Raw genomic sequence first — 65,610 nt, forward strand, 5'->3', positions numbered from 1 at the left:
ACTGGATTAAGAAAATGTGGCACATATACACCATGGAATACTATGCAGCCATAAAAAAGGATGAGTTTGCGTCCTTTGTAGGGACATGGATGCAGCTGGAAACCATCATTCTTAGCAAACTATCACAAGAAGAGAAAACCAAACACCGCATGTTCTCACTCATAGGTGGGAACTGAACAATGAGCTCACTTGGACTCGGGAAGGGGAACATCACACAATGGGGCCTATCATGGGGAGGGGGGAGGGGGGAGGGATTGCATTGGGGAGTTACACCTGATATAAATGATGAATTGATGGGTGCTGACGAGTTGATGGGTGCAGCACACCAACATGGCACACGTATACATATGTAACAAACCTGCACGTTATGCACATGTACCCTAGAACTTAAAGTATAATAAATAAATAAATAAATAAATAAATAAATAAATAAATAAATAAATAAATAAAGGGGCAAGGCAAGCATTAAAAAAAAAGATATTACTTGGTTTCAATAATTTTTCATTTTCTTAATACATTTACTTCTGAGTAAGGTAAATCAGGATCAATTCTTTGCACAAGTAATTACAGAGAAAGTCATTCTTCTCAAATTTGTATCCAGCTTATTTCATTCTCTTCCTATTCTCTACTTTGCAGTGGAAGATGCCATGTGACCTGTGGCCACCCTGTAAGAAATTAGTTTGATGTCAGGAGCCCAATACTATTGTCCTTTCACAGGCAAAGATCCCAATGAGATCAATCAGAGCTTTCCTACTGATCTAGGGGACTGCAGTTTTGTCCCAGTGCAGGAGAAAATGTGGGCAAACATAGTAACTGTTCAGTCATCATCCACCACTCAACACAGTTAGGAGCATTTGAGGCTGTTTAACTCCCACTGGGATGGTGGCCTTAAATTCCCAGAAAAAATGCTGGGTCCTTTTTACTTCAGTATTTCCACAGATACGTTCTGAATTTTCATGAATTCTGCCAATCCTAGTTTGAGGGTTAAATCAGATACTTGGCTGGGTGTGGAAGAGTGGGAATGGGGACAACTGGGGTTGATGGAAGGCACAGAATGAAGGGAGACAATGAGAATTTGACCAAATGAAAAATTACAAGGGGACATGGCAAATAATTTCCCTGTGAATATTTTTCTATATGATGTATGATTACTATAATGAATACAATGCAGAAACAACAACCTAACCTAGTAAATTATATTTTTATTCCCTAAAGCATGTTTAATATTCTCCAAGCGTAACTTGGATAATATGTTATTTAAAAACAGATATATTTACTAGAAAACAAACTGTTTCAAATGTAATATCTGAATTATTGCTTGAATCATTTCACTTTAGTCATATAAAGGCACAAAAACAGCAATCATATTACAAAGTATTCCAGGACTCAGGTTTTGCTTTCTAATTATTATTCTGTTAAACTAATTATTAATAGCTGTTTGTTTTGTTGTTGATGATACTTTATTCACTATGCATAAAAGAAATAATTACTTATTGACAGGATTTTCTGCTTATATTTTCCTCTGAGATTTTATCTTTGGCTTAAAAACCATGGCTGCATTTATATTCTTTAGTTTCTATTGAAGGTTAGAGTAGCTCATGGAATCTTTTTGTGTCTGTAGTAAAATCATTTAACATGAGCTCTACCCTCTTAACAGGTTTTGAGTGTATAATAGAGTATCCTTAATTATAAACACAATGTTGTACTGCAGATCTCCATAGCTTTTTAAACATGAATTAAACTTAAATAATGTATTCAACAAAAATCATAGGCAAAGAATGAATATGATGTGATATAAACTTATAGGAAGTTCAAGTACAGACAAAACGAATTTGTGATGATAGAAATCGAAACAGTAGTTTCTGGAGGAGAGGGCTGGGAGGCTGGCAAAGAGGTGAGGACTGACCAGGAAAGGAGATGAAGTTTGGTGATGGATATGTTTAATATCTTGATCTAGGGATGTTCCCATGGATGTATATGTTAAAAATCATCATGCGGTACTTAGGATCTGTCCATCTTACTTTTCATTTATTGTATCTCAATAAAATACCATGAACAAAACACAGAGATGGGAGGGAGAAAATGAAAATAAAGAAAGAATGGGAATAAACTGAAACAAGGCTCACATCCCCAAGAAGGGAAGAGAGGACAGGACAGCGTAAATGCACTTCCAGATCTTTACACCGCTCAGCTTGTGAAAAATGTAGAACTGCAAACCAGGCCTAAGAGATCCAAGAGGTAAAATACCCTATTGCAATAGGATTCATTTCTTGACAATGGTGGGTCAAGTCCTTCCCCATCATTTCCGTGATTCCCTCAAAATCCCAAATGTCTTTGCAGGAAATCCTAGGAGTTAATTAAATAAACAAACAGAATCTCTCTCTTTTTCAAAACCACTATCTGAATCTATAAGAGCATAATATACAAAAAAATCAGAATTTCAAATTCTATTTTAAATCTTTAAAATATGCTGTCCGTATTTTCTATAGAATATACTGATTTGTGTTCTGTATTATTTTGTAGTTCCAAGTTTAAAAGCCCTCAATCTCCCACCCCCTAACACACACGCACATACACACACACACACACACACACACACACACACACACACACACAGTGCTGCTGGAAAATATCTTACTGGAGAAAAGACACACAAATTGCAAGTACTTGGGAAGATACAGTTCTGAAATTGAATATAATTATTCATTAGCAATCAAAGAAAATGAATCTTAGGCATCTAGTTCATCTCCATGCCATTTCAAGATTTTTCTGTCCATTAAGATACCCACGTAGAAATATAAACAAACAATATTGTATTTTATTAGTTCACATTTTAATATGACATTTATATTCCATTTTCTATTTCACTAGTTGTCATGTATATTCCTATTGTTTTCATACTCCTTCTTTTGCCAATAGTGTTTTTCTTAATAAGGTTTTTCTTATAAAGTCAATTCTAAAATGTTTGGATGTTCCGTATAATCAATTTTCCACAGCTCTGTAATGATTGCTTCGTAACATTCTATGGTTGCTTTTATTGCTTTTGTTTTCACTTGTAAAACTATTATCAGAACTGAAAATATAAATGCAAGTGTAGAGTTTTCCATATCACTGCAAAGATTGAAATTCAGACTTTTTGAAGAGCAGTTTGTAAAAACATGACAATATAATCAGAGTTAAAGGATGATGACTTTTTGATGGAATATTGTTTCTATAAAGCCAACTTATAAATGCTTTACTGAATGACCTCATGTTCATGTTTCCAGTTAATAAGCAGGTTGCCAACTCCAAGCATATAGTTGTCCACTGTAATTAGTCAATAAGTCTAAGTATCTAATGGTATACTTAAATTATCTAAAAAAAAAAAAAAAAAAAAAAAAAAAAAAAAAAAAAAAAAAAAAAAAGCAGAAATCAGTCAATAAATTACCCTAGTATCTGGTATTTTTATTAGTTTACTTTTTACTAAAACATGACAAATACAAAACAAGTCATGTATCCATTCAATTAAAGTTGAAATTCTTAATGAATTACCTTACTGATAGGTCATCATTAGACACTCTCTCACACACAAACACAGAGAAATGATAATTAAAGACAAGAAAAATCTAGAACATATTATATTGTGGAAAAAACTTACAGGCAGAACTCTCCATAGAAACCGTTAGTATCAAAAACTAATCATCTTCATATAAGGTTCTAAGCCTTTGGTTTTCAATTTCATCAGACTTAATATGTCATCTATCTGTCTATCTATCTATCTATCTATCTATAATGTTTTAACTATGATATGAAGGAGAAAAGGAAGAAATTACTTTATAAAAAATTGTATACATTTAATAAGTAAATGCTTAGACATGACTATGCTAGTAACCATAATGAAATAGGAAGATGCATGTTCCTCTAGGTGTCTTCCCTTGAATGCTAAAGGTACAAATGTAAATTGGTTCATCTTATTGTATTGTTATCTCAAAACCAGAGAAACACTGTACCACTGGTGATGTGATTTTGAGAAATGGTGAACATCTCTTGGTAAAGTTCTTAAGACAAAGTACAAGTTTTCTTCAATTTGTATGGTGAGTTGCATTACTGGAAATATCTTCGTGTACTGAAACAACACAAAAATTCTTGACTTTGCTAGGTTCATTTATTTAGAACAGGTCTTACACAGGCATGTATGTTCAACAGATCAGTAGAAATTCATGGCAAACAATATAGTCAGTCATTATACAGGAATTTCCCATACAAATACAGAGCTTCTAGTATCTGCAATTGCTTACTAAATAACAGCAGGGTTTCTCCATTTCTCATGACAACCAAATGCCCCAACGCATTTCCCAAAGGACTTCTAGGGGATTGTACATCTAGTTGAAAACCATTGCTCTAAATCAATTACACTACATCTATTTGCTACTATGGCTAAATCATTGATCTAATAAATTACAACAATAAAGTTAAATTAATGTGAAAGAGAATTCCTAGAATTTCTGCACCTTCCTGTTTTCCTCTTGCTTTTAGCCTAAGAGCCTTGACTGTAATGGGAGAAGAAGCTTCTACACTCACATTTGACTTTCTTTGACCTCACCAAGGTTAATGCTTACTATTACTAAGCACACATGCCTTGCCTAGGAAAATCATCGTTTGCATTTGCCTTTTCATTTTTTTTTTTCAGAGGTAAACGAGTCATGTAAAGGATTTATGAGTTTATGTGTAATCATAAAATATGAGCCTGGAGATACTCTTACTCCCTTAACTGTGATTTTAATAACAAGAGCTAAAACTTAAAAGGACTGCAGACTATTGTACCAAGCCCTGCTCTAAACAATGTTATAGATATTAATACATTTAATTCTCATAACCTTCTGAGGAAGTTGTTACTACCATTCCCACTTTATAGATTAGGAAACTGAGGCACAGCCTAATGTCACACAGCTGGAAAGCATTAGAGTGAGACTGAAAACATAGCAGTCTGGTGCCAGAGTCCATGTGCTTAACTAATTATGTTACACTCTTCCTATGTACATGGGGAAAATGGAGTGGAAGGGATAGTTATGAACTAGTTGTTTGTCTAGAAGCTTCAGAATTTTGTTTTGTTGTTTTCATTTTTAAACATCAGATGATGTAATTACTCCTTTCTTCTCTATTGGATTTCTCCTCAAATTATTGCTGTTGTTTTAAAATAAGGTCCAGAGCTCCTAACACAGAGAACCCATGGAAATTACCCTCAGCTTGTTGGTACTGGGTATGGCTCTGACTTAGAATTATGTATAGAGCTTGACAGAATATGCATTGACACATTGTGTTTCTACTCATAAATCTTGGCCTTCCACTTTTCTGGCTTGAATTAAATTATCCAATGAATATTTTTATTCTCCTGATGGTCTCTACAAGTGGATTTATAGGTACTTAGGAAATACAGAATTATTATGAATCAGAAATTGTAGTACTCTAGGTTATAAGTTCTGTGAGGGCAGATAATGTGTTTGTCTCAGAACTTTGTCTCCTACTGCAATGCCTGAGATCTAATAGATGTTCAATAGTATTATTATTATTAAATAAATGAATTAATAAATGATAGGTAAGATTTGATAAAACCTACTTGATTTGAATTTGCTTATCCTGACACTATTGCTCTGAATACTCTCTGTTCTAAGTCAAATTCATTTCACTTTCCATCACTATTAAGTTTCTAAACTGATCAGCATTCTGTGGTTCTCTGCCAGACATGATCCAACTTGTCATGCCTCACAGCTTCTGGAATTAAACATAGAATCAAATTTCTATTGTATTCACCTTTTTATAATTGCAAAGTATTTTTTCATTATATTGAATCACTGTTTACTATCTCCTTATAATAGAAATAAAACTATTGAATAATCATGCTGCATTTTAAACATAGTTTTCCCTCACAACAAAGTTCTACCTTCAGAGAATAAGTTATTCTCTAAGCTTTGAAAGAATATATATATATATATACACACACACACACACATACATACACACACACATATAATTATATATAACAAAATTTTAAGCTAAGTGCTCAAGACTATTTTCTTCATTTATATAATTTTCATATGACAAACAATATAAAACACTTAAAAGTCTATAAAACATTCATTGTACCATTAAATTGGCATACATTTGTAAAAGTTTACCTTTCATTGCAATGATATGTCAATGTAAGACGATGTGGTATGCAGCTGCTACAGAGATTGTACTCCATGGCATGAATTTGTTAGAGATCATAAAGACTTAAAATGACAAGCTAATTCTAATAAAATATGTGCATAAGACAGTAAAATGAAGTGAACTAAATATATATTTGTTATAAAGAACAATATAAAACAAGCTTAGAAGAGCAGTATTTTAAACACGAGTGTCTTTATAACCAAGAAACTTTATGAGAACATGGTATGAAGTGATACAATGATTGAAAATATGGAGCAGGAGTGACACCAGATCCATGGAGTAGATCCAGAAGTTGGATACACTTTTCACAGGACCCAAGAACAGCTTTCCAGTTGTTATGATGCTTTGTCTTTCTAAAGGGAAATCCAAATTTTATATGAAAATGAATACCTCAAGGCCAGACACAGTGGCTCATGCCTGTAAACCCAGCAATTTGGGATATTAAGGTGGGTGGATCACTTAAGTTCACAAGTTCGAGACCAGACTGGGCAACATGGCAAAAGCCTGTCTCTGCAAAAATAAAAATAAAAAATTAGCCAGACATGATGGTGCATGCCTGTAGTTCCAGCTACTTGGGAGGCTGAGGTGGGAGGATGATGTGAGCCCAGCAGGTGGAGGTTCCAGTGAGCTGAGATCATGCCACTGCACTCCAGCCTGAGCAATAGAGCCAGACCTTGTCATATGTATATGTGTATGTATATGTATATGTATTTACCTCAAACCAACTATAAAGAAAAATTCCCATCTGAGGAATAAAGTAAAACCAAACATTGATTCTAGTATAGGAAGTCTTAGACTGGCATACAGAACAAGAAACCAGAGTGCCTAAAATCTCGAGAAGATACTAGTCAGTATTTGTAATGGAAAAATTTTAAATAATGTGTATGATTTTTAAATAATTGCAAGAAAATTTTTAAAGGTAACAAAAGAATGAAAATAGTACAAACATGTCATTTTAGTATTGTGGACCATTGCTAGTTACAACTCTCACCTTTGTCAAACTTAAAATTATAACATAAGACATTTATTGAGATCCATGTCCTGGCAGACAGACTTAGCAAGAAGGTTAACCATTGACATTTTATTAACACTAAAATTCCCCCAAATCTGCCTTGTCCTATTGTGAACCATTTTCCCTTTATTGTGTCCTCTGAAAGCACTTGCATCTGCTCTCCTTCCAATTTGTTTTCTCTCCTTACTTCCAAAAACGCACCCTAAGGCAAAAAACTGTGTTCATGATTCCCTCTGTTATTATAATAGAATGGGTAGGTGCTGTTATGTCCACAGAAATACTTCAGTTTCTCATTACATCCCTGAAGGATTGCAGACATATTTTCCATTAGTTGACAGCATACTTTTTATAAAACTTCTTGGTTATCTAATCCCGGACCGTTTAATAAATTCTTTCACGAATAAATGAAAAATGAACTGAATCGCTATGTGCTGAATAAAAGGTAGTATGTCAACAGATACTTCACTGCCTTAAAATTCAATACAATTCTTTCTGTAACTATTTTAAGTGGAGGGGTCATTAAAACTTTGATCACAGATCTGCAAACTGTATTTAATCAGGAAAGTTATAATTATTCACTTTTTCAAATTATCTCAAAATTACACCTATCTGATCTGCAAAAAAAAACCAATATTGATTCAGAAGGAACTTCCTGGATACAACATACTGTCCTAATAAGTTAAAAAGAGATGTGTTCTTGGTTTTTTTTTTTTTTTTTTTGGTTTTCAACTTTTTTTGGTTTCAACTTTATAACCAAGAAACTTTATGAGAAGATAGCATGAAGTGATACAATGATTGAAAATATGGTGCAGGAGTGACACCAGATCCATGACCCTGGAAGAGCTACTGAACTTCTCTGGTGACTCTTTATTTTAAAATGACGAAACTGATGGTACCCATTTGATAAGCTCAAAGAAAGAACTCAATGAATTTATATGTGTAACGTGCTTTTTACGTTCCATTTCTGGCGTATACTAATCTAAGGACGTATCTCTTCAACTTTATCAAATAGGGGTTACCAATGGGAAAGCCTTGATAGATTATATCTGTAAAGATGGCCCCATCTAGCTGAGGGCAGAGTTTCAATGTCTGAACTGATTTCCCCAGGGAGGACTCACTGGATATGAAGTTTCACTGAAATTCACACCCAATAGCAAAGTGCAGGGAGGCTCGCAATTAACCACAATATGTTCAGTTCTTCAGATGAGCTTTTTATAGAGACAACTGTAGTTAACCTGCATGTTCCTTCTGTATGCACCAGTGATTCATGTTAGTTAAAAATAGAATCTAGGGAACACGAATATAGCCTAATAACTGAAGGAATTTCATATTTCTTTGTGTTGTTTGAGTATATTGACACAGTTGGAAAAATATTGCTCACAGGTGTCAAGCCAAAAGACATAATTCCTGGTCACAAGGATACATGTAAAGGTGTGCTTATTCCAGTGGGGAAAAAAATAGAGTGAATACCATGTCACTGCTAGAAGTCCAATCTTGAACAGAGTTAGAAATGATTAAGAAAGTCTATTTTCCCTCATTTAATTATTTACTGGAATGTTTAAGGCTATTGTTTTTCCAAAAACAATAATTTTATTGATATCAATTTAAAAAGTATTTTATTTACAAAAAATACCATTTATGGTTTATATATTTTTTCCTTTATTGGAAGGTGAGGATTACATTTTTTGATCAAGTGCATCTTGTACTATGATAAGTATATTACATACATATTCTTCGTTCATGCTTACAACAAATAAGTACTATTGTATTTTCCAACTTTACAGATGAGGAAACTGAAGGTCTTTAAGTACTGTCCGGTCTAAGCAGTTTCAGGACTGAGGCAGGAATTTTCACCAATTCTGTTCCATTCTAAAATCTATGCCCTTAGGCTATGCTAAGCAGTTGTTCTACCTGACATGAATATTTTGAGTGAATTATGTTTTTGTTTTTTTCGACAGGCTGTTTTGACAAAGTACTAAATAAAGAGTAGTGCTTTTCCAGCTTCCCTTCGAGTGGCTCAGGCCACTATATATATATTTTTTATTATTCTGTTTCCATTAATGTTTCAGTTTTCCTTTAAGTGGCTCCACCAGTATATTTTTTATTTTTCTGCTTCCATCATTTCTCTATTTCATCTTTTGAATTCAGGGATGTTATTACTTAAGCAAAGATACCAATGGAATAATAAGTACAAAAGATGTGTGTGGCCAGATGTGTGGCTACTAAGTGCCAATTATAACATCAAGATACCCTACCATGGTTCTTTTAGGAAACCTATTTCAAAACACTTTTTCCTTTCCTTTTCTTTTTTTTTTTTTTTTTTTTGAGACGGAGTCTCGCTCTGCCGCCCAGGCTGGAGTGCAGTGGCCGGATCTCAGCTCACTGCAAGCTCCGCCTCCCGGGTTCCCGCCATTCTCCTGCCTCAGCCTCCCGAGTAGCTGGGACTACAGGCGCCGCCACCTCGCCCGGCTAGTTTTTTGTATTTTTTTTTTAGTAGAGACGGGGTTTCACTGTGTTAGCCAGGATGGTCTCGATCTCCTGACCTCGTGATCCGCCCGTCTCGGCCTCCCAAAGTACTGGGATTACAGGCTTGAGCCACCGCGCCCGGCCCTTTTCCTTTTCAAGAAAGCTATGCTTTTATAATCTTTGAGAAATTTTGCTGAAATAACCAGGAGACTATGAGGAGCCACTTCAAGAATAATAAGTTCCTCTACCCAAACAGCTGTCTCTTGTCAAGGAAGGAGCACCTCCAAGAAGATGAGACAAAATATGCTACTTTTAAAACTCCACAATTTAAGCACCAAGACCTCATTCCCACAGGTAAATCCTGAGACACTTAGTACTCAAATAAGAAAAATACAGTAATCATTTCTCATTACTAAACTGAGTTTTTAAAAGATTTAAAAATGCTAAAACCAATGTTATGGGTTTTCAAAGCCATGGGGTTTAAACACTATCAATGGAAAATAATATAACATAAGATATTCTTTAGAATCAAAGACTCTGTGGGCAATATTTGTGAAATCTGGAATTAAGGATCAAAACAACACCTATAGAACTATGAAGCTCACTCGATAAGCACTCATCATCAGTTTTCAAGTTTCTAGATGAATTGAAAGTATAATTACTTTGGAAATAGGAGGGAGACTATTTCAGAGTATTAAAATTAATCCTGTCTTTCATTAATTAATTAAAATTAATCCTGTCTCTGAGTCTATGAAAGCAGGAACCTTGTCTCATTAATCATTCCACCCCTAGTACCTTTTGTTATGTATGACTGATGTGGGTGCTTAAAATATACTGGGAAAAGGAATCAGTGAAATAATAAATGAGTAACTTGATAGTAGCCACAGGCAGAAAACACCACATGATTCCAACATAGGATAAAGGACTAAGAAGAAAGCTGAGTAGAATACAAAATAAATAGCTATTTTTCCAATTTCTCTTCTACTGTTTCCGATGATCCACAAACCTAAATGAAAGCTTGGGTGTTGGTGAAAGTTGTTAGTACTTATGTCCTATGTTCAAACCCCAGAAAAGTTTTCTCTCTGTCAAATTGTGGTTTTTCTCTTCTGTATTTTCCTCATTGGTCATTTTCCCGTTCTTCTTAATGTCATATCGAATGTAAAGTATATGTTGCAATATTCCTAAATTCTCTGACCTAACAATCTCGTACTATTAAAAAAAAGGAACGTTATAAAGGTCACACCAAGGCAAAGAACATCAGCCATCATAGGATCTCTCCCTTAAATATGCACTTAAATTTCTTAATTAATTAATACAAGTCACCAGTTGTCATCAAGTAGTCTTATTCTGGAGGGAAAAATGCTGTAAATTGATCAGTTAAGTAATTCATCAACTCCTCCACATGAAGGCCCTAGAACCCTACCTCAACAATTCATTGTGTCAATTTACTACACATTCTCAGATAAGTTGTATTCCTGCAAAATCGCGTAGTAAAACCCCAAATGGTTTTTCTTGATATAAATTATATAGAAAAACTAAAGGAATTAGGACACTAAACCTACACATTGTTAACGAAACTTAGTGATGTGATTAGACCACAGTGTTCTTTTCATTAGTAACCTACAGGGAAACAGAAAAGTTGAAACTAGAAGAACTGCTTCAATAAAACCTAGAAATGTGATTAGTACTTTATACAACACTAACAATATTTTGTAGAGTAATATTTAGAATTTAGAATTCAATTCAAAGTAGTTTTACAATTCAGTCCTTGCAATGAATAAGCTTTTGTTTTGAGGATTCAAAAATGCGTAAGAAACACTTTCTTGATCCTAAGAGCTGACCAGTTAATTTTGGAAGAAGAATAACATGCACATAGTATGACTATGAAGCAGAAAGTACATTCCAGAAAAGAAATATTAAATATTGTAGGAATAAAAGAAGAAAAGCATCTATCTAGTTGGGAAGATTATTAGATATTTTAAGACAATTTTTCTATGTTGAACAGACAGGTTAGAGATGCAGAGTATTGGAGAGTCTCATTTCATCACTGTGCAAATATTTAGTTTGTACTTATAAAATGACAGATAAACATATTTGGTGCAATACATACTACTTTCTACAGTGATTACTATGTAACAGGCACTCCCTGAAGAACTGCACACAGATAGTTTAATCCATTCAACAGCAATATGAAGTTAAGTTTTGAGATACTCTGTTATTCCAATGACAAAAATGGGTTAGACTTGGGTAGCCTCACTCCATAAAACTTGTTCTTAAATACTTCGTCACCCCAGCGGTGATGCAATATACCCATGTAAAAAACCTGCACACATATCCCCTAAATCTAAAATTAAAAAAAATACTGCATCACATTCCTCTCACTTCTTATAACTGTCTAATAGGGAGAATAGTGTGAAAAGTATGGCCATTAACAGAAACATAGATGTCAAAATGAACTACTCTGGGCAGAGAAAATGGGGAGTTCATATTTCTGTATTTCAGATTACAAGATTTGATGATACTCATGAAGTTGGTTTAAAGAGTTGGAGAAAAATGTAATCTTGATTTGGAAAATAACTTCATAGAGCTGCGTTTGGAATAAATAAGGTCGAAGCAGGGACAAAGTTGAGGAGGAGAGGGTAAAGAACAAATTTCTCTCTTCACTGGCAAAAGAAAGATGAAGTAAAGTTACTACTAAGTCATAACAGCTTTCAACTTCTCACCTGTCCATCACACACTGCCAGGCTTTGTATCTGGCCTGCAGAAAACTTGAAAATATTTGCAAATTAGGTTGGAAATAAAAGTAACATTTTCTGTATGTATTTAATTCATGCCATGGATTTTACCAACTCTACTTCCTTGAATACACATCGTTTTATTTTCTCCTTTTTAGAAATGAAGAACCTCACACATCCCCACATCCCACAGATGGGGAAACTAGGAGTCAACTTCAGATTTGTCTAGTTCGGAATTGGTTTAAATTTTTCAAACGGTATGTTAGAGACATTTGCCTTTTGTTTACCAACTTGCTTTTAAAGTAGTTTAGTTTTTATTATTGTGATTGAAATGACTTTGAAGGAGTGAGAAGACTTTTTAACATGAAGTAATGGTCTGACATTCTTACAGTCATACTCATCTGATCATGAAACACAGTTTATGTAGGGAAAAGCAAAACCCAACATGAAAACTGGAGTTCTTGTTTAAACTAATGATGACCCCATTTAAACAAAATGAACTAAGTAGTTGGCAATCTATGTAGTTATTGAGATATTTTTGAAATACCAGCATGAGTATTTGTCCTAGGTAAGCATCATCTATCCATCAAAAAATAAAAAGGAGCCGAGACTAACACACACACACACGTACGTTCACACAATTTCTGCCTTAGTAATTGGACAAAAGTTTGTTCTGTTTCTTAAGATTTTTGTTTTTGTTTTTTCTTTTTATTGTGTATGAAGACGCTCCTTTTTGTCTTGTGGGACTTTGGGACTTATTCTAGACAAAACTCACCTCATTAGAACCCTGAGGAAATAGATTTAAATCTTCTCTTAAGGGTAATCAGTGAGGTCAAGAAGTCTGTTAATTTAGGTACATAGAATATCATGGCCTGATAGATGAGCTATCTGTTCCACCTTCCAACTTTCTAAATTTCAGGACATCAGAAGCAGGTCATGCATTTTCAGAGGAAGGGGTGGGGAAGTGGTATTTCCTCTTTTGTAAGAGAAAAAGGAAATCTATTCATTTAGGGTGTATGGGTTTGATCTTGATCCTTCTGATGTAGAGTTGTCATTTGTTTGTTAGATAGGCAAGAAAGTTGTGCACTGACCCAAAGGAAAGCATAACGTCTGAATTATGACCCTGCTCTTCCTACCAGCAGCCACATAAAAGAACCTTCTGCATTAGTAGCTATTCAAGTTGACAGGGAAAGTTTGAAGTGGAATGTGATAGAATGCCATAATATAAAAGATGGAAGAAAGAGAAAAAACGGATAGCACTTTATTCTCTATTAAGAGTTCTCACATATAGGAGAGGTTGAAGAAAGAATAACAATGTAAAAGTTGATATCAAAGGTGTACTCAATTCTGACTTTTATTCTAGCCATTCACCCGTTTGTACTGCATTTCATCTCTTAAGTTTTTGTTCTGTAGTTTTCATAATAAATCTGATGCATTTTAGAAATCCAGTTTAAAAAAGAGAGACTAGAATTGAAGCTTTCTCTTTCCTAACAGTTTTTTGGTTGTTAATGCCTCACTAAAAATACTACTATTTCCTGTTCAAGTTCAAATTGATTTTGATGTTTCATTCTGATGTCTTCAACATTATTGATTCATTATAATGTACAGATAATGTTGATATGGTATGATTGTAAAACACCAATAGGCAAAGGGCATTAAATGATCTATTTTTAAAATAAAAATGTCATTTTCTATAGTATGAACTCTATCTATATGAAATAACCTATCTAGTCATGACACATAGTGAAAATCAATAGAATATGAAAGTACTAGTTATGATATGTAATATGTTTACAACAAATGTAACATCCCATGTGCTTGAGTGAATTGAGCTTTGATGCTTCATCAAGCTTGGCTGACATGAGATTAAATATTGCAAGATAAGATACTTTTAAAAAATATCCAGCACTCCACCTGCATTATTTAAATATTTTTGGCAATTCTGCATTTCAATTTTAAAGCACCTTTTGCCTTTGTTAGGATTTTAGATCTTTAAAACTATAATGTGACATGACTATTGCTGCGGGAATAGGAAGAAACATTAATCTGCATGTTATTATTGCTTGCAGATGTTCATTTTTGTGCTCCTTAAATGAATGCAAATTTTGTCATTTTTTTTTCTGAAAAGGCACTTCATTTTATATGTTACATCATAGATGATATGATAATTTACATTTCATATGTATATATAATAGAAAAATATTCTATCAGATTCTATTAAAATATAGCTGAGTGATAAGTCAGAAGCTCAAATTAGATGTTCAAAAATGTGTTTGAGTAAATAAAGGTCTTATTTCTATTAGTTAGGAATTTTACATTTGCAACTTATAGAAATATAATAATACTGATTCAAAGCCCCCAGAAAGGCAGTGGGATTTATTGACTTTATAAATCTCTGAAGTACCAAAGTTTACCTTCACATATGGTTGTATCAAAAATGTCATTAAGACTCTGTTTTTTGTTGATTTGTTTTTGGTTTTTTGTCTACCACCACCACCCAACCCCATCTCCATCCCTTGCCCTTGTTTTTCTCCAGGTTAGCCTTATTTTCAGGTAGGTCCTTTCCTTCTAATGACCCTAACAGTGCCCAACTTTCATCTTGCTACCTAATTCATCAAGGCAGAGGAAAATCTCCCTTGTACAATAGTTACCAAAAATGTCACTAATTAAATTTCATTACCAAGGCAGGAATCCTGAGGTTACTTCTAGGTCTCAAAAGTGAAGTTATCCTACGTAAAGATGTGGATTAAGAGTGAGGAAGAGGTGGTTTCCTAAAGCAAAATACAAGCCTTATTTACACAACATGTATACACTACATAAGCTCACCTGAGATAAATATATTTTCTTTGGTATATTTCAGTAATGGAACTTCACCAGCATTAGAATTCTGCAAGTGGTGTCTAAACTATTTCTAATGGTCACTTTTAATTTTGAAGGCTAATATTTTGGCATTTTAATACTCTAATTTTAGTTAATTTAAAGGAGTATCATTAACAACATTATCTGAATAATATTTATTTCATTGCAAACCAGAAATCCATATCAAAAATCCATTGAATTTTCTAACAATCAAATTCATCTAATAAATGAAGTTGGTGCCAATAAGTGATGACAATATGCTTGAGTTGTTTTTCTAGGAGAAGGAATATTTTTTCAGGTTAGCACATACATAGAAAATTTGTCCATTCTCTCATGAGTAGTTCATATGTGCAAGACACTTGGCTAGTAAGGGTGAGATACCATCTGTGATCACTATGCCAAAAAAAGCCAACTGGCCCACACAGAGATCAAACCTCTGACCGCCGCCTCATTCTGTGTAGATTCAAATCAACTGTGCTTACTAGCTACAGACATACATGAGTGTCAGTAAATATCCCAGATTTCCTGACATAGGATCCTTCCCTATCAAGCCACAGAAGAGCTTAGTGAACCCAAACTGATGACTCATCCAGAAGCAGCCATGCAAATCTTGACTTCCTGAGGAAGGAACCAGAACAGCAGGCCAAACAATCCTTAGAAGCTGATAAGGCTTAAATCAGCACCTTCTCCATTCTCCAGCACTCTCCTCTGACTTCTCTGCCTTGGCATACTGACGTATTATACAACAGTTACATAATTTCTCAGGAAATAGAGCCCAGAGCCAGATGCTTTCTGAAGAATTTGCATTACTATCATTTTTGTTGTTATAAACTTGAGTTGTTCTTAAAAAACAAACAAACAAAAAAAAAAACAAAAAAAACCACAAAACTCTTAGAGAATAATGTACTCAACCAAATACATATATTGTTTCAGTCATAACAGGATTTAAATCTTGTCTTTCAGATTCCAAGTTGACATAACTTAAACAAATTTTTATATTTTTACTGTTTCACACTCTACAAATCAGGTTCCAAAAGTATGTCAAGTATTTTCCTTCTACATCTAATGAACATGTTCTACTCTCCCCATTATCTCCATCATCTCAGCTTTTGGTTTCTCCCTTAATAGAGAGTCTTTCTAGTCCTTGATCTATGTGATTAAAAAGATATATTTACACTATATTTTATATTTCATATGCATTTTATATTTCATAAAATTTCATAATGAAGTAGTTGACAAAGTGTGCTTATTTACCTACATGTAGTTAAAATACTTGAAAAAGTTTTTGTGCTAGAGCTTTTCCAATGCACAATGCCTATCATTATATTCACTTCAGATCATCACTTATTAAATATCTTTGATAATGAAAATCCTGATCAGAATTTACTGACTGAACCTATCTTTTTAAAACATACATTTTATTTTACAGGCCTTGACACTAATACTTTATTATTCTATCTACTACTACATGGTAATAGTAAGGTTCAAATTTTTTGAAGACTGAGTCACAGATTCTGCTACTAAGTAGCTTGATTTAATAACTCTAGGTACGTAGATAAATAAACAAAATCTAAAGAATAAAGGGTCAATTTTATTAACTGTTATTTTAAGCTGAGAAGGAAAGAAAAGGAATGGAGGCTGGATAAAAGAAAAGAAGCAAGGGAATAATAAACGAAAAGAGGAAAGAAGGGAGGAAGAAATGCAACAAGGTATTGCTTATAAATTTCCCATATGCTTTTGTATTAGTCTGTTCTCACACTGCTATAAATAAATACCTGAGACTGGGTAATTTACAAAGAAAAGAACTTTAGTTGGCTCATGGTTCCACAGGCTGTACAATAAGCATGACTGGGGAGGCCTCAAGAAACTCACTATCATGGTGGAAGGCAAAGGGGAAGCAGGCATGTCTAACACGGCTAGAGAAAGAGGAATAAAAAGAAGGGAGAGGTGCTACACACTTTTAAACAACCAGATCTCATGAGAACTCACTCATTGTCATGAGACTAGCAAGAGGGAAATCTGCTAGTCTTATGATAGCTGATTCAATCACCTCCTACCAGGCCCCTCCTCCAACACTGAGGATTACAATTAAACATGAGATTTGGGCGGGGACACAAATCCAAACCATTCAACTTTTAATAGTATATTTTCTGTTTAAAACTCTGTAAAACTACAAAATTCAAAAACATATAGACTATTGATCTATGATATCAAACAACTTTTAAAGTTAGGGTCAATAAGGTATGCATATAAGTAGTCGATACTGAATGAATATTTGTTGAGAAACCCAGATAAAATGGCCAAGACATCTTTAAAATCTATTTCTGTGGCTTTAAAAAAAAAATGTATTTCAAGCCAAAATACACTACAAAGAAAGCACAAGTTCATAATGGACAGAAATGAAGCGATTGTCTTATTTGAAAAGATTTGTCAAGTTCCTTTTTTCACAGTGTTTGAGATGACTCTGTGAGCACTGAAACCTGTGAAAATATTGTATATTGTACAACTGAAAACATTACAGATATCCTGAAAAATAACAAAAGTGAAATATAACGTTATTTCGGTTACAAAAAGTTAAATATAAAAATTTACAAGAATGTAACTTATACGGATGGTTATAAACATATAATTCTAGACACATATAGAAACGAGTATAAAATAGTGTAATTAAAACATCCATTAAAGCACATATGGACTTTAGAGTCTCATTGAAATTGCACTATTAACTTTTAAAGGGCCTTAAAGCTGCCAGTTCAGCTGTTTAAATAATAGGAAGACTTGTTACAGGAACATACTAGGTCGATGTACTAGAAAAGCCTATATTTTATACCTCTTTAATGTTAGTCTTTCTGAGATTTTTTTACATATTTTATTAATAGCAGAACCTTTGTGTAGGTGTTATTTCAGCTACAGAAAGACATTCTAGAATGCATGTAAATGTACTTCGTTTGGTAGATGGTATCAAGGGAAATATTAAATATCCTTAAGTCTGATTAGCGTGAAGTGTGCTTATGAAGGAAATTTTATCTCTCAACCAGAATTCCACAAGTGGTCATCATCCCACAATGTCAGTGTTAAGAAACTCTATTAAAAGTGGCAAGGTTGGGTTGTAGTGAATTTATAGAAAAAGTGAATCCTCAAGTATTCATGACCCACTCAGGACCATTGAGGAATAGAAAACTAGAAGATTTAATTAGATCATTCCACAATTAGTTCCTCTTGGACAATCCCTTTTCAAAACTATCTCAGAAGGTATGAAGTATTTCAACATTATCTATGGAGTTGTGAGGAGAAAAAAAAAGATATTGTATATGATAGAGTACAAAGTAAATGTGAATCCAAACATTTATTTAACATTTCTTTTATACTGACTCCATTTGACCTCCTGAGTGTCCATATTAATTCCAGTATTCATGTCTCCAATCTGATTACTCTTCTCTGCTGAAATATCAGTGTTTTCTCTGTTGTCCATTTTCTATCAATTTCTATCCATTGTTCAAAGATTCAGCTGAAAGATCACTGCCCCCTCAACTCCTCTGTTCAAAAGATTTCCCTAACCACTTCTTGCTCCCTATGTTCTTTCTCCTTTCCTTTATCCCCACTTTCTTCTTCTGTTCCACTGCTAGATTTAGGAGAGGTATTGTACATTTGTTTTGTTCTCAGGGGTTATGCTCTTACTTTATAGACTTTCCTTTTGGCAACCCTTTAAAAATGTAAAATGTTGAGCCCAACCTTTAATCTATTGTTTCGCAGCAGTTTTCTCATACGTCCATGTGAACACTCAGCACAGCATTAACCCTACTCTTTAAATAAGGAGCCACTCCGAAATTGGAATCAAAATCTCATCTGTTAAACCCTTTCTAAAATAAAGATGATGTCAAGCACTTTTACTAACGATCTCGTTTAAAAATGGCAACAATCTACTCCCCTCCATCCCCACTGGGCCCACATTATGTGGAGGAATGATCATTTAGCCAGAAGCCAGACCATTCTCCTATTCCTTTTCTCTACCACCTTTAAACCTTAATATTAATATGAACTGAAGACAATAATGATCAATGTTCACACATAGAAAAATATGTGAAAATTGTCTCTACAATTCAAAGTGATATTTAAGTATCAGACATTGGAATCTCTCATAAATATACACAAAACACTACCTTCAATTTTCCACATCATTAACTTTTTAAAACATAAACTAGAGCTACTTAAAACTTGTCCCTTAAACAAGGTCATTATCACCTTTTTAATATATTCTTACATGGAAGAAAAAAAGGGTTGAGATAGAAATGGAAAGGTTGGAATTATGCATAGCCTCCATCATCACGTACACACTCTTTGACCATATTCTTTGAGTATTCCCTTCACCTAAATGAGGTCAATATCCTCAAGTTTTTTTTTTCCCCCTGCAGTTTTTAAAGCTACTGAGAGTCAGGCTCTTACTCTGTGTCAGAGATTTGGTTAAATGCTTTACATATATTTCAAAGAGGAAAAGACAAATTTTTCTTGGGAATCAAACTTTAAAACATTGTGGAAATGGTTTCAATATTCTGGGGGAAAGAAAGGAAAAGAAAATCCAAGGCTGAATCCCCCAGTGTAGGAAGGATTTGAGAAACTGGGATTAGGAGAGGTACTAGAAGGTGAGGCTGAGAAAGAAGAGGGAGGAGCCCAATTCTATTTGGGATCAATGTAAATGGCAACTTAGTGACAAGTTTCTAGTTGAGGAATGGCTGAGGAACTTTTGAAAGTGGTATAACTCTAATATATTTATTGAAACAACTGCAAATCTTTGAAATTTAGTAAAATTTGTCCCCCTCCAATACACACCCACTCTTATGATAGTGGTATCATGAAAAAGCATGTGGAAATCAAAATAGCACTAAGTTTACTATAATGTATTATGGAAGAGGAGCCTAGTGAGGGTGGGAACCAGCGGAAATCAGAAACGAAAGGGGCTTGGAACATGTGTGCATCACTAGGAGGCTTTCGAAACTGGATTGCAGCCTGTTGTCTTGTGATTACAAGTGGTGAGATATTGGGGAAGTCTTTTATCCTTTCTAAGACTCATGCATCAGGAGTAGTTAAGAAAGATGATAATTTTTACCTTGAGAGATTCTTGTATAAATTAATATGAAATAGATATATGGCCACTGTTGGGTTATATTGATAAACGTAATGTATTTCTCTCCTTAAGCCTTTCTGTTCCCTGTGATTTAAAGTGGAACTCCACCCATACCTTTTATACTATCTACCAGTAACAATAAGGAGTATTTCCAGTAATAAATGTTAAGGGCACTGCTGTAGAGAGCCAAGTGTCAATGTGAAGTCAATAACCTTGTCTCTGTGCTACACTCCTACCATAAGTAAGCTCTCCTTGGCTTATCTTTGGCAGTGGATTTCACTTAAACCATGAACTGTGGATGACTACACATGCCAAGCCTTGTGACAGCACAAGAGAAAAATGATTAATATCTCCCCATATTCTTAGCAATACCTACAATTCTGCATCTTAGCTTCTTTCAAGTTAAGACATGGTATAATAAAATAGTTTACACTAAGGTGATATAAAATTGTAATAGTCTAATGTGTAAATATCTATGAGGGTGATGAGTGTATTAATAATAGTAAAAATAGGTAACATTTACTGAGCACTTCCTGTGTGCCAGTCACTAATATAAACACCCTTTATCTATTATAGTATGTAACTTCATAGCAACCACGTATTAACAGTAAAGTAACTGTTAATATTCCCACTTTGAAAATAAAAATAACAACCAAACTTAAATAGGTGAAAGAATTTAGATAATTAACTTGTCACAGTTAACTAGTAGGATGACAATTAAAATGATTTGTAATATTTAATAAATATTAAATCATTACTATTAATATCTGCTATTATTATTAATATTCTCCTTCAAATATTTTATTATCTCATAGCATTACATAACAGGACAAATTAGATCATCATATTACTTTCTGACATAAAAAAAGAGACCCTTGCCTGTCTTAATCTTTTGGAAATATTTTCTAAAGATTGAATTTTACCAATATCCCCATGACTTAATGTTTCTGAGCTCTAGTTTTCCATAGCATGTAACTCTCTATTTAAAAATCCCTCAAACCTTAGATCTTATAGCTCACAGAATGTAGTACACTTTTCTGTAAGGTCAGACTGATTGGTTTCTCTACCTTTATTTTGTAAATATGTTAAAGGTTCTACTTCAGTGCTTCCCCTGCTGCATATAATCACCTTGCCAACCTCCACTCAACTCCAGGGCCAAATTAAGTATATCTTTCATAGTGAAGGGACCCTGTGGGCCAAACTAGGTTAAGTCTACCTGTTAGAAGCTATCATTACATATTCTTCCAGCCTCTTCCATGCAATAATAGCACTATTAAAACCAATTCCTACAACTGTTTATTGTTTCCCATAGATGGAAAATTCCATCAGGGTAAGAGTATGTCTATTCCATTTTGCTTTTCTTATTTTCATCACTTTATCCCATTTCCTATTATACCATGCCTTGTATTCAGTACTGTGATGGTCAATTTTAGGTTCAACTTGACTGGATTAAGGAATACTTAGATAGCTAGTGAGGCATTATTTTAAGGTGTGTCTGTGAGGTCATTTCCAGAAGAGATTGGTGTGTGAATCAAGTACTGAGTGGGGAAGATTCACCCTCAATGTGGGAGAGCACTATCTAACTAGCTGGAGTCCAGGATAGAACAAAAAGGCAGAAGAAAGGTGAATTTGCTCCCTTTCTCTCCTGGATCTGGGACACCTCCTTTTCATGACCTTGGACATCACAACTTTAGTCTCTCAGGCCTTTGGACTTCAAGAATCACAGCAGCCATCCCCCAGGTTTCTCAGGCATGCTGCCTTAGACTGACTTACAGCATCTGCTTCCCTAGTTCTGAGGCTTTTGGATTTGGAATGAACCATGCTATCAGCATCCCCAACTCAGTTATGGGACTTCTCAGCCTCTGTAATCACATAAGTCAATTCTTCTAATACATACCCTCTCATTTATCTGTCTCTCTCTATATTTTTTTTGGTTCTTTTTCTCTGGAGTACTCTGACTAATACAAGTACCAACCAGACATGTTCTTAGGCGCACACAAACATCATACTCTAAATGTCCACAAATTGGCCCCTTAACCTCTCCCCAAATCTTCATCAGAATTTGCCTTCATCTACACCATGATGGTCTGTCTCCTTATTTCTTCAGTCACCTAGGAAATCCTTCTACACTGCCTCTTTCTCTGCCCCTGTTTACCCAGGGTCATCAAGTCACATGCATTCTGCTTCTTAAACACTTCCTCCTCCCCATCGTCATGATTTTAGTTACAACACTCACTCTTTCTCAAAATATTTTCAGAACTTGTCTGGTCTCTTTGCCTCCAATGCGCCTCTCAAAAATATCTTTTTTTTTTTTTTTTTTTTCTAAAAACACAGCTGGTCAAGTTAATTTTCCGCTGAAAGTCTTTCAATGAACTATTAATATTTAAATGTCTTCAAAATATTGTCTCATACTTTTTCTGTTGTCCTCCCCCAGCACTCACATTCACTCCAATCTCTAATTCTGCTGCACATCTCTAATATTTTACCAGTGTCTAGAATTTCATTGACCTTTTTTTCTTTGTGTGTTTGGGTTACAGTTCATTTCTTTGGGAATGTAGGTAATGTCTATTAATCGTTAAGAATCGCCTGTCTATTCTTTTAAGAAACTTTATTTTACTCACACTTACCTGTTTCTCCATTCTTCAGGGTTGGCCCTCCCACAGTGCCCCATTGTCAGATATGTAATTTTAATATTGTATTTGTATTATCAACTAATATGGAGGTGGAGACATCAGATTTGGTTAGAAAAATTTCAGAATACAAGTTGGTTTAGAAAGAATTCAATTTTCTATTGTTTGCCCTTTTGTATGGCATTCAATATTTCATTCTCATTTCAATTTCAATTTGAGAGAAAATCCAGACACCACAAGAACCAACTGAGAGTTGTGGTTTTGTTTTGGTTCCATAATGAAGCATTTGTAATAGTATGATGAAGCATACGGGAACTGTAAAAACACACAGCTCCCAAAGTTTTTTTTTTCTTTTCTTTTTTTTTTTTCTGTAGCTCTAAATTGTGGAATTTTTAGATAAAAGCTTTAAAACCTTCCAAAATGATTTGAGTTACTTCCTGCTATTTAGAACTACAAAGACAATATTCCAACCTGAGTAACATTTTTCCTGCATTAAGGGAACCTCAAAGTAATCTCCACAGAAATAAATTGTGGTCTGCGAGAGACAACAAACCTAACCTCTCACTCTTTCACAGAAATCATGTGATGATTTCAAGTAACTGGTCTCCTCTTCTTTTCTGTCTCACTCCTCGTGTTAGATAGAGATGGCGTCAGAGAAAGATGCTTTCACCAACCTACGTGGTTTTCTATTTATCCTCTATAATTTTATGATTTATAAAGTTAAATGTTTGAAATATGAAAGGAAGACATCTGACTTTCTTAGCTTAACCTCTGTCTTTCCAATGTCTTTATGATCACTGTAATTTACTATTAAACCTATTATCTTATTTCCTATATTAGAAATGATTAGATAGGTTTGAATATATATTAAATGTTTTTAAATGAAGAAAATTCATAGATATCATTACAAAGATTATACAGATACCATTTAAATTGGATATTATATATATATGCTGTGGACTATCTATGTATATGCAGAATTCACAGAAAACTATTGGCAAGACAGAAATCTATTGATAGAATAGATAAATTCTGACTTTAAAAATCTCCCTGAAAATTAAAAAGAAAAAAACCTCCCTCTATCCTTATTAACTTGACTGAATTTCTTAATCTGTCTCTTTCCAGATTTCATAGTAAATAACAATATCTAACTCGGATTTCTATGTTGGTCAAATGAAATAAAATATATAAAGTTCCCAGCATAAACGCAGCATATGAAAGCAGTAAATACTAAGTATTCTCTCTCAAAAACATTTGAAATCATAATAGTTCTAAATATTTAACAATTGTTTTATACATTCAGCCATTGTAATATAATATTTTAAATTGTCAGAAAAGAAAATGTAGCTCTTAAACTGAAGCCATATGCTTATTTTGATACAATATTTCAAAGGTTCAGAGCATATTTTTAAATGTAATCTACTCAGTACTTAGCATGACAAATGATAACAGTGGAAAATTGATGTCTCTTAAAAAATATAATAGATATATTGTCTTGAGCACAGAGTGTGAAAGTCCTGGTATAAAGGAGAGAAAGAGGAGGAGTTCCAGTTTCCTAAAGGGGATTATCTCTTGTGGACTTTGCAATGTTAATATGTAATTTTACCCTGCGCAACACAGTAATCCAATTTCCTAATCTGTACGGTGAAGATAATAGCATGTCATCTGTTTGCCTTTCATAAGTAACCCAAAATAAGGGGTTTACAGGGATATTTTGTTTTAAATTGTCTTACTGAGGTAAGTTTGAAACAAATATTAAACTGAACATTCTTAAAGTTATAATCTAACACATTATTACATAAATGTATCCCTGAGAAGCTATCACCACAATCAAGATACTGAACATTTCCATCAATATGATCACCACCAGGGATTCTTAGTGGCTGTGGAAAATCCCTCCTTTTTATCTTCTGCCTCCCCCTAGTCTCCTGAGTAACCACAAATCTGCTTTTTGTCAGTATAGATTATGTTGCATTTTCTGAAGTTTTATATAAATGGAATCACACTGTATGTACTCTTTGTTATCTGTATTCATTCACTCAGTTTAATCATTTTGAGACCAATTTATGTAATTACATTCATCTATAGTTCATTATCGTTTAGTGCTGAGCAGTATCCTATTGCATGAATATGCAAAATTTGTTTATCATTTCACCTATTGAAAAGATATCTAGATTGTACTGGGTTTCTGGGTATTACAAACAAAGCTTCTATGAACATTCTTGAACAAACATTCAGACAGGTATATGCTTTGACATCTTGACAAACATCTAGGTATGGAATGGTTACATCATGTGCCAGGTGTATGGGTAAATATTTTTAGGAAATGAACATACTGCTTCCAAAATGATTGCATAATTTTACATTCTCATAAGCAGTATGAGAATTCCAGTTACTTCAAATCATTGCCAGCAGTTGGTTTGATCAGTCTTTTTCATTTTAAACAATCTAATAGGGATGTAGTAGTATCGCACTGTAGTTGTGTATTTTTAATTTAACTTTTTACTTTGAAATGACTACAAATTCACATGCAGCTTTAATAAAGAAAGATCCCATGTGCCCTTTGCCCATTTTTCCTCACTGGTAACAACTTAAAAAATGATAGAATAATATCACAACCAGAATAATGACTTTGATACAGTCAAGATGAAATACAATTCTATCACCTCAAGGATCTCTTCTGTTGCCTTTTTAAAGTCACATTTACTGGCAGTCTATTGTTTTCTACATGCTTCTTTTGTTTCTTGTTCTTCTGTTTCTTTTTTCTTAGACTCTTGTGGGCAGTTTGAACATTTTCTAGGATTATATCTTGTTTTATTTGTAGTGACTCAGAGTATGCCATTTTGTAGGTAGTTTTCTTAGTGGTTACTTTAGGTATTACAATATACAAACATAATTTGTACTCTATTATTTATCAATGTTTCAGCATTTTGAGTGAGTGAAGTATAGAAATCTTAGTCCCATTTGTGTTTCTTCACCCTCTCCACTTTTGAAAGAAAAAGTTGTCGTAAGTATTTCTTCTACATACATAGGGCATCGCATCAAATGATATTGTAATTTTTGCTTCAACCATCAATTATAATTCAAGAAACTCATGAAAAGGAAGATCATCTATTATTTGCTTTATTTTTATGAATTCTGATATTCTTTTTCCCTTTTAGAAGTTTCGAGCTTTCTTCTGTTTCTGTTTGTTTTCTGCTTAGAGAACTTCCTTTTGCCACTTGTTAAGGATAAGTTTTCTAGCAACAAAGTCTGTTAATTTTTCTTTGTCTGAGAATGTATTTATTTCCCATTAGTTCTTAGTGATATTTTTGCTGGATATAAAATCTGTAGTTGTTCACTTCTCTCAGTGTTTAATAAAATGTGCTATTTCCTTTTGGTATTCATAATTTAGAATGAGAAATCTACTGTAATACAAATCAATGTTAGTACATAATTACTGTGTTGTTTCCCTATGGCTGCTTTCAATATGTTTCTTTGCTCTTAGTTTTCAGGAATTTAATGATGATGTATATTTACGTGAATGTGTTTGTTTATCCTATTTGGAATTGGCTCAACTTTTTGAAACTGCAGGTTTATGTCTCTCTGCAAACTAGGGAAGTTTTCAGCCATTATTGCTTAAAATACTTTTCAAATATTTCAAGTACTCTTCTCTCCTTTTGTGACTGCAGTGATATCAATTTAGCCACTTGGAATTGTCCAACAGACCTTTTCAAGTACTTTTTTGTGGTTTATTTTTCACATTGGGTAAATTATATTCATCTATTCTCAAGTTCATTGGTTTTATCTCCTTTCATCTCTATTTTAATATTTGGCCCATTCTGTAATTTTTTAGTTATTAGATCGTTTAGTTCTATAATTTCCATCTACTTCTAACTCCTATTTATTTGCAGATTTTTAATTTTTTTCACTTGTTTAAAAAGAATTTGTAATTGCTTATGGAAGCTGTTTCAAAATCTTGTCAGATAATATCGACGTACAATTCATCTCATTGTTGGCATCTGTTGATTACATTTTCTCACACTGTGATTTTTCTGGTTCTTAGAATTAGAAGTGATTTTTAAATTGCACTCTCAACCTATATGATATTATAACATAATACTCTCAATTCTATTTAACCATTTTTTAGAAAGCAGTCCTCTGTTTAGCTGTAAATCTAAGAACATTTAGGTGTGTATATTCACCTTCCTACTATACCCTATAGACACTTTCCTGCAATCACGAGGTACTGAGTCATGCTGCTTCATTGCAGACAGCAGGGATGACAGTTAACTTCCCTCTTGACCTGCTGACACCTTCCCTTTAAAAGTATCACAACACCTCACTTCTGAGTGGATGTGTAAGATCAGCTTGCCAAGGGCTCTGTTGCTTCGTAGAGGATGGAAGTGAAGAGCTCAAACCCATATTGTTTTTGTGCTGCAGGTCCAGGGTAGGCAGAGGATCTGTTGCCTATTTGATCCCACTGACACCAAAAAAAAGGACCTGGTAGAAACAGAGTGTTAACTAGACTTGTCTCCACCACTACTTTCTACCTCCTGGATGGATGTTCAGCAATCCATTAAACCTGCAAGCCATGCTGGGGGGTTAGGAAGCTATGTTCAGAAACAGGAGTTGGCTAACCCTACTTCAAAGTACTTTATTTATTCTCACTTCTGTCCAGTGGATATGGAAAATCTGTTACCAACTGGACATCAGTGAAGTTAGAGATGGAAGAAAGTAGAGTGTATACTAGCACTTATTTTTAACTCTTTGTTTAGTTTTATTGATACCAGTTGGGGTGAGGGTTCATCCCTCAACTGACAAGGAGAGGGAGGAATGAATTTTAGTGGTGACCAGCCATACTTGCATTGCCTTGTTTTTTAAGTCTCATTGCTGTTGGGGGAAGAGTGGAGGCTCAGCTGACTACTGAACCCAACTTACCCTATGTGATGAGGAAATAGTTATACTACCTGGATCTTCCAGGAAGATAATGGAATCTTCCAGGAAGATGATTGAGTCTTTCAAGAAGATAATGCCTGTTGCATCTGGCAATACCGGAATTGGTTTTTGTGAGTGGAAAATTATGGTGGAAGATCAACTCAACTTCCTCCATTGCTTGATGTCTAGTGTCTTGAAAAGTATTGGGTTTTTGCTCAGTTTTTGGTTCTTTCTGGCAGGAGAATAAACCTGGTCTCTGCTATTCTATCTTGGCTTCACTGATGTCTCATGTCTAGCGTCTAATAAGCATTGGTGTTTCATAATGCAAGCAAAAATAAAATGGGAGATGGAAAGCTACTTATTCAAGTAAGTGAAATTGAATATCTCATCTACATTTCTGTGTGAAATTTATAGTTCACTATAAATTTAATAGTATCACAACAATGTAGACTCCTTAGTTTTGATAATTGCACTATAGTTATGTAAGACGTTAATTAGTGCAACCTAGGTAAAGGGAATATGGAAACTCTATACTATTTTTAGAGCTCTTTTTTAAGTCTGAATTCATCTCAAAGGAAACGTTAACCTTAAAAATTGTACATTCTTATTATCAGTGACAGTGACTTAAAATTCTGAGTCATTTTCATTTTTAAAATCAGCCACCAAAGCTTGTCCTTTTTAACTCTTCACTATTTTTTGTCTTCTGCAGTACAGTCTTTGCTCAAGTTCTGATTAATTCTATAGTATTTTGAATAATTTCAATGGCCTCTACATTAGGCTTCCTATTTCTATGCCTGAGAAAGTACAACTAACTCCCGTGGGTCCATCTGTGATTTGGCCAGAACTAACTAACCTCATCACTTAATAGCCATTTAAATCTTCTGGACCTCTATATTCTCAAGCGTAAAATGGGAATAATGGGAGCTGAACCATTTACTTCTCAGAATGGAAGTGAGACACAAATTTCAGTGTGCATATATATATATATGCATGTACACATACACACACACATATCTTGGAGTCTGCAAAGCACTTACATTTTAAAATGACAGTGCATCATTAGTTTTTAGACATAGGCAATCATAAACAATTGCTTCCAGGAAGATTATTTTACTCATGTGTTTTGGATTTACAGACTTCCTGTGATCTGTTTACATAAAAATAGCCTCCAGTGGTGACAATGACACCCAAAGCACAATGACACTTCTCAAGCTAAGTCCATCGTAGGGTTTGCAGTGGACTTTTATTTCTACTTTGTACAATTTCTGCCATGTAGTATAGCCATACAGGGCAAAAGCTGTTAATTTTCATTTTCTTGCCTTCACTAACTTCTTAAAGCCCCAGAGCTCTAGAGCTGCCTACAAATTAACCCCAAGTAAAATAAGTCACCCTTAAATGATTGAATTGCCTTCCTGGATACAAGTAATAACAGCCATTGATTAAAGCACCTGTGAGTACATGAGTAAAGCTAAAGTAATAAATGTTTCAAAAAGAATTTTTTTTTGCAGTTCAATTGTAGAAAACAATAGAATATGATCTCAAAATTATTCCTTACATTTAAAAACTATCATCACTTATATAATTTTGTCACATTTTGATACTGTTTATGAGAATGAACACAAGCATTAGCATTGTTTACAAGCCTTTTAAAATTAACAGTATTTTTGCAGATAACTTTTGCTTTACAAGTCACTGACTCAACTCAAACTGCCCAGATCTCCAACTCCTCCCTTTTTATGGCTTCCTATGGAATAAATCATCCAAAATTTGTAAATGGTAAATAAAAATGAAATATCCTTAAATTTTATATTATGAACTGGGCATTTTTTTTTAATGTAGCATACATATTGGGAAATTATTATTATTATTATTATTATTATTATTATTATTATTATTATTATTTTTAAAGCAAGACTTGGCCAGGCGCAGTAGCTCACACCTGTAACCCCAGCACTTTGGGAGGCTGAGGCGGGTGCATCACGAAGTCAAGAGAGTGAGATGTCCTGGCCAACATGGTGAAACTCTGTCTCTACTAAAAGTACAAACTTAACTCAGTGTGGTGGCACGCACTTGTAGTCCCAGCTACTCCGGAGGCTGAGGCAGGAGAATCCCCTGAACCTAGGAGGTGGAGGTTGCAGTTAGCCAAGATCGTGCCACTGCACTGCACTCTAGCCAGGCGACAGAGCGAGACTGTCAAAAAAAAAAAAAAAAAAAAGCCAAGGCTCGTATTTTAGAACAATTTTTCAGTTTGCAATAAAAGTAGCACTCAGACAACACAACATATGAGCTGGGTAAAAGGGTGAAGGTTAATGAATAATTCAGAATTACCACCAGATCCTCAACATCCTAATGGCTTTTGTACTGCTTGGTTATGACTTGCTGGACTCATTTAACTGGCATGGTCCACATTTCCACACAGCTTTATTCAGTAAAGAAAATCTATGCTGAGACCCTAAGCCTTAAAAAATTGCTAAGGGATGAGTCTCAAGATTAGTGGGGATCTCTGCATATGTAAATTCAGAACTGAACCTGATAAATAAGGAAGGTAAGGCAGATATGTAAGTGTAATGAAGGGTTCCTGTTTGCATCTCAGGTAGTTTGCCCGTTCACTGTGATGTTAAATAAAAACCTTAGCTTTAAATATTGACATATGAAGAGTTATTATCCAGTAAGGGCTGTGTGTTATACAAGCAATTTTGTTTTAGTTCTGGGGGCATTTGGCATAAGGACCCTTCACTATTATCTGCAGCTGGAGGATGCACAGCTGGAATGGCAATTGATTTCTTATTTGTAAAACACCCATGAATTTCACCACAGGCCTTCTACCAACATGGAAGCATCTGTGAATCAAACTGTTCCCCAGCTGTTCGTCCACTCCTTGCAGGTTATTACAATATAAAGCCCCTATTAGTACTTCCGGTTACACTACACTCTTGATGGGTCCATACAAAATCATTCCTCTTACACTACAGTTTAGTGCATGAAACCCCACAAAGATAAATCCCTTAGGATTCTAAAAACAAATAACACTCATGTCTTTTTGGAGGGTTTGGGGGGCAACTCTCCACATTTTTATTTGACCCCTTTTTAGTTTCCTAGGTTTCTGCAAAAGGTCCTCCCTTCTAGGCAGATACACCCTTGGTGCTTTCCCACACAAAGAATAGAGAAAATTTCTGTGAACACAGGACTTAAATGCTAAGTAGAGTAAAAACAAATGCCAGAACGAAGTTGTTTCAGGCCTTATCTTCAAAAGCGCAATTGCTTCAGGACCCCTTAACAAATAGTTTTTCTTATTAAGGCTCTGGAAATTTTAATTTCTTTAACAGCAGCACACTTATTTTAGGTTTTAATTAAAAGCTTTGAGTTATAAGAATTTCTATCATTGTACCACTGTACTTTTATTTAAAAACAAATTGCATTTATAAATCACTTGGTAAAGGCTATAAATCACTTGTTTAAGCTTTACTTCAGGAAAAGAAAAAAGAGTAGCTTTTCATATTAAAAGTAAAACAATAACCTGTAATGTTTAAATTTGCAAGAAATATTTATTTTAACTTAAACATCAACTAATGATTATGGTAAATGAATAATTATAAGGCTTGGTATTCAACAAAGTTGGAAGTTTTGCAAGTGTTAATGGAAAGCATACAAGGATTTGTTGTTTTAAAATTTAGGTATCATCGATGATTATATTTTGTTTTATTCCTCCAAAATTTTATTAAGATCATGCTAACCATCGTAATTCATGAGCTCTCTTAGCAGTAGCATGCTATTTCTTCCACATCATCAAATCTAGAATTTCTTAACATCAAATTGTGTGTTGTTTCCAGTACCTAATGTCTGTGTTTCTCTGGATTTATGTTTCTTTAAATCTAAAGAATATAGGCTCGGTTCAATAAGAGTATGGTCACGTGAGTATAATTTGTAATAGCTTAAATATAATATTACATCAATCATTAACAAAACATATTATCAATAGAGTTTCACTTATGTGTGGATTTTTCATTTTCATTTAGATTTTCATGTTTTTTGAAATTTCAGATATCTCATCTTCAGATTTTAGATATTAGATTTGTTTGTATTCATAAATGAACATAAATATAATATCCTTTTGAAAATAAAATTTCTAGTATATAGGCCACTTTCAAATAGAAAATAATATATTTGACTCTGTATCTGAAGAAAGAGAATATGTCAAATATCCCCTGCCTACTCGCATTAAAAGAAATACATTACCAATTCATTAGTAGTAGAGTAATTGGCAATGTGTATTACACATGCAGGTGGTAAGGGCTAGCAAACTAAGTTGTTCCGCAGGCTGAGCTCATCTGGTCTGTGGCCGGGTTACCCACACTAAGCAATATTTCTCCAAAGAAGTAACCATTCTTTTTCCTCATTTACTATGCCTCTCCATATTATTGCTTTACCCACCTCCTTCAAAAAACCAGTCACCACTGAGACACTTACTGGACACTGTCTTCTATCCACCTACTTATGATCACAGGTAACTTCTCCATAATTCATGACAATTTTGCCACATTGGTAAAGCTCATGACTGACACATGGTCTCATATTAGGTCTTCTGTCTGTCTAGAATGTTTTTCCCTATATAGTGGTTTTTTTTTTTTTTTTTTTTTTTTTTTTTTTTTTTTTTTTTTTTTTTTGGTGGTCATGATCACTTCTTGTCATGTTAAAGTACCAGTAAAGCCTTTCCTAACTATCCAGTATATTAGTCTTCCACCATCATTTTCTGCAGAAAGTAGGATTCCCATTTGTCTGAAATGTTCATCAAAGAGTAGCATAAATGAGTTATAATTGCATCTTTCTCACACCTAAGAGATATGTAGGCAGTTGGTAAAGCTAACTCAAGGCCCTTGTCCTGTCTTTTTCACATTCACAGTGTGGCCACCCAGCATCAGACATCACTTCCACATTCTAGTCAGGAGGAAGTAAACAGCAAAGAAGGGGATATACCTGTGAAAGGAATGAAACTCTCCCAGAAATGTCAAGTCTTCTCACATGTTATTATTCAGAACTGCATCACATTGCCACAAGGAACACTTACAAATAGAATTTTTTTGCCACACTGAACAACGGCGATATTCTATTAGCAATAAAAGATGGATAATGAATAGGCATCCAGCAGCATTTGTCAAATTTTCATAAACATCTTTTTGTAGTATTTGCTGGCCTTACTTTGTTATTTTATTTCTTTATATGTTTATGTAGTTAATGTCCTCTTACTAAAAGGTGAGCTCTAGAAGATAAGAAGCCCTATCTCTCTTGTTTGTTTCTGCACCTCTAGAATCTAGAAAACTCTCTGGCACATAGTGTATGCTTCATAAATATTTTCATAGTAAAGGAGTATCGGGTTAATTAAAGTTTAAATGGCAACTTTGCCTTATGTATTCCAAACTTATTAAACAAATATTTTCTGTCTTAAATTGTCACAGAAAATGTCTTCACTATTTTCAGGTAATTGTATAATGATTATTTATTATTCTAAAGAATTGTTGCATAGAATCAGGGATTGCAAATATTTAATCAGTCATTACCTTTTTTGATTTTCAAGAATTCTAATACTTAAAGTTGAACATATTATTTTCCATAAAGCTAATTTCTCTACACACTTCTATTCCCTCTTTCAATCTCCTCCACAAACAACAGAAATGTAGGAAGCAACATATTTTTGAACAAATACTATATGCTAAAAACTCAGCGAGATATCACATATATAAATATTTTGAAGACTAAGAAAGTCACTAGTTTAATCAAGCTCTTTAATGTTATAAATGAATGAAGGATTACTATTTTTGGCTTTATAAAGTCTCATAATTTAATTTCTAAATTCTATTATTTTATAAACGGAAGTCTCCTTTATTTAAATTAAGAGGACTAGGCTACTTATTTTGTTTTGGAGAGTACATGTGCAGGGTTTTTACATTAATACATTGAGTAATGCTGAGGTTTGGGCTTCCCATGGATCTATTAACCAAATGGTAAACGTATACCCAAAAAGTAGTTTTTCAAACCTTACCCCCTACCACTGTACCCCCTTTTGGGATTCCCAGTGTCTATTATTTCCATCTCTATGTCTATGTGTACCCATTGTTTAGTTTTCACTTGTAAAGTGAGAACCTGCGGTATTTCATTTTTTGTTTCTGACTTATTTCACTTAGGATGATGGTCTCAAGCTCCATATATGTTGCTGCAAAAGACAGAATTTCATTCATTTTTATGGCTGCATAGTATTCCATGGCATACATATACCACATTTGTTTATCCAGTCAACCACTAATAGACCCTTAGGTTGATTCCATGATTTTGATTGTGAATTGTGTTGTGATAAACATACAAGTGCAGGTGTCTCTTTGATGAAACAATTTCTTTTCCTTTGGATAGATATTGAGTAGTGGGATTGCTGGGTTGAAGGTAGTTCTATATTTATTTCTCTGTGAAATCTCCAAACTGTTTTCTATAAAGGTTGGACTAATTTACATTCCCACCAACAGTGTATAAAGTCCTCTGTTTTCTCCACATCCTTGCCAATATCTGTTATTTTTTGACTTTTTAAAAATAGTCAATCTGACTGGTCTGAAATAGAATCTCATTGTGATTTTAATCTGCATTTCTCTGATGATTAGTTATGTTGAACACTTTTTAATATGTTTGTTGTCCTCTTGTATGTCTTATTTTGAGAAGTGTCTGTTCATGTCCTTTGCCCACTTCTTAATTGGGTTATTTGTTTGGTTTTTTTAAATTTGTTTAAGTTCCTTATAGATTCTGGATATTAGTCTTTGTCAGATGCACTGTTTGCATTTTTTTCTCCCATTCTGTAGGTTGTCAGTTTACTCTGACTATTTTTTTTTAATGTGCCGAAGTTTAGTTTAATTAGGTCTCATTTAACCACTTTTATTGTTGCATTTGCCTTTAACCTTAGTTATAAATTCTTTGCCTTGGCCAATATCTAGAAGAGTTCTTCTTAGATTTTCTTCTAGGAATTGTATAGTCTCATGTCTTATATTTAAGTCTTCAGTCTATCTTGAGTTAATATTTGTATATGGTGAGAGGTAGGGGTCCATTTTTACTGCATATGGCTAGCCAGCTTTCTCGATGTCATTTATTGAACAGGTTATTCATTTCGCATTGTTTATTTTTGTAAACTTTGTCAACAATCGGTCAGTTGTAGGTGTGTGGCTTTATGTCTGAGTTCTCTATTCTGTTCCATTGATCTGTGTGTCTTCTTTTGTACCAATACCATGCTGTTTTGGTTACTACAGCCTTGTCATATAGTTTGAAGTCAGGTAATGTGATGCCTCTGGCTTACTAAAGATATTTGTCAGGTCAAGGAGTCTTTTGATGAAAGCTTTAGGGTCTTTTACATATAAGATCATGCCGTCAGCAAACAGAGACACTTTTACTTCCTCTTTTTCGATTTGGTTGTCTTTTCTTTCTTTTCATTGTCAGATTTTTCTGGTTAAGACTTCCAGTACCATGGTTAAATAGGAGTGGTGAGAGTAGACATCCTTGGCTGGCTGAAGTTCTGAGGAATGCTTTCAATGTTTCACCATTCAGTATCATGTTGGCTGCAGGTTTATCTTACAGTATGTTCCTTCAATGCCTAGTTACTTGAGAGTTTTTATTATGAAGGCTACTAGATTTTATGGAATACTTTTCCTGCGTCTATTGAGATGATATGATTTTCGTTTTTAATTTTGTTTATGTGGTGAATCACATTTATTGACTTGCAGATGTTGAACCATTCCTATATTCTTGGGATGAAACCTACTTGATCATGATGAATTATCTTTTTTCTGTGCTCTTGGATTCAGTTTGCTAGTATTTTCTTGAGGATGTTTGTGTCTATATTCCTCAAGGATATTAACCTGTAGTTTTCTTTTTTTGTTGTATCCTTGTCAAATTTTGGTAACAGGGTGATACTAGTTTTGTAGAGTGAGTTAGAAAGGAATCCCTACTCCCTGATTTCCTGGAATACTTTCAGTAAGACTGCTACCAGCTCTTCTTTATATGTCTGATAGAATTCCACTGAGAATCCATCCGATCCTCAACAATTTTTGGTTGGTAGGTTTTTCATTATTGATTTGATATTATAAATCATTATTGCTTGCACAAGATTTCAATTTCTTCCTGATTCAATCTTGGGAGTTACATTTTCGGTTATTTATCAGTTTCCTCTAGGTTTTCTAGTTTGTATACATAGAGGTGTTCGTAGTAGTCTCTGAGAATCTTTTATATGTTTGCAATATCAATTGCCGTGAGACGTTTGTCATTTCTGATTGTACTTATTTGATTCTTTCTCTTTTTTTCTTGGTTTATCTAACTAGCATTCTATTTATTTTGTTTAATCTTTCAAGGAACCAACGTTTTTGTTTCATTGAGCCTTCATTGGTTGTTTTATAAATTTTAAAATCAATTTAATTTAGTTCCACTCTGATCTTTTTTATTTATTTTCTTCTGCTAGCTTAGTATTTTGTTTGCTCTTGTTTTTCTAGTTCCTTGAGGTAAGGCATTCATTTGTTAATTTAAGATATTTGTACCTTTTTGATCAGGCATTTGGCACTATGAACTATCATCTTAACACTGCTTTTGCTGTATGCCAGAGGATTTTGTATGTTGTATCTCTATGTTCATTTGAAATTTTTTTTTTGATTTCTACCTTAATTTCTTTGATTCCCTCAAAGTCATTCAGGAGCAAGTTGTTTAGTTTCCATGTACTTGTGTAATTTCAATTTAATGTTGTTGAAGTGAACCCTATGTCATTATATAACATGCTTCTGTGTGTGTGTGTGTGTGTGTTGTTCTGTTTATCATTGTGGGTTTAAAGTCTGTTTTATCTATTACAAGAAATGCTAACCTCTGCTCTCTTTTGTTTTTCTTTTGTGTGATGTATCTTTTTCCACCCCTTTACTTTGAACCTCTGGTGTCAGTACATGTTAGGTGCATCTCCTAAAGGCAGCAGATGGTTCGGTCTCATTTTTAAAATTTAATTTGTTTAATCTGTAACTTTTAAGTGGAGAATTTACATCAGTTATGTTCGATATTAATATTTATATGTTATATGTAAGGCTTTGTGTCATCATGTTTTTAGCTAGTTACTTTGTAGTGCTTATTTAATTGCTTTGTAGGATTGGTAAATTTGTACTTACATGTTCCTTTATGGTAGCAAGTGTTATCCTTTTGTTTTCATGTTTAGAACTCCTTTGAGCCTTTCTTGTAGGTTCAGTCTAGTGGTGACAAACTTTTCTAGCATCTATCCTCTAGCTTGTCTGGGAAAGGCTGTTTCTCCTTCATTTATAAAGTTCAGTTTAGCAGCATATGAACTGGTTTATAAGGTTTCTGCTGAGAAGAACCTCTATGCTGTCAGTCTGATGGAATTTCCTTTATAGATTTGACCTTCCATAGCTGTCTTTAAGATCTTTTCTTTAGCATTGACCTTGGATAGCTTGATGACTATGAATATGCTTTGGTGATGTTCATCTTGTGTAGTATCTAATAGGTGTTCTCTAAATTTCCTATATCCGGATTTTTACGTTTGTAACTGCGTTAAAAAAACTCTAAATTATTCTCTCAAATATGTTTTCCAAGTTGTTTTTTTTTTTTCTTCTCTCTCAGGAATGCCAATAAGTCATAGATTTGGTTGGTTTACATAATCCCATATTTCTCAAAGGCTTTGTTTTTTCAAACTTTTTTTTTGTCTGACTGTGTTAATTTGAAAGACTAGTTTTCAAGCTCTGAATTATTTTCTTTCAGTTGGTCTAGTCTATTTTTGAAACTTTCTATTGTGTTTTGCAATTCTTTTAGTGAATTTTTAAATTCCACAGTTCTATTATATATGCATATATATATATATATCTCCATACATATTTATAGCCATTTATATATATATGAAGCTATATACATATATCTCTCTATATATCTATATCTATATATATCTATATATATCTCTCCAAATTGCTGTAATAATATGTAGCCATCTCATCTCTCATATCTTGAATAAATTTTTGGTTTTGTTGTATTGGTTTTCAACTTTCTCTTGTATCTCATTGAGTTTCGTTGCAACCTGTATTTTGAATTCTTTATCTGTTATTTCAGAATTTTCATTCCTGTTAGGATCTATTGCTAGAGAGCTATTGTGATCCTTTGAAGGTGTCAAAACACTCTTTTTGTACTGCTGGAGATCTTGTAATGATGCCTTCTCATGTGAAAGAGTTGTTGCTTCTTGTTTTTGAATTTGCTATCATTTGTACGAGACTTTTAAATGTTTCATTCTTTTTTTTTCTTGAGGGTATGACTGTGGTGTATGTTGCATACGATCATTTGGCTTCATTTCTGGTTGTTTTCAGAGGGCCAAGGCTCTGTATGAGTTCCTTCGTTGTGGATAGAATTTCTGTGGTGGTTTACTCAAATATTGCTTATTGTTCAAGTGTTTTTAGAAAGATGCCATGTTAAATAAGTATAACTGGGGATGTTAGTAACACTTTTATAACATAATCACCTATATGTAGAATGAGAAAGTTTCTGGATTTCTAGCACCTAACATTAAATTTCATCCTTTCTAAAAGTAGGCCATCTAGGAAATGGTTACTTTTGAATTCCCTGACCTTTCATATTTTTGAATGCAAAGGAAATCTGTTAGTTGTTTGACTGTTTTTCAGTTTGCTCGAGACTTAAATTGAGCATCCAATGCCATTTACTGATTCTCACTACTTGGAAAGAAAATTTCCAGAGAATAAAGATAGCGTAATTTCCATGAATTCTCTGGTAGTTTCTTTACAGAAAAATCAGAAAATGGATGTAATTATTACTATATTCCCATTACTAAGTAATAATTATTGACACATATTACTTTAAATTATCCAGCAATTTCTTTTCCGGTGAGAGAATTGAGGAACTGAAAACTATTGCTTTGCCACATTACTCAGAATCACAAAATTGGCTTTAAAATGGTGTTAAAACTACACTCCAAGTTTCCTGACTCCTAAGCTTGTGTTTAGACCGTTTCTTTACTAGGGTGCCTAATAGATGGACAATTGAAAAAGGTCATTAATTATTTTTTTTTTCAGGACAATAGGGTGTCATTTAAATACCCAGAAAGAAACAACTTGCCCACTGTTATACTGATTCCCTGAAAGACTTCAAAGGATGAAGAGTTTACAACCACAGTATTCAATAGGCCTTGGGTCAGTGTAGAATCAGAGTTACCTTTATGTTTTAAAATAAATTTGACTTTAATTAAATTTATGTATTTGTTTCTTTGTTGTCTGCTTAGAAGACCAGGCAAATCATTGTAAGTTTGTGTTCTCCACTCACTTAACCATTTATCTGTAAGAATTACCTAGCTGGGAATGCTAGCCCTTCACGCGATTGGTCCTCCTTGGTTGAGTCGCCGCCCTCGCTGCCACACCGTGGACGCCCCGAGGCAGGTGGTCAACTTCGGGTCTGGTCCCGTCAAGCTGTCTCACTCAGTGTTGTTAGAGATAAAAAAGGAATTGCTGGACTACAAAGGAGCTGGCATTAGTGTTCTTGAAATGAATCACAGGTCATCAGATTTTGCCAAGATTACTAACAATACAGAGAATCTTGTGCGGGAATTGCTAGCCGTTCCAGACGACTGTAAGGTGATTTTTGTGCAAGGAGGTGGGTCCGGCCAGTTAGGTGCTGTCCCCTTAAAACTGATTGGCTTGAAAGCAGAAAGGTGTGCGGACTATGTGGTGACAGGAGCTTGGTCAGCTAAGGGTTGCAGAAGAAGCCAAGAAGTTTGAGACTATAAATATCGTTCACCCGAAACTTGGGAGTTACACAAAAATTCCAGATCCAAGCACCTGGAACCTCAATCCGGATGCCTCTTACGTGTATTACTGAGCAAATGAGACAGTGCATGGTGGGGAGTTTAACTTTATACCCCGTGTCAAGGGAGCAGTACTGGTTTGTGTCATGTCCTCAAATTTCTTGTCCAAGCCAGTGGATGTTTCCAAGTTTGGTGTGATTTTTGCAGGTGCTCAGAAGAATGTTGGCTCAACTGGGGTCACCGTGGTAATTGTCTGTGATGACCTGCTGGAGTTTGTCCTCTGAGAGTGTCCCTCAGTCTTGGAATACGAGGTGCAGGCTGGAAACAGCTCCTTGTACAACACGCCTCCATGTTTCAGCATCTACATCATGGTCTTGGTCCTGGAGAAGATTAAAAACAATGGAGGTGCCGCAGCCATGGAGAAGCTTACCTCCATCAAATCTCAAATGATTTATGAGATTATTGATAATTCTCAAGGATTCCAGTGGAGCCCCAAAGTAGAAGCAAGATTAATATTCCAGCCCTCATTGGCGATACCAAAGGAGATGATGCTTTAGAAGAAACATTTCTTGATAAAACTCTTGAACTCAATATGTTGTCCTTGAAAGGGCATAGGTCTGTGGGACGCACTCTGGCCTCTCTGTATAATGCTGTCACGATTGAAGATGTTCAGAAGCTGGCCGCCTTCATGAAAAATTTTTTGGAGATGCATCAGCTATGAACACATCCTAACCAGGATATACTCTGTTCTCGAACATACAAAGTTTAAAGCAACCTGGGGATGGCTACAAAAAGTTAACAAACAGAGTATTTTTCTCAAATGAACATGTTTATTGTAGATTCTTTTTTGGGAAAGAACAACAGCAAAACATCTACAGCTCTGTAAAGCTGGTGGGACCTAATGTTCACCTTAATTCTGACTTGAACTGGAAGCATTTAAAAAAATCTTTTCGTTGCTTTTCTAACAAATTCCCGCTTATTTTGCCTTTGTTGCTACTTTTTCTAGTTAGATTTCAAACTTGCTTGTAGACTTAATAATGCAAGTTGCAATTAATTATTTCTGGAGTCATGGGAACACACAGCATAGAGGGTAGGTGGGGCCCTCTAGGTGCTGAATCTAAACATCTGTGGGGTCTCCTGGGTTCAGCGGCTGTTGATTCAAGGTCACCATTGACCATTGGAGGAGTAGTTTAATAGTACCGGGCAAAGGGCAAACTGTAGATCAATCATTATACTGTTATTACAAGAGAAGTGACATACTTTATGTATGTTTATATTAGCATGGTCTGTTTTTAAAACCATATACCTTACATTTCTATACATTTATATTTCTAATAATACAGTTATCACTGATACATGTAGAACTTTTAGAATTTATTAAATCCTTGACCTCCTGCATTATAGCATTCCTTTAGCAACAGTTGCACCCTGTCCCCAGTCTTCTTCCTCCTCTTTTTAAGCTCCTTTATGACAAAGATGTAGACGTTCTTGATTCATTCTTACCGTTCTTTCCATAGGTAGAAGAGAAAGTTGATTGGTTGGTTGTTTTTCAATTATGCCATTAAACTAAACATTTCTGTTAAATTACCTTATCCTTTGTTCTCTTGACTGTTTTCTTTGTAATGTTTGATGACGAGAGTGATACTTTGCTGAAAAGTCTTTTCCCTATTGTTTATCTATTGTCAGTATTTTATGGTGAATATGTGAAGAACATAAAAGTCCTAAAACATCTAAAAAAATATCTAGGATGGAATAAGATGGAAATGATAGTAATGAAAAATAAAGTTGCAGTTACAGTTTAGAGTTTTTCTACTTTAAATTGCATTATGTACCTACTAATGAAGACTAAGAAGTTTATTTCAATATTAAAACCGTCCCCATAAATAATGAAATAGGAACGCCTGATAGTATAGCTAATAGTACGTAAGGATATTTTTATATATTTACTTTTAAAAATCAAAATGTATATCTTAATTCAGTTTTGGTATCAAATGGCTCATTGCAGTCATTTAGATTCTTCAAGGTAAATTTTACTTGGTGCTGATAGAAATTTTATTCATGATTTGCTAATAGCAAAAGAAAAAAAGCTGATTTTTTTTTTCTTGCATGTGACAAAAGCAAAAAAAAAATACAATAAAATGTCTCTGCATTTGTTAAAAGGCTGAGAAGAATTTGGAATGATAGTATTACTAAGAATACAGAGTCTATAATTATCACTTGCTAGCTCCAAAATACAAATTTTTCAAGAGTTTTATTTGCAAATTATATTTCTCTGATTCAAGAAATATGCAAGAGAATAGAAAAGAAGAAAGAGGGAGAGAAAAAAGAGAGAGGGAGAGAGAGTGAGAGAAAAAGAAAGAGTGAGTGAGGAGGAGGGGGAGGAGAAACAATACGGTGGAGGTAGAGGAGATGGTAACCAGGGAAAACACAATGTCTCCTAATGCTACGTTCTTCTCTGGCTAAAAGATAAGAAAGAATAAAGAAAGAATTATTATGTAGTCTTAAAGAATTATTTCCAATGTGTTTTGCATGTAACACATAACATGTAACTACTGTTAATTGAAGATTCCTATCCCTTCCTCTTCCCCTCCCTCTCTCATATCACTTTCTCTTTCTCTGGGTTTCTCTTTCTGTTCTTTGAATATTTCCATTTCCTTTCTTTCTGACTGAATGCAGTCTATTCACCTGAATTACAATGTCATGCTGACTTAAGTCTTTTCTCTCCTTTATCTTTCTTTATCTTTTTCTATCTTTTCACTTTATCTACAGTGAAAAAAAATCACTGTACCATAGAAAATCCAAATTAAAGTAAGAAATTCATGAGGCATAAGTGATTCTGATTATTTTCACCAATATATAGTGGGCTCTTTTTAAGCTATGGAGGATCTTTTGAAGGACAGTGGAATATTTATCTTGCAGACAGATTGATAGTAGAACTGAAATAGTAATGAGAACAGTTTATATCAGAACATGTACAATTAAATTTGGTTAAAAATTTGTAGGTTACATGGAAAATATTTCCTTCTTGTTAAAAAGTGTATAATATTTTAAGAACATGAAGTTTCTTATTACAGCATTTCAGGTTTGAGAGAAGATTAAAGAATATTGATATATCTAACTTTGAGAATCTAACTTTCATTTTCTTTTGAAATTCTTTCAGTATTATAACACTTATGTTTATTATTTCCTTATGAAACATTTCTGAAACATCTGCTGAGTTTTCAATATTAAGAGATATTAATATTACAAGAAATGTATCGTATATTCTTGAGGTAACATTAAGAGCTGCTTCTTATTACTAAATGTTTATAACTTATTATTTGTAAATATTCATTCAAATATACAAAAAATATGTCCCTATGAATAAAATGAATACTTTCTATGTATTTGAAAATTACGTTTTAAATTATTCTTATGTAGCACATTTACCAAATGTATTTCACTTATTATATGCAGAGGATAATTGAAAGTCATTTGGTGTTGTTTTTATTCAAACATGATAGGTACAGAAAATAAATGCCATTCAAACTGTTTGATTCTTCCATTTTAACTTCGAGAAGAAATTGAAGTTGCTTAAAATTTTTTTTCTGGACATATTGCAGCTAAAGTTCTTCAACTTATGCTTTTAGTTTGCAAACATTGAGGGAAATTGCCCAGAAATATTCAGCTAGCTGAATAAATTAAGACCTAATGTGCTTGAAGAAAGATGTTTTGAGAGTATCCTTTTGGGGTGATGTTCTCACCAATTTACATGCAAGAGTGAATTTGTATCATTTAAACTAATTTTCAAAATGTTTGACAAAGACCAGCATTATCTTCTTCTCAGAAACCTCCTCTAAAAGTAGTCACATTGTTCATGGAAATCAAACTGCTGAGTTTTCTTTTGCTCCTTTTAAGGGCTTTTGATCCTTATATGGATATAAGAACCTGTTTTGCATATACCGTTAGACAAAAATCATGAATATTAAGCCATTATTTTTACATTAGCAAGTTTTCCCAAGGTGGGTTTTTAACATTTTAAAGACATTTTGTTTTGTGTGTTACTCTCTTTTTGTCTAATCACCTCTAAAATTATGAACACTACAAGAATAATACATACTGAATAACAAAACAGCTTGAAATATTTATAACTAAGAAAGCAACTGTTAAATGTTCATAAACAAAGTTGTTTGGAGACTCCTTTATTAATTTTTAATTTATCTTCAGTCAATTTCTCATTACTTCCAAATTCCTGTAGGGGATTCTGTTAATTAGTCATATGTAAAATATTCATTAAAACCAGCTTTTTATTTTCTTCTTTTATTGCAAATTTACATTTCTAATCTTATAACCAAAATAAATGCCAATGGGTAGAGGAACCACATTAATTTTGATCAGCCACCTAAAATATAAGCCCATACAGCAAAAAATATGGTAATATAAAATAGACTAATACTGAGGTAGTATATTGGTTGATCACCCTTTTGCAATAGCAGATGGATATCTAGTTCATGTTTGAAAAAATATCAACACTACATAAAATCGAGTATATTTGAAATCTAGTAAAGTAATCTAAGATGAAGTAATGATGATTTTGTATCTGTATACTTTTTTTTTTTTTTTTTTTTTTGAGACGGAGTCTCGCTCTGTCGCCCAGGCTGGAGTGCAGTGGACTTTTGCACATTAAAAACATTTCAGAAACAACATATGGTTTAGTTAGGGATTCAAATTTAATCAACAACGACAATGTTGACATTAAATTTAAATCATTGGGTAACAAAAGTTTTACTGAGTTTCTTCAGTTGTTATTTGTTTTAAAATATTTTACTTGTCTTTCCTTACTATGCCTTATGTAGTTTCGATTCTGTGCTGCAAATAGCAAAGTAGTATAGGAAACAGAACATCAATGTGAGCTTAGTATTACTAATATAACTGTTGACTTTTCTCCTAACATAGCATATCTTAGTAAAACATTTCATACAAACATCTCTAAAAGAAATATGTGTCAGCAATGTGAGAAAAGTTTGCAATGCCAGGCATAGTATTTTCAGAGTGAAATTCTTGGTTTCTTTGAAAACTCTTAGACTTCTAAGGGTTTGGATACATCTTAGAAATATAAGAGTTTGGGTACACCTTAGAAGTCTAAGAGTTTGGATAGACCTTAGAATTATCCTAACATAACTCATCTCTTCTTAAAGTCTATGTCCAAATCTTAAGTCTTCAGTCAGTAATCAAAATATGTAAAATATAACTACCGGATTAGAAAGTTTACTAAAATGAAATAATATTATTTACTGGAAAAAGTGGGAAAAATATATTTTATAGGAAGGAAAATGTAATTACACTCAAACAAATAGAGCATATTTTGTTTGCTCTTATGCAGAGTGGAAAATTTACTGCCAAATCAAAGTCCTCATGAGTGACCACACATTTACAGCATAGAAACATTTAGTAACATTAAACACAGGTCTCAAGGTTCTAGCTCTGTCTTCTGAGATTAAGTCAAAAAGTAGGCAAAGATTTAGGTAGCACATACTGCTTCAATAACAAAACCAACTGAACAGATTGTTTAGAGTTATACATATCAACATTAAAAATATATTTGTTTAATAAACAGAAAATCTAACAGAAGACTGAATTTGAGGAAGACAAAACGGCAATATTGAACCAGATCTCTAAGTAATAGATGGAAATATCTTCCAAGAAATAGTTATAGTACTCAATGGCCAATCATTACAGTCCACGTGCCAGGTTAATTTTACCTATCAGTCAACACTCTTTTAAAATAGTTATTCTCCTAAAATCCCACCTAACCTGATTATTATCTAGCCTGCATTGATTTCTACACTTGAACACAAAAATATTGTCATTCCACAGTAATATACACATCTAAACTAATCTAACTAATCTACCAGTCTAACATTGTAATAATTTTTTAAAGGTTGACTTAACATGCCTTGCTGGCAAAGAATTTATACTTGCCCTCTACACATTAGCAGTCATGACTGCACAGTTGCATGATTTTTTAGTCTTGAAGCAGCCCAATTATCAAGTATTCCCTAACTTATATAAAGCCCTTTACTATATCTTAGAGTCTCTTCTTTATTTGACTCTATAATTTCCCTTGATCATATACTATGTTTCTAGCTTGAAAATCATCCTCATGTCTTAGATGGTGGAGTGAATAGTAATAAAAGAAGAAGATGGAATTCAATCATCTCTTTTACCGGTGAGGACTTTGAGGTCAAGCACAGGTATACTCAGTGAACAGAGGGTCAGCTGGACCTGGAGCCACTTCACATGCCCATTCTCCATTAAAAAAAAAAAAAAAAAAAAAAAAAAAAAGAAAATGGAAAAAGAGGTTGGATAGTGTGTGTGAGTGAGTGTTCTATGAGAAGAAAAATAAAAACACCTGGGTGTTTAAGTTCTACCTCAACCCCTACCCTGAGGCAAATGTTTAAAGTTTCCTCATCTGAACAAGGCAAAATAATTTCCTGCTTTGTTTCCACAGTGCTGTGAGGCCCCAGTAATACATACATAAGCATACTCTAGTATATAAGGATAAGTCATAATAATATAGTAAATTACACCATCTGCCCTTTGTTCTATGAGTTTTTCAAAATAATCTCAACATAGCCCATCATGTTGCTGAACTCAGTTACTGAAACTCCTCAGATAGTTATCTTTCTAAACTTTATTTCAGACAAAATATAATGAGTTTTCCTATAACCACTAATGTTTTGTCCCTAATATGTCTTTGTTTTATGCTCAGTATTTAAAGAGTTTTTAAAAAGACATGTGTGTGTGCGCAGACACATGCACATGTGTGTTTTACAGGAATACTTTGACCAGTTTAGTTTCCTGTAGAAGTGGGATGGTAGCTTTCCCAAAGAATCAATAACAACACTGTCTCAGAAATGTGAGAATTATTTTTTTTTTCTGAAAGTATCCTCAGCTGTATCTGAAAGATGCTTTCAAATTCACTCTGTGGTTCCTTTTTGGGTACATCTCCCCACAACCAGAGAGTTTCCCATTTAAAATACTGCCACATGCAGCAGGCTCTTGCTCCTAAAAAGACTGTGTTTCATATTTACCAAAATATATTCTTCATTTATTTTGAAACAAAGAAACTGTGAGCAAAAGCAGTGTCTTTTAATAAAGAATACTTACATTTTACACTATTCTAAAAATGTTTTCTGTCCCATCTTTCAATAGGTGATAGGAAGCTGAGTATTTTGAAAACAAAATAAAACAAAACAAAATGGCATAATGCAACTTGGGGAAATCATAAAATATATTTTGTTTTACTGTTTGCGCTATGAAAATCAAAGCAAACTACAGTTATTATTACGAATATATCTGGTTTTTCCAATAGATTTACATGAAATAGTTACTCATAAAGTTATATCTCAACAGTTTCAAAAGTATCTGCTATCTCAAACATTTTTAAGGAAATGATTAGTGATCAAATGCATGTAAAATTATTAAAAGGGCAGTTTTTATTAAGAATATAATTAATTTGTTTTTGTTTTTATATTTGTAAAGAATAACTAAGCAATTATATACACTATACTAAAACATATTCACAGTAGAGCAACACAATTAAATATTGTATCATATCATTTGGTTACACGGCTAGGGTTTTATCATAGCAAATGATCTTTTCTTCACTATGCAACAAAAAAGAAAATGTTATTATCCACCACCACTTTAAACACTAGCAACAACTTATGCACAAAACTTCACAGGTGTAAAAAGTAGTGTAAAACATTTAGAGATTTTTTTATTTACATTCAAAAATCTTCGTAAGTTAGGATTCAGGTTGAAAAGGGTGGGATTTACAACGGAATTAAAGATTAAGAATTCATCATTGCAAAATGGCATTTCTTTTGACAGCATAATTCAATTGCTACTCAAAAATAAATCATTTATGTTTCAAATGCTGTGAATATTTATTTAGTGTCATACCTGTCATTTGTTTGATTTATTTCCCCAAGGATAGAGAAGAACAACTGTATATCTTTTATCACGGAGCCAAAATTATTTCTGGTAGCAAAAAAATCACAATGGCATGTACCTTAAAATGAGCACCAGAATTCTTCTGTGTGATAATAAATCACAAAAACAGCCAATAGAATTCTCCTGACACCACTCAATTTGCTCTGAAGCCATTACTTTATAAAATATCATTCAAATGCAGCATTAGAAAAATCTATCCAGGCTATTTTACAGGATGATATTTTTATCACATTTAATAAAAACAAAAGGAGTCAAATCCCCCAGCTATTTCCAAAATTTAACTCACAGTGGGGTCTCAAATAATATTTTTGTGCCTATATTGTCATGTCTGTATTTTCCCTAGGATCCACTCATAAGGATGCCTTAAGGGTCTAACATGAATGCTGGAACTGATCATAGGTAGAAATTGAGAAAAAAATTCTAGGAAGTTAAGACAGACACTGAATTAATTGAGTTAGACATCTAAATTAAGGCACTACCAATTTGGGGTAGAAATGAGTCTTATTTTAATTAGATTACAATGTATCTGTAAATTAATATGCCAATATTTTAAAACGACATTTGAAATTAACTTACCTCTGAACTAACACAGCTTCAATTTTATCATGTTGTTGGGGATCAGTAGATTTAATATATATATATATCATTCAGCAGACAAAATGTTTATATACACACACATACATATATGTATACATATATGTATATAAAAGTACATATAAACATTTATATATACACATATATGTATACATGTGTGTATATATGTTTGTGTGTGTGTGTGTGTATATATATATATAAACATTTTGCCTGCTGAATGACTTTGGGCAAAGCATTAACACTCTGTAAAAGGCAATGATAATTTCTTATCTTGTACTATTGTTGCCAAGATTGATCAAAGATTTATGTGAAAGTTGCACTGTCACACAAAGCTTTATACTAATATAATGGATTACTGTGCTAATGGTAGTGATTAATATTTTGGGCCAATTTAACCAGATTACATTTTCATCCAACTTTAATGCAGTCTTTGGTAGTTAATCCACCCTGCATAAACCAAGTAAAATATATAGATTTATCAGATAATTTAATCTTTTTTATACATAATAGATGTACATATTTTTGGAGTACATGTGATAATTAGATATATTCATGTAATATGTAATGACCAAATCAGGGTAATTGGGATATTCATCACCTTAAATATTTAATTTTCTCTTTATGCTAAGAACATTAAAATTGATAGATCTGAATCTTAATGAAAATCTGTTGGCAAAAATAAAGTAATGAATTGGCACACAAATCAATGCATCATGGTAAGTGGAGTGTATGCTGAAGTAGGTAATGCATTTGGGGTTCTAATCACTTTATACATCCTCCATTTGGTTTCTGTTGGTCTGTGAAATATATGGATCGGATTATAGATCTACCAATTTTCTATTTAGCAATAAATTTTCTTATGTATTTACAAAATAAAAAAATCAATGTTTTATAGATCACAAATAACATAACAATACTACAGTAAATTGTACTTTTATGAGTCAAACGTTATTTCATAGCCATTAGCTCAAATGGTCTTCAACATATCCACCTCCCCCTAAAAAGCTGTGATGTGAGAATGGTAGAACAGACATTACTATCCCATTTTACAGAAAAAGTCACTAATACCAATTAAGGTTATAAGTGTCAAGAATAAAATCATAAGGTGTTCAATTGACACTGGAGTCCAGATTATTTTTTAATTTCAAGAGAAAAAAAGAATTTCAGAATTCCTTATGATAGAGGAGTGCTGGAAATGGAAGAGCATGGTCCCTTTAAATGATACAGAAGGAGGGAAGGGAAGTGCTGGGTGTAGGAGGGCATGGTCCCTGGCTAGGGCTCCACTCCCATGGACCTAGGTGAGGACAGGCACTGCTGTCATTTCCCCCAAATGTTGCGTTTCCCAAGACCACCCTGACCCACTACATCCCCATCCTGGGCCTCTAAAATCCCGAGACCCCAGCAAGGCAAAGACAGAGGCAACTGGCAGAGACAGAGCAGCCGTTTGGTAGAAGACACAGGTGGCTGGACTCCAGAGGATGTCAATGGGAGCACGCTGGCAGAAGAGCACACTAACAGACGAGGGCACACTGGCAGGCCATCGAAGGACGGGATGAGGCAGAGTTTGACCTGGGCAGTCGGAGGAAAGCTGGGGTTGCCAAATGGCCCAACTCTGAGGGAAAACCATCTCCCTTCTGGCTCCTCTATCATCGGAGAGCTACTCCCACTCAATAAAACTTTGCACTCATTCTCCAAGCCCACATGTGATCTGATTCTTCCGGTACACCAAGGCAAGAACCCAGGATATAGAAATCCCTCTGTCCTTGTGACAAGATAGAGGGTCTAATTGAACTGGTTAACACAAGCCGTCTATAGATGGCAAACTAAGAGAGCACCCTGTAACACACGCTCACTGGGAGTTCAAGGAGCTGTAAACATTCACTCCTAGACACTGCCATGGGGTTGCAGCCCCACAGCCTGACCATTTGTATACTCCTGTAGAGAGGTCTGAGCAGCAGAGCTCTGAAGAAGTGAGCCACACCCCCTGCCTCAAACCCTGTAGGGGGACAAGCAAACTTTTCCCGTTTCACTTAAAACATCTTTCTGATAAATGAAAAAAGTCACTGATCATAGAGCATGTTTATTTCTATTAAAAATAAAATTTTCCATGAGTTAAAAGATAGATATAAAATATAGATTAAAGTGCTTTATTTCACTTATTAATATATAAAAGCAAGAAAATTAAACATTTAGTTTTCATTAAATATTTTTAACAAATGGTGTTAAAATAATTATTCACTGAAGTTTTTAGATATTTGGCACTTCTTAGCAAGTTCAAATAGCACATCAGAACTAAAAAATATATATATATATATATATATAATTATTACATGACATTTAAAAGTATTAGTGTTTTTTTCTCTGGATTTAAACATGAATAAATAAATCATATTATATCTGCAAAACCTCTAGAGTTGGCAAGAATCAAGTTTAGTCACATTCATATTTTATTTTAAAGTCATGAATTCACTTAATAAAAATGTACTCATACAATTAACAGCAATTGCTTTTAGACATAATAATATTTCTCTGATTCAAAATAAACATTCAAGAGCTACGTTGAGATATGTAAATAAACATTTTAGGAAAATGATCTGTAGCTATGTTTCTGAATGTTCATGTCATATGTTACCAGCTTTGATACAAGGTCATGAAATTTGAAATACAGCGATACAGACTGCACCATTTATATGTCAAAAACATTTTAATGCTACCTCTTGAAACTGTTCTACTACTGATTTCTTGGTGAAAAATAATACATTTAAATAAACTGCAGGTAGCTAAAAGACTACCACAAATTAAGACACAATAAAAGTTATGTATCGCTTTTAATAAATTCAATATAGGAAGTTCATAACGAGTTGTAAATTTTCCTTTTGTCATTGGGTGACATCAAATAATGTATAACTGTCACAAGACTATTAGCATACAGACTGAGGAAAGAGTTGATAACAAATGCTAACAAATAAATAAACTTTCTAGTGCAACTTTAAACTTATTCTGGACTCTATTCCTTATTTTAGGAAACTAAATTCAGAACAGAGTGAACACATGTACTGCATTTTAACACCTATGTTTGACAAGATTTGTGAAAATAAAATGTCAGAATAATAGTTTTTGAGGGCACTGGAACTTTTAAAACCAAGAAGTGAACTGAAAAGAAGAAAGGGAGGGAGAGAAGGAGGAAGAAAGAAAAAGAAAGGGAAATAGGGATGGGAGGGGTGCAGAGCAGAGAGCAAGGAAAAAATTCCTGATGCCTTAATCAACAAACTTGCCTCCCTTTGCCTTGTGTTCAATCACATGGAGCAGTTTGTCAGTTTACAGAATGAAGAAGTAATTCACATATTCTGCACATTCCAGTCATAATCACAGAAATGAATTCTGGACTTCCTAAGATTTCACTGAGAAGATGTAACTTGGCATAACCCATGTGGAAATTCATTTCATCTGTTTTCATTTTATTCTATCATGTTAATGGGAAAGAAAAAATGAAATTCTACCATATGAATTTCTGTTAAATATCATTTTAGCTATCAGTTGTCAAACCTGCTATTTGATGCATTTCAGTCAATTGACACAATTATATATTTTTGCAACCTATGTCATTTGCCGAAGCCTTATTTATTTTACAGTAAATCCAATTTATTTTATTCAAATGTCTTAACAGATACCAAATATTTGTTTCTCATATATTTAAATATTCTTCAGTATAAATCTGTAAGGTATTGAATAATATGCCTGTTTTTAAGCTAAAAGGGGTCACTATTTTTCAGCTGTCATGACAGCTCTGAAGGCTTTCTTTAGAAACATTCAGGTCAGCACATACACTTAGATTTACACACGATTTCAGAAAGGTTTTCTAATTTTTATTTTTGTTATATGCATATTACAGTTGTATATAATTATAAAAGTGGTGTTCCTCTTTTTTAATACAACATGGAAAGAGTAAATTAAGCTAATTAGCATATTCATCACTTCAAATATTTAACATTTGTTGATGAACACATTAGAAATTTACTCTCAGCGTCATTGAAACATACAGGACTCAATTATCAACTATATTCACCAGGCTGTGCAATTCATCTAAAAAAAAATAAAACGTATCCCTCCTACCTCAGGCTTTGTACCCTTTGACTATAATCCTTCCATTCCCCCACCTCCCAGTTGCTGGTAACCACCATCCTACTTTTTGTTTCTGTGAATTCTATTGTTTTACGTTCCACATGTAAGTGAAAATACGTGGTATTTGTCTTTCTGTATTTGGCTTATTTCACTTAGCATAATGTTTGCCCATTCTCTCCATATGAATTTCAGGACGTTTTGAGGCTTCTTTTTATCTCTTCACAAGCTCCTCTCAAGTTCTGAAGCTCTATCCATTTTCTATAGTTAGTTCTGTATCAGTTACCTACAGAATTCTATTATTATACTTATATATCCATTTCATTTTTAATACCAAATATACATATATTTATATGTAATCCCATGTAGGATTAATCTCTCTTAAATACAACATAAAGATAAACAAAAGCAGATTTTAAAAGATGAAATAAAGATACAATGAACAATATTTTATTGATTCCTTATTGAGATGACTTTAGAGCATTATTATCTTTATTCTTGAGTGAGATTAATAAATAATGATAGTATATTATGTAAAAATCTTGTTTCAAAAAGGGATCTTGAAAGTTTAGGTTTTTGGCTAAATTTTTGTTAAATCTGATGAGTCACTGTCTTTACCTCTAAATGACTCATGCTGGAAATAGCAGAAGTGTTAGCATCCCACTTTCAAAATGAGTTGTCTACACACACACACTCATACATATATATATGTGTGTATACATATATATGCATGTATGTGTGTATATATATATGCACATACACACAATACTAGGTTATTAATGTGTACTTTTATGAAGATGGTTTTTCAATCAAACTTCTGACAATTTCTACCTAAACAGGAGTTTCTCATTTAGATGCTGAAAACAAAATACCTCTATGTGTAAATTTCCATTCACATATATTTTAATTTCTTTATGATTGGCCTTAAGTAATTAAAAAAATTTTCTCTTAACTTCGTTAAATATTTCCTAGGTTAAGTAGTTTAAATGTACAGTTTATTGGAAATAATTAAGATGGCCAGGCATGGTGACTCACATCCCTAATCCAAGTGCTATGGGAGGCCAAAGCGAGAGGGTTGCTTGGAGTTTAAGACTACCCTAGGCAACAAAGCAAGACCCCATCTCTACAAAAAATAAAATCACAAAATTATCTGGGCATGGTGGCAAGTACTTGTAGTTCTTGCTACTTGGGCATCTGAGATGGGATGATCCCTTGAGCCCAGGAGTTTGAGGCTGCAGTGAGCTATGACCACACCACTGCACTCCAGCCTTGGTGACAGAGCAAGACTGTACAAATAAATCCATATAATTAAGATGACTTCCTGGACTTCTGTTTCTATACTTGCATTATATCTTATTCAGATCTCTCTCTTTGGCTGCATCATTTGATAAAAGAAAAGAAATAAAAGATAATGCAATCTCCTAACAGAGATTCTTTTGGATTTTTCCTGCCAAATATATTTTAATATTATGGTAAAGTTTTATTTAGTAGAAAATATTTTATGTCATTCATTACTCAACATTCACTTATTAAAATATATTTGAATACGTAATATTTATGAGCACTATTCTGGATAATGTAGATGTCTTTTTTAAGAGTTGATATCTGCTTCCTTCCTTTATATAATAACTCTCAGTCTTAAATTAACTGAATTGACAGGGTTACACCCAAATTTCCTCTGGCAGCTTTTTCTTTTAAATCTACTGCAAATACAATTTCTCCAAGTCAATAGAAAATAGATAATCCTTATCAACCACAAATACTTACTTAACTCTGTATGAATGGGCACATAAGGGTCAGTCCCCACCCTCAAAGCCCGAGTTTAGAATAAATCCTGGAAATAGTGCTCAGTTTATCAGGGAATATGAAAGTTGACATTTCTATAGTTAACATGCTTTGTCTCTGGTACTGATAGAAGAAAAGAAAAGACTGATCTAATCATTCCACTGTTCCAAATTACATCATAGATAGTGACTGAAAATGAAAACATACTTCATAGACCTACTCTGTAAGGTTTCTATTTTGTGCTATGACAAAGTATTTAGGGAGTGCAAATGACAGATGTGAAGTACATTAGCGAAATGAATAGTTACTTCTTCCCACCAGAGGAAGCACTTTTTTTTTTTTTAATCACAACAATGTATCATGAAAGACGTGGTGATTTAAGAGGAAACATTGAAACTAAAGTCATATTGCAAAGGAAGTTAGCAAATTGAAATTATGACTAAAACGCTAGTAAACAGAAGCTTTTGTAAATGCTTTGGAAGAGCATTTTCGCGAATGATTTTAATATGTTGAAATTAAACTGTATTACTTAAAAGGTGAAGAAGTGAAAAAATGTACAAGTCTCAGAGTACCTCAGGTCAAAGGGAAGAAAGAAACTTAACCCCTGACTTAGAAATTACTTGATTTTTCACTTACTGACTTTAGAGTACATTAACTGTATTCTTGAATGAGATTTGTAATGAATGTAAGTATATTATGTAACACCTTGTTTCAAAAAAAGAGATTGAAAATTCTTTGTTTGGTTAAATTTTTGTTAGATCTGATTAAACTGTCACTATGTTTACCTTATAAGGTTATCAGTACTTGAAATAGTGGAACTATCAGCATTCCACTTTCAAAACCAGCAGTCTCTCTCTCTCTCTCTCTCTCTCTCTCTCTCTCTGTCTGTCTTTCTCTCTCTGCACACACACACACACACACATACACACACACAGTGAGTTATGTATTTCATGAAGATGGCTTATCAACCAAACTTCTGACTGGGTAGAATCTTGCCTAAACAGGAGTTTCTCAGTTGGTTGCTGAAAATAAAGTACCCATACATGTATATTTTTATGTGCATATATTTTAATTTATTTAGATATAGTTAGCCCTAAATGTTTTAACTGTTGCTCTCTTAATTTAAGTAAATTAAGAATTATTTAACTTTTTTTGGATCATTTGACCGATATTTTGGCAAATACTGACTTTTCACTGCCTAAGTGTCTGGTAAATGTTTCTTTTCTTTCCATTCAAACATTTTAGAAATAAATACAAGTCTAAGTTCAGAATCTAAAAGTTTAAAAATCAGATAAATTTGATTAGTTCTATTTTATTTTATTTTATTTTATTTGCTTTTCAATAGCTATTAGGGTTTAGAAAGTGTTATTTCAAGCCCATGTGTGTTTAAGAAGACCTCGAGAGACAAATGTGTATAATAAATTATCATACTTGCCAAAATTACAAAAAGGAAACCTGATTTTGAGTCAGGAGAATTGGGTGTGGAGGCAGGGAACCAAAGGCTGTTCCACACCAACTTCATAGAACTGAATTGAAAGGAAAACCCTCAAACACCTAAGTAACAAAAGGATCAGAGACTACTCCGTTTGCAAACCCCATTTTTTACTGTGTGGCGGATGAGAAATTGGTTGTCCCCAGCAAATCAGACTGATTGTGGGTAGAATCTTCCTTTGCAGCTTTGTAACTTCACTCCACCCTCTGAATGGTTGCTGTCCACAACCAATCAGATTGATTGTGATGAGCCTTCATTTGCATACAAAGTATAACTTTGTAACTTCACCTTAGCCTCTGATTGGTTGCTTCTTGCAACCAATGAGATGTTTGCACAGGAGTGTGACGTTGGTAACTTCATTTCAGCCTTTGTTTGGCTGCTTTCTGCAGCCAATCAGACTGATTGTGGGTTACCACTTCATTTACATAAGGTGAGCATGAAGTGGCCAATGGGAAACTTCTAGGGGGTCTTTGCACCCAACAAGATTCTCTATCCGCGCCCTTGAGCCCTTGCTCAGGTCTGCTCCCACACTGTGGAGTGTACTTTGATTTTCAATAAATCCCTGCTTTCATTCTTTTGCTGCTTCATTCTTTCTTTGCTTTGCAGGGCATTGTGTCCAATTCTTTGTTCAAAACACCAAGGAACTGGACAACTTGCAGTCACAACCCTCTACTGGTGACAATTTGGATAGAGGAAAGTCAATTTTTTAATCTTTCACAAACTTTACTGCATGTAGAGAACCTCCTCTACAAGGCTCTTAAGACACAGAAATGGAAAGATATAGCTCAGAAACTTGGGAGCTCACTTTAAAAAAATGAGATAGTTAATGTACATTTTCAACATGGCATAGATATGCTGTAATAAAAGTATTTTTAATATGCTGTGAAAGAAGAATAAAGTGTCTCAATCTGTGAGAAATTTGTAGGGAAATCAGCCCAGAGAAGGATATCTATAGGTGAGACATTGCCAGAACATAGAAGTTTCCCAAGGCAGAAACCAACCCTATCCAGCCCAAGTTGGAAGGGTGAATACAGTCAGTCAGGATACTTCTGTTTTTCTGATCAGTCATTGCATTAGGAATGGCTGCATGAGATGATACAGGACAACATTAGAAGAAACATGTAGGCAGAAAGGTCCTGGGAAACGTTCAGGAGAAACCTAAAAATGTGCACACATTTTTAGAAAATGTGCAAAACTTGGGGAGGTTGCTTTAACTGAACACAGTCCAAAGTTTACTCAGAGTTATATTTTGCATTTGCAAGCTAAATGACTTAACTTTACCAATTGATCAAAATAATTGTGTGTGTGTGTGTATGTGTGTGTGAGTCTGTTCTCACATTGCTATAAAGACCTACCTACCTGAGACTGAATAACTTGTAAAAAAGAAAAAAGAGGTTTCATTGACTCGCAGCTCCATAGGCTGGACAGGAAGCATGGCTTGAAGACCTCAGGAAACTTACAATCATGACAGAAGGCAAAAGGGAAACAGTCAAGTCTTACATGACTGCAGAAGGAGAAAGAGACAGAAGGAGGAGGTGCCACCCACCTTTAAACAACCAGATCTCCTGAGAACCCATTCACTATCACAAGAATAGTAAGGGGGAAGTCTGCCTCCATGATCCAATAATCTCCCACCAGGCTCTTCCTCTAACATCAGGAATTATAATTTGACATGAGATTTGTGCAGGGACACAAATCCAAACTGTATGATTCTGCCCTTGACAATTCTCCAATTTCATGTCTTTCTCACATTGCAAAATACAATTATAACTCTACAATAGTCCCCAATTCTTACCTCATTTCAACATTAACTTAAAGTCTCATCTGAGACAAGGTAAGTCCCTTCTACCTATGAGACTGTTAATCCAAAGAGTTAGTGACTTCCAAGGTACAATGAGGGTATAGGCATTGGGCACATATTCCCTCTCCAAAAGGAGAAATCAGCCAAAACAAAGTGTTACAAGCCCCATGAAAGTTCACAACCCAGCAAGGCAGTCATTAAATATTAATTCTCCATACTAACCTACTTTGACTCCATGTCTCATATCCAGGCCACACTGATGCAAGAAGTGGGATTCCAAGGTCTTGGGCAGTTTTGCCCCTGTGGCTCTGCACGGCTCAGATCCCAAGCTTGCTCTCAAGGCCTACCATTGAGTGTTTGTAGTTCTTCCAGGCACAATGGTGCAAACTCTCTGTGGATCTACCATTCTTGGGTCTAGAGGATGGTGACCCTCTACCCACAGCTCCATTAGGCAGGTGCCCCAGTTGGGACTCTGTGTGTGGACTCCAATCCCATATTTCCCCTCTTCACTGCCCTAGAAGAGGTTAGTGAGGGCTCCACATCTGCAGCAGACTTCTGCCTGGACATGCAGGCATTTTCATACATCCTTCAGGCTCTAGGCAGAGGCTCCCAAGTCTCAAATCTTGCCCTTCTCATACCTGCAGGTTTAACACCACATGGAAGCCACCAATGCTTATGGCTTGAACCCTCTGCAGCAGTGGCCTGCAATGTATCTAAAAGGGGCCCCTCTTAGCTACTGTAAGAGCTGGAACAGCTGGGATGCAGGGAGCAGTGTCCCAAAGTCGTGCAGTGTATCAGGGCCCTTGGCCCGGCCCATGAAACCATTTTTCCCTCCTAGGCCTCTGGACCTGTGACTGAAGAGGCTGATGCAAAAATCTCTGATGTGCCTTTAAGGTTTTTACCCCATTGTCTTGGCTATTAGCATTTGGCTCCTCCACCCTTTGGCAAATTCCTGCAGCCTGCTTGAATTCTTCCCCTTGAAAATGGGATTTTCTTTTCTACTACATGGCCAGGTTGCAAATTTTCCAAACTTTTATGATCTGCTTTACTTTTAAATATATTTCAGTTTCAGATCATCTATTTGCTCATGCATATAAGCTTATGCTGTTAGAAGCAGCCAGGCTACATATTGAAAACTTTACTGAATACAAATTTTTTCTGCTAGATACCCTAAATCATCTCTCTCAAGTTCAAAGTTTCACATATTTCTAGGGCAGAAGAGCAATGCCTCCAACCTCTTTGTTAATGCATAATAAAAGTAACATTTGCTCCAGTTTTCAATAAGTTCCTCATCTCTTCTGAGACCTTCTCAGCCTGGGCTTCATTGTCCATATTGCTAGCAGCATTTTGGTCACAACAATTTAACAAGTCTAGGAAGTTCCAAACTTTCCCTCATCTTCCTGTCTTCTTCCTAGCCCTCCACATTCTTCCAACCTCTGCCTATTACTCACTTTCAAAGTTGCTTCCACATTTACAGGCATCTTTAGAGTAATACCCTACTCCTAGTACCAATGTTCTCTATTAGTACATTCTGGCTTTGCTATGAAGAACAGCCTAAGACTGGGTAATTTGTAAAGAAAAGAGATTTAATTGACTCACATTTCCACAGCGTGTACAGAAAGCATGGCCAGAGAGGCCTCAGGGAACTGAAAATCATGGCAGAAGACAAAGGGGAAGCAGGGATGTCTTACATGGTTGGAAAAGAAGAGAGAATAGGAAGTTGCTACATAATTTTAAACAACCAGATCTCATGAAAATGCACTTAGTATCATGAGAACAGCAATGGGGAGTCCACCCCCATGATCCAATTACCTCTCACCAGGTCCCTACTCCAACATTGGGTATTTAATTCAACATGCAATTTGGGCAGGGACACAAATCCAAACCATATCAATATATACATGTAACTATCCTAGTCACCTCACTATCAATACTTAAAGCAACTCAAAAACACAAGAGAAAGATTGAACAGGCAACTCAAAGTGATGACATGTCATCTAATGATCTGTCCAGTCATAAAATTTCAACCTAAGTTATTCACTCTCTTGTGTGTTGATATCAAAGTTCAGATATATGGTGGCTGAAACCTCTAATCCCAGCACTTTGGGAGGCCAGCAAGGGCAGATCACCTAGATTAGGAGTTTGAGAGCAGCCTGGCCAACATGGTGAAGCCTCGTCTCTACTAAAAATACAAAAACTAGCAGGATGTGGTGGCACATGCCTGTAATTCTAGCTACTAAGGAGGCTGAGACAAGAATTGCCTGAACCTAGGAGGCAGAGGTTGCAGTGAGCTGAGATTGCGCCACTGCACTCCAGCCTGGGGGACAGAGTAAGATTCCATCTCAAACAAAACAAACAAACAAACAAACAAAAAATGTGTAGACATCTTTGCAAGGGTTCAGTCTTTATTAGCTAATGTAATAATGCATAATGTGAGTGGTTAGATGTAAAGAAGGGTAATTGGTGTTTGAGAAAGTACTGGAAGCAGGAGACCTAGCAAAGGGTTCAAATCAAAGGAATGACAAAAGTAGAAATGAAATTAGGATAGAGACTGAATTACTATTTCATAATTTTGTCTCAAACACAATCTGTCAGCTGAAGTCTATTTCTTTTCAGAAAGGTAAATTTTTTAATCTAAATTTTTGTCTTTATTAATCAATTCTATCATAAACATGGGTCTAGGTGGACATACTCCACATTAGCATTTGCAGGTTTATTATGAAACAATGACTGAGAATTGCTACCATTATTGAAAATTACCACATGCTGGAATTGTGCTTGATATGCATCATCTCATTTAATGCTTATAGCAAAACTATGAGGCAGATATAATCTTTATATTCCCTGATAAAAGCCAAGCTCAGTCACCCAGCATCACAGAACTTGTAAGTATCAAAAGTAAGATTCAAAACTAGACTTTCTGAATGCAAAGCCTGTGCTCTACATGTGGATTATGGCTCTTAGGAAGAACACATCAGTAATTAGCCAGAGTGTGGCATCTCTGTGCCCTAGAGATAATAATTTTAGTGTTTAATTTTTGAGTGTTGCAATAATATATTAAGGTGTTTATAATTTTTATACAACAATATCAAATTTTCTTGTCAAGAAATGTTGACACTGCTTTTTAATAGACTGAGTACAGACAAAGTATTTGGAAGGATTAATAATTCATTTACCAAATACTTGAAACCACTCCTATAACAACTTATGCCTAATTTACTTCCAATTACACACCTTTATAAAAATTAAGAATTTTAGATTTATATTAGGATAGTAATATTAACAGCCTCTCTTGAAATTTTATGGGACCCAATGAGTCAATATTCATGAAGTACCTTGTAATTTCTAGTTTAAAGGTGTTTAATTTAAAAAAATATATAGATTCTAATAAAAAGGTCAGGTGTGAAATTTATTGCACTGAAAGTAAGCTGTTCTTTATGTGTAATTAATCATGGGACTTACACTGACGTGAACTAAAAAACTCTGACTTATTGCAATTCCACCTCACTAGAATAGCTAAATGAGAGAACAAATCGTCCAAGTAACATCAGCCTAAAGAACACAATAGAAATTAACGTAAGTATAAATGTCATAATTGCTATCATTTAATATTCACTGGCTGCCTGCTGAGTGGATATAACTATAATAAATGCTGTAAGAGTTTTAAAGAGAGGGAGTATACCCTGGGTCAACAGTACAGGAAAAATAAGTTATATAGTAAGATTTTAATAGTTCTAGAACACAGAGCCTCTTTAACTTATAGCAAGCATTATTTACTCACAACTACATTGTTTATAAAATTTTGTAAATTATTTGTATTATAAGATATTTGATACAGATGAAAGACCATGTATAAACACTTACACATTTTAAAGCGTAATAGTAAACCAGATACCACTATATATACTAACTAATCCTCCTGTATCTCTTACTTTTAATTTTTCACCCAGAAGTACCAGTACCCTAAATTTTCTTGTGTGTGCTTTTTCTATTAATGATTTTAGCATGCATGTATCTATCCCTGAACAACAAATCAGTTTATTTGTTTTTGAAATTTATAAAAATGGTATTATACTTCATGTTATCTTCTTTTTTCTCGTTCTTTTTCTTTTTCTCTTTCTTCATTGTTTCTAAGATTTATACCTTTATTTCTTTACATTACTGAAAAATATTACGTTATTTGAATATACTTCAGTTTAATTTTTAGTTCTCCATATATTCATGGAGGTCATTTCAATTTTTTGTTTTTATTTTTTGTTTGTTTACAGTACTACAAACAAAGCTGCTATAACCCACTTTTTATTTGTCTCCCAGGGCAGGTGTGCAAGTTTCTTGGCTTATATGTCAAGAAATATAATTGCTGAGTGTTAGACTTTTTTTTTGGCTAAGTCAATAAAGCAAAATATACACTTTCCCTTGATTTACATACACACCACCACTTGGTAATGTCAGGCATCTCACTGGTTACCAACCTCAGGACATTTCTGCTGTTTTTTCAAACTCTATTGAGATTTTGTTTGGAACTTTATTGAGTCTGTGTATCTGTTTGTGGAGAAATGGTAGGCTTAAACTCAGTATATCTCACTGTTCTTTTAAGTTTTATTTAATGACTTCCATTATATTTCATAATATTTTCTATGCAGGCCTTCCAATTTTTATTATATATACTGTTACCTACATTTTTTGTTAACGGTATAAGAGTTTCTTTTTTTTCCTTTTTCTTTTTCTTTTTTTTTTTTTTTGAGATGGAGTCTTGCTCTGTCACCAGCTGAAGTTCTGTCACTAGGCTGAAGTGCAGTGGCATGATCTCGGCTCACTGTAACCTCTGCCTCCTGGAATCAAGCAATTCTTCTGCCTCAGCCTCCCTAGTAGCTGGAACTACAGGCACACACCACCACGCCCAGCTTATTTTTGTATTTTTCAGTAAGATGGGGACTCATCATGTTGGCAAGTATGATCTTGATCTCTTGACCTCGTAATCTGCCTACCTCAGCCTCCCAAAGTGCGGGGATTAGAGGTGTGAGCCACCACACCTGGCCCAAGTGGTATTTTTTAATGGAACAAAATGCATTTGACTTTTAAGTGTCGAGTCTGTAATCAATCTATTTTGTCAATCTTTCTTATTATTTGGAATAATTTGTACATTACATACATACATATATAATAATATTTACATAATAGAAGCTTTGTTTATTCTTTTCGATCCTAACATGTTGTACCTCTTTTTCTTTCATTTCCTTTTTTTTGTTTTTGTTTTTGAGACGGAGTCTTGTCCTGTCATCCAGGCTGGAGTGCAGTGGGGTGATCTCGGTTCACTGCCATATCAGCCTTCCAGGTTCAGCAATTCTCCTGCCTCAGCCTCCCCAGTAGCTGGGATTACAGGGGTGTGCCATCATGCCTGGCTAATTTTTTGCTTTTTACTTATATTTATTATTATTTTTTTTTTTTTGAGACGGAGTCTCACTCTTTTCGCCCAGGCTGTAGTGCAATGGCACGATCTCAGCTCACTGAAACCACCGCCTCCTGGGTTCCAGCAGTACTCCTATCTCAGCCTCCCAAGTAGCTGAGATTACATGCCTACGCCACCAAGTCCAGCTAAACTTTATATTTTTAGCAGAGATGGAGTTTTGCCATTTTGGCCAGGCTAGTCTCGAACTCCTGACCTCAGGTGATCCACCCACCTCAGCCTCCCAAACTGTTGGGATTACCGGCGTGAGTCACTGTGCCCGGCCTAATTTTTGTATTTTTATTGTAGATTGGGTTTCATCATGTTGGTCAGGCTGGTCTTGAACTCCCGATCTCAAGTGATCTGCCTGCTTTGGCCTCCCAAAGTGCTGGGATTACAGGCATGAGCCACCACACCTGGCCGTACTTCTTTTTCTTACTCTGCCAGGCTTTCAGTACAATGTTTCAAAGAAGTGAAAATAAAAGTCATTTTTGTCTTTTTCCTGATTTTATTTATTTATTTATTGAGATGGAGTCTCACTCTTTCACCCAGGCTGGAGTGCAGTGGTGTGATCTCGACTCATTGCAACCTCTGCCTCCTGGGTTCAAACGATTCTCCTGTCTCAGCCTACCGAGTAGTTGGGATTACAGGCATGCACCACCACACCTGGCTAATTTTTGTATTTTTAGTAGAGACGGGATTTCACTATGTTGACCAGGCTGGTCTCTAACTCCTGACCTCAGTGGATCCACCCACCTCAGCCTTCCAAAGTGCTGGGATTACAGGCATGAGCCACCCCACCAGGTCTCGTCTTTTTCCTGATTTTAAAGCAATATGACTAACGTTTTCTATTAAGACTGATAGTTTCTATAGATGCTTACATTTAACACTTTATCATTCTAAAGATGTTTTAAAATATCATCCTTTTTTTTAGAAATTAGAAATGAACATTGAGTTTCATGAAACAATTCTTTTCTGTATCTATTGAGGAGATTGCATTTTTTCCCTTTTAGCCATGTAGGGTGATAAATTCACTTGAAAGTTTTCTAAGTTCACAGTTGTCTCAACTTGAATTCTTGGGATAAATTAAAACTGGATTTTTCCTATACATCAATGGATTTTTATTTTCTTATACACTAGAGGATTTGACATTTATCTTTTTTTTACACTATTTTTGCTTAATTTTGGTTTCCATGTTGTGCAAATCTTATAGGCTAGGTTGCTTTTCTTCCCCCATTCTCAATATTCATATAAAATGGATTTAAATGATATATTCTTTAAAAATTTGATTAAGCTCACATATAAAATTATCTGGGCTTGATGTTTTCTATGTGGGAAGACCTTTAAATACTTGAAAGTTGTTTTAGGACTATTCTAACATAATTTTTTAATCAGTCAAGACAAATTATTTTTGTCTTAAAACATATCCTTTGGGTAAATATTACAAATTAATTTGAATGAAATTATTTTTAATTCTGTCTTTATTACCTTCTACTGAAAAACCACCTTTCTTGGAACAACAGAAAGATTTAACACAAAGTGCTTATTAAAAATTCTAATTGCCCAACATATCCCTCATAATTTTGTGACTATCTTAGAGGCAATAAATTTTCATTATTCATTTTAAAGATGAAGAAACCAAGTCACGGAAAAGATTGCTCAGCTTATAAGTGTTATAGTTGGCCGAGTATGGTGGCTCATGCCTGTAATCCCAACAGTTTGGGAGGCCAAGCCGGGTGGATCCCTTGAGGCCAGGAGTTCAAGACCAGCCTGGCCAACATGACAAAACCCGATCTCTACTAAAAACACAAAAAATTAGCCGGGCATCGTGGTGCAAGTCTGTAATCCCAGCTACTAGGGAGGATTGAATCCTGGAGGCTTGACGTTGCTAGCATCCGAGGGAATCGTCTAAACCCGGGAGGTGGAGGTTACAGTTAGCTGAGATCACACCACTGCACTCCAGCCTGGGCAACAGAGTGAGACTCTGTCAAAAAAAAAAAAAAAAAAAAAAAAAGAAAGAAAGAAAGAAAGAAGAAACAAAGAAAAGAAAGAAAGGGAGAAAGAGAGAGAGGGAGGGAGGGCTGGAGGGAGAGAGGAAGGAAAGGAGGGAGGGAGGGAGGAAGAAAGAATAAAGTGGCAAAGTCAAAATTTACATCTAGGATGTTTTGTTTCAGAGTCTGTGTTCACTAGGATTGTCTGTCCACTAGAAGTCCTGTGGTTTCATGTCTTGTCTTTCATCAGAAAAGTTCTCCGTTTTCCTTCTTTCCATTTAAAAAAAAAAAAATCAACTACACTCAGGATGGCAGGGTCAACAGAAACATTTCTCCTATTCTCACCATCTGGTTGAAGTGAAATTAGAAGTTCCCAAAATGAAGAGTATTGTGTTCATAGAAGATGAGCAAGGTTTTGAGCAGACACAGGCATTGGAATGGAAAAAAACAATAATGAACCTAACAAGAAAAATGTTATGCTTCAAAGGAATCATCTCCTTTTACTAATAAAACTTCGCAGTAAAAAAATTTAAACTGGTAGGGCGTGGTTGCTCATGCCTGTAATCCCAGCACTTTGGGAGCCCAAGGTGGGTAGATCTTGGGGTCAGGAGTTCAAGAAAAACCTGGCCAAGATGGTGAAACCGC

At 34.4% G+C, this 65,610-nt stretch overlaps 1 pseudogene; it reads left to right on the top strand.

The window, feature by feature from the left end:
* The first annotated feature begins 39,296 nt into the window (after positions 1-39,296).
* LOC111539323 lies at positions 39,297-40,460 on the top strand (annotated as a pseudogene).
* Positions 40,461-65,610: the final 25,150 nt, after the last annotated feature.

The sequence above is a fragment of the Piliocolobus tephrosceles genome, chromosome 1 (assembly GCF_002776525.5).
Source record: "Piliocolobus tephrosceles isolate RC106 chromosome 1, ASM277652v3, whole genome shotgun sequence".
NCBI lineage: Eukaryota > Metazoa > Chordata > Mammalia > Primates > Cercopithecidae > Piliocolobus > Piliocolobus tephrosceles.